Here is a 72,089-nt window from a genome sequence, read left to right as displayed (position 1 = left end):
GCTTGCGGCGCATCCACCGCTCAAGGACTGGGCGCAAGGCAGCCGTTACGCGTGTGCCATACGGCTACATGGAGAAAGAGACCTACACTCATTACCCGTTATTCTACTAATTTGGTAAGTTACAATTTAACTTCTGCTTAAATACGACGTCAGGGTTATTTGCCTATAGTGTATTTTAAACATCATTTTTAACGAAACTAGTAAAATCTGTCAATATTGACAACATAAATGCAATGACGGATTTTCAAACTTGGGACAATATCATTAATGTCAGTATTATTTAATTAGCAGAATACCGGACCAACATTAAAAGATAATTAAATCCACGATTACCTTTGTCACGTAAACAAAGTCGGTCTCCAGACGAACATTATTTGATATTCTAAAAGCCTTTCGTAACCAAATATAGGCAACCCTAAAAATAAAATAAAACACCACTCAGAGATCCATCCGGTTTTTATTATAATATGAATACTTCACGAGGAAGCCGTTACTCGAATTATATATTTTATAGCGGTTTTATTTCGCACTCTACTGTATTGTACTTTTGATCTTTTTACCATTTGTTGGATGTAAATTTACTATACGCTATAAAAATACATAATATTATCACTGAAATAAAATAAATAAAAAAACTCTGACTGTCTCACTGTCTTCAAGCAGTATTGTGTTCCTGTTGGTGAGTAAGGTGACCAGAGCTCCTGGGGGGATTGGGGATTGGGTCGGCAACGCGCTTGCGATGCTTCTGGTGTTGCAGGCGTCTATAAGCTACGGTAATCGCTTACCATCAGGTGAGCCGTACGCTTGTTTGCCGACCTAGTGACATAAAAAAAAAGAAAAAAAAAACTGTCCTGATTCAGTTCTTTTTCTGTTCCTGGCCTAAATTTGTGTGTATTAGTAATATTTTTGAAGTTATACTTCTTTTGGAGCCTTTGGAAAAAATGATGAGAATAAATTTTCACACACCTTCAAAAACAGCGACACCCTGAAGTTAGCTAGTCAACGAAGAAGTTAGCAACGTGAAGTTGGCTAGCCAATGAAGTAGAACTTCTTACGCACACTATTTTTTCAGTCTAAGATTTCACTTCTGAGTATAGGCTTTTTTTAACATACAGGAGATGAGTCGTATCTTATTCCATCACACTACTGCACTGTAGATTGACGAATATATTGCCTACTGTCAGAAAAAAATCGCTCTATCAGACCCACAAAGTCAGAAAGTTAGTTCCCAGATATCCAGAATAAAAAAAAAATACACAAATTCCAATGCCCATCCTGAGTGGAAATCCTTTTATCCTGCTTCCTTATAATTCTAAGCACACGCGTATACATATTTTTATTTCAAAGTTGCATACCAGTGAGAGAACGCGAACTTTCAAAGAAGTTATCCCCGATAACTTCTCGGAAACTAACGATAACATTTCCGCGAGTTATCTTGAAGTTTCGGGGCTTTAACTTGTCTATTCCGTGCTGATACTACACATTGAACATATTTCATACCATATATGCATTGTAAAGTTACATATATACTGAGCTATTTATTGAAGTAGGACAAAAGAGGAGATCTCTTGCTAAATATCTAAAACAGTTCTGCTAGAAAAGTATCTTAGACTTACAGAAGATCACAGCCAAATAAAATTGCTCTCAGATAGAGTTGGGCAGGAACATCCTGTGGCGTGTGGTGAGTGGTATGCTGTGTGGTTACGGCATCAAAGAATATAGCCACCCCCTCTCTTCCCGTGGGTGTCGTAAGAGGCAACTAAGGGATAACACAGTTCCACTACTACCTTGGAACTTAAAAAGCCGACCGATGGCGGGATAACAATCAAACTGCTGGATTTGAAATACACAGGCCGAAGACGGGCAGCAGCGGTTTCGGTGCGACAAAGCCAGCCAGCCCTGCGGTCACCAACCCGCCTGCCCAGCGTGGTGACTATGGGCACAACACATGAGTTCACGCAATTTTGACGTGAACTTGTGGAGGCCTATGTCCAGTACTGAACTGCGAAAGGCTGCTGTGATGATCCTGTGGCGAGTAAGGTAGGTGGCCACAGCTCTTAGGGTCGGGAGTAGGGTCGAAAATACGCTTAAAAATGCTTCTGGTGTTACATCTATAGGTTAACCATAACAATCAGATAGGCTGATAGTCCGATGCTAACTAGTTGTATAAAAAAACACACACACACAAACGCCCATATAATTTGTTAAAACCTACTTGGTATTATACATTCACTCGTTGGTTCATCTATGCTGGTCTAACATCTATAAACTATATGTAGAACTATAATGTATAAAACCATTATCGTTAAACCTTTGAAATAATCACAACTAAAGTCAAAATAAGATTAAGAGTCAAAAGCGATTTTTATATCCAAACCAAATTATCATACTCTTGACATTGCCTTAAAAATACATATTGTGGAATTAAGTGCTTTACCTTTTATACTTAAGGGCTATTTATTATTATTATTTAAAAAAAAATTAAAAAAATATAAAAAAAATGAATGTTGCTAAGTGGATAACGCGAGAATGACTCGACCAATTCAGCTAATTTATTTTTTTGTATGTTCCTTAAAGAAGACGGAGGTTTTAATTAAAAAAAATACTAACTATTGACAGAACGAAGTCTGTCCGGGCAGCTAGTTAATTATAAAGCTAACAATATTAAGAGCCATCAAGCTGAAATAAAATTATATGAAATAGTTCGCAGTTGTTCTCAATGGCACTCCTCAATTTACATTTCATGAAAACACTTGAAACGTTTCGAGAAAATGAAATGTATAATTTAAAAAATTTCCAACAAAATATTCATTATTTGTTCACTTTATGATGGAAACAGCATGGAGCCCTTGAACTAGTAATTTATTGTTCTCCTATTTTGGATTTCAAGTATTACGTTTAAGAACGAAGAAAAAATAAGGAATGAGTAGGAGAAAGTTAGGAATTAGGAAATTGGATACGATAGTATCCGACCCTCTTTTATTTCTTTACTGTATATGTATCTGCAATAATAATGCATATATGTAAACAAAAAATAATTAACACACTTAAATACACTAAAATACCATTCGGACAAGTATTGCTGTCAGCAGCGCAGCATTAATCTACAGTAACATTAAAAAATGTATACATTTCATTATCATCATCATCATCATCATCATTTTAGCCTATTGCAGACCACCGCTAGACATAGACCTCCACAATGTCGCGCCAAAAATGGCATGAACTCGTGTGTGTTGCCCAGAGTCACTACGCTGGACAGGGTTGGTGACCGCAGGGCTGGCTTTGTCGCACCGAAGAACCTGCTAACCATCTTAGGCCTCTGTATTTCAAAGCCAGCAGTTGGATGTTATCCCGCCATCGGTCGGCTTTAAGTTCCAAGGTGGTAGTGGAACTTTGTTATCCCTGAGTTGCCTCTTACGACACTTACGGGAATAGAAAGGGTATATATATTTTAAATTCTTAATTTGTTTACCCTCTTGAGATGACTCTTAGACTTTAAAATATTATGCAGCTTCGCTTCACGTAATCGCAAAGGCGAATGCAACATTTTTGAATCATGCAAGAGGAAAATAGTTTTACAGAAACATTCTTAACCACATATTCTTATCAATTCTGGAACATATCGTAAAACAAATAACATAGCTTTATTCACACGAGTTATCAAAATAATCACCTGATTAAACAAACACCTTTAATCTAGAACACAGAACACCTATGGCTACATTTTCCGTTTGAAACTGTAGCTGCAATTTCAAGTGCACGTTCATCCATTAGACTAAAGTAGGACGCAGTAGTGTTCAGTCTTTCAGATCGCTTCCAAAAGCCCATTAAGCTGCCAGCATCATCTCTTCAGTGACAACACGGGATACTCATAGTTGAATATACAATGGAAATATGAATTTTCTTCTAGTTGTACTCGTGACTTCGTTCTTAAATGCCTATAAGATAAAATAGGTAAACCAGCTTAAGATGAACCGTACTTTCAACAGTCGCTAAACTGACTTTGGAATACTGACGAAAATATCTTTTAAATATATCTTATTTTTATTTTGTATTAAACAAATGTTTACTTAAGGACATACAATATTTTCAAGTATAATCACGTAGCATAAAATATTGTTATCAGCTACGACGTACGCTACGACTGCTACATTACTGCTACGCAGTTACGAGTGCTTGCTACGAGTACTTCATAATTCTATAATCACTGTGGTATAAGAAATACAAAATATTATAGGAAAGGTTGTTTATTTAACAGTTCTTGTTCAATGTGATTGAAAGGTACGGGTTCAAATTCAGCTTCGTATTAGAGATTTTTTTTCTATATTATGATAGTATTTACCAATTTTTGTCCCATTGAATACTCTCCTTACCTAATAGTGAAATTGCCATACACATGCCATTACGTAGTAGGTGGTATTTTTTTTAAATAAAATTGCTTGAAGAATTTTTCATAATGTTTTTATACCAAACACCAATAAATATACTAAGGAGACAAATACGAAAATATAACCATTAAAAGTAAATGTTAGTTAAATGGTAAGTTAACTCGATATCATTTGTAATACATTTCTGTTCTGAGGTCGCTATATTTTTACGAAGCGATGGAATTCTTAACATTTTTATTTATTTTTAATTAAGTTGAAGAAAATTAATTATCTGAAATATCTTCGTGGAATTATTTAAAAATGTTTTGTTTTTGAAGCATTTTTCTCTAATTACTGAATATAAGTTACTACAATTTTTAATATTAACAATTATATAATTACAAAATTTGTATTTTTGCGCAATATTTTTTATAACATAGACATCAACAATTGCATTACAATATGTAGTCAAACTTTCTCTTTGGATAAAAACTATTTCATATGTAAAACTAGCTAGGCTTCGCACGGTTAGATAAACTATCAGTGTTGCTCTATTATATTATCCATGTATTATACATATAAACCTTCCTCTGGAGTCACTCTATTTACTAAAGAAAACTGTATCAAAATCCGTTGCGTAGTTTTAAAGATCTAAGCATACGGACAGCGGGAAGCGACTTTGTTTTATTTTTTTTTTTTATTTTTTTTTTTATGTCACTAGGTCGGCAAACAAGCGTACGGCTCACCTGATGGTAAGCGATTACCGTAGCTTATAGACGCCTGCAACACCAGAAGCATCGCAAGCACGTTACCGACCCAATCCCCAATCCCCCCAGGATTTATACTATGTAATGATTAAGAAATGAAACGAGAAAAATGTTGCCGATTATATTTAAGAGTTTCAAGTCTCTTCAAAACAAATCCCAGAATTGATTAATATCTCTGTTTTGTCTCCGTACTTAACTCTATAAACTGCGCGATGGCAATGTTAAGTCAGTTACGTACTAATTGAGGACGGAAAGCTGGAGTGCATGCATAACTGTATTTATAAATTACTAACATCTTGCGGGGATGCTCACCTACCGATCACCAATCCGCCTGCCCAGCATGGTGACTATGTGCAAAACACATGAGTTCGCGTCGTTTTTGGTGCGAACTTGTGGAGACCTATGTCCATTTGTGGACTGCGATAGGCTGAAATGATGATGATGATGACATGATAATATCCCACCCCGGGTTCGCACGAGTATTTAACAAAAATTTCAAAATATCGGTTATTTTTATAATTTGTAAATTGTCTATGTTTATAACCGATCTACAAGTTTTTTTTCTTTCTTCTTACAATACTGCGGATATTTTGATTTAATTATTTTGGTCCGCTGCGGAATATTGGAACAATGTTTGAACAGGTTCTGTAGATATTCATCGTACTTTTATAAACACAAATATCCACTCGATGTTAATCATGGTTATATGAAAGAATTATGTGTACATCTTGTTTTGTACCTTTTTTTATATATATGTATATGTTACAGTGTACAATGAAGAAGAAATAAGTAATGTTTGGTGCAAACTTAGTAAGACCTATGTCCAACAGTGGACTACGATAGGCTGAAGTATGTGTAGGTAATTAATTATGACTTAACTAACTTGGCTGCTCATATCTGAAAGTCTTTTATATTATAATAAAACCTTATTTCATTTTTTTAATATATATTAATTACCTTGTTTCAAAAGTAGGTTGTATAAGACACGTGTTTGTGTGAAAAGTTGAACAATGGCTGTTTGGAATCGAAAAGAAAACAAAAGCCTCCATTTGTGTATAACAGAAATATGAGACAAAAGAATATACCGTATGAGTCTTGTCCCATTTTTTTCTGAAAATTTCTAATATGTTACTTTTAAAATAAATGAAAAAAAAAATATTGTATATATTACCGTGGCTTTACCTCTCTGAAATTTGATATAAGTACAGTAGTCAGTTGTCATTTCTCATCACTGTTAGTTGTAATAAGCGGTGATGTTTCATGAGCTATACATTTTCTACTTATTTATTACTAGCTATGCCCCTTGATTTCACAAGTGGTAATTTGAAGAATTAATAGCCTTCTTCAGTAAATTGGCTTCCTAGATTATTGAAAAAATGATTTTTGAATATCATATCAAAAATTGACCGCTCCAGCGGGGTTCGAACCCGCGTCTCCGACTGACCGTGTCGGCGCTCTAGCCAATTAAGCTATGGAACGATGTACCCGCTAGAGCGAAATTTTTGATATGATGATTTTTATTTTCGGTTTAAGCGAACCGTGGCGCCGTCTATAGTGAGCTCTTTACAGAAACCCGTAACTATTCAAAGTTTCATATTACAATGAAAATCTTTGACAGGAGACGACAACATGCTATGACATTGATATGATATTCAAAAATATTTAGAATTCCTAATGTGTGGGTAACACAAAAATAAAATTGTACATATTGAAAAAATGATTTTTAGTAGTTCCCGATATTAGCGCATTTAAACAAACAAACCTTTCAGTTTTATAATATTAGTAAGTATAGATAATAATTTACAAAACATAATTGGCGAAGAAGCTTAAATAAAGCGAAAGAAGGATGATGAGAATTTAAGCCCAAATGTAAAATATATTTTTGTAATATTTTTTCATGAATACTTTTTCGTGTAATTACGTATTATATGGCCATTTTTCATTGCTAACTCATGCTATAATTTATACAACAATAACTTGGATTTAGACCGAATTAGTTACGATAAAATAAAATATTACATAAAGTTATATTTAATGATTTTCTTGCTAATTTATTGCAGCTTAGAATTTTAGGAGTGACACGTGATTTAATATACACACACATTTTTAGAAATGTTAGTGAACTTATATTTAGGGATATCCTTGAATCAAACAGTATATTTATTTAAAAAAATTAGCTGACTCGGCAATCGTTGTCTTGCCGCTAAACGCTATTTAACCCTATTCTTGACACTGTGTACAATTTGATACGTTCAACTTTTAGAAAATCCCGAGAATTTCTCTAACGAGTTTTTAAAACTGTTGTTATTTAATATGATAGAAAATACATATATATTTCTATCAAAAATACTATTTAAGTGCTTGCAACGAAAAATCAGCCGTAAGAGCGTAAAATGGTGGACCGATCGAATGCGTCTACGCATTGCAAGTTAAAAATAATCATTATTTATTATATTTTGTTCAAATTGTTTTCAAAAGTAGTCCAATTGCCAAAGCTTATTATATACTCTAATCATTAACGTTATTTTCTTGTACCTAAATGAATTGTAAGTGCATGTAATCTTTTGTGTTTTTCAAGTGTAGCAAATATGATACATTGCCAGATGGCGAACAATCTAGACATTTTTTGCTATGTATCAAATATGTCACATTGCCTGATTTGTAAAGATACTACTTGAGTTTGCTTTCCTAACCACGCTTATAACTAGGCTACGATTGGATTGACTATTGTGACCAGAATGTGGTCAAGATGACAATTTTATTACAATTATTTCTTATTTTCCTTCCTTCCTGCCTTACGCACTCTGACAGCAGTTCACCACCTCTATCATTGCCATCTTCAATAGAAAACCTAAACCTTCTCTCTGATGACGATATTGAGTTTAATCAAGTGCTTACTTCAGTCTTTGGTACAGCCATACAGTCAAAAGTCATCACCATCGATCAACCCTTATTCACCGTCAATTTTATCGCCTAATCCATCAGCAAATGTCAAAATCTGTACTGGCTACTCCCTCACAGGTACCTACACCACGAGTTAGTAACTTGAAGCGGAATCAGTCACCATCGTCGTCGCCATTATTTGCATATTTTCCTTCAACGGCTACTCGTTCAAAGAGACCTACGCTTTTCACAGTCAAAATGTATTCGACAACCTGCTTGCAAAGTCCTTGTTTCGATATCTTTTTTGCAATCTTTTGCTTATTTACGCAATGAATGCAGCATTTTTGCAATTGGTACAATCCGAGCAAATAGGCTACGAGGAGCGGAGAAAAAACTACCCTCGGATAAAAATCTAAAAAAAAAGGGTAGAGCACAAGTCGTCTGCAATAAAAATAAGATTGCTGTCGTTAAATGGTTAGATAACAAATGTGTCACTGCTGCAAGTAACTTTGTAGATGCGTATCCTACTCAGACTGTGGTTCGTTACAAGATAGAACAAAGTAGAAAAATGCCAGTGACTTGCCCCAATTTAATAAAAAAATTAACACTTCTTACATGGGCGATGTTGATCTCGCCGATATGTTGATCGCTCTATATCGTACACCATCCCGAGACCATCGTTGGTATTTACCAATATTTTCTCAAATGCTCGACATTTGTATAAACAACTCCTGGCTTCTATATCGGCGTGATAGAAAAGCCAGGATGGATAGACAAAAAACAAAAAACCCTAAAAATCTTTGAAATTGAAATTTTTGAAAGCCTACGGAGGTTTGAAAAAACTGATATGAGCGATATCAGCAGGCCTGGTATGAAATCAACCAATACTATTTAGAACCCAGTAGCTAAAAGACCATCAGATACTGTTCGGTATGATCAAGTTACTACTCATTATCCAACTGTAATAACCAGCAGAGGAAGGTTGCACAAAAGGGTTGACTAAATTTTTTTGTCAAAATTGCAAATTGAGGTTGTGCTTATTGCCAGAACGTAATTGTTTCATAAAATATCATACCAAGAATTAATACTTTATAAATATTATTATAAGGAACCTATTTTAAACACTAATTTTTGACTTGATTTTAATGATTGATCTCAATTTACCAAAAATTTAGATTTATAATATACAAAGGCTGTTTTTTATGTTAATTTTTATATTTATGTAGAAGTATAAAATAATCATGTTTTATATTTTGTTATTTCACAGAGAATATCGACATTTTAGGTTTTATTTTGTTACAATTATTATGTTTAAAACTCATTTATTAGCTTCACTCAAAGACTGGCAGTGTAGCAAATTAGATACGTAGACTTTATAGTGTCGATTGTTAAGGGCCTGGCAATGTATCTAATGTGATACACTCAATAAATGTTGAATTACTTATATTATATTTTTTTTATTATTTTTTATGCCTTCAATAACCACATATAAACGTGTTTTATTATGTTTTTTTCAATGTTTCTAAAATATTTTTTCTTGCCAAGTATAGGGTTAAAAATAGGGGTTTGTGGTAGAAGGATGAAAATTTAGGGTCGTATGTATTTTTCAATGCCAAATCATAATAAAATAAAAAATAAATAATTTATCTAAAAATTAAAAAAAAATAGGGGTGGACTACCCTTAACATTTGGGGGAATGAAAAATAGATGTTGTTCGATTCTCAGACCTACCCAATATGCACAGAAAATTTCATGAGAATCGGTCAAGCCGTTTCAGAGGAGTTTAACTACAAACACCGCGACACGAGAATTTTATATATTAGATTGGTTGTCTGTAAAGTTGGTTTACGGATGACACTTTAACGTCATAACACAACATCTCCTCGGACGTATAGGCCAATCGAGTGATAGTATATGGCTTGTGCCGCATCTATCTATATTTCATATGCTATCACTGATTGGAACGGGACAATGCGGAGCGTAACGCAATTTTTTTTATGTCACTAGGTCGGCAAACAAGCGCACGGCTCACCTGATGGTAAGCGATTACCGTCTTATAGACACCTGCAACACCAGAAGCATCGCAAGCGCGTTGCCGACCCAATCCCCAATCCCCCAGGAGTTCTTATTATTATCTTTATTTAGCTGTGATCTTCTGTAAGGTCGAGGTACTACCCCAGTCGGGCTGCTCCATATTTTGAGCAGGAAATTCCTGCTGTGCCCTACCTCAGTTAAAATGATAAGTATAATGATATAATGAGTCATCCTTTTTCGATTCGATATCGATCGATTTATTAGACGATGTCACGTCAAAAAATCTCTTATAAGCAGTCATGTACAATTTTACTGCACGTATATTTTATAGAGAAGTCAAGAACTTGAAAGCCACTCTATAAATTTGGTTCCAAGTAAGACGCGACACAAAATTTAGAGGCGCACTTTTAAGTTGAACAAACATACAGACTGAAAATGTTTGTACAAGTGAACACACAGACCACGCGCTTTCTGTATCATGTATCATATTTCTTTACATTTAAAAATACTTTTAAAATTTCTCAAAATCTTGAGCAGCCTGACTGGGGAAGAAACTAAGCCTTACTGGAGATCTCAACTAAATAATACGGGTGATTTTTGATATAATATTTAAAAAATGTTTAGAATTTCCCAATGTGTGTGGGTAACACACAAATAAAATCGTACAAATTAAAAAAAACATGGCGTCGTTTCCTGTCAAAGATTTTCATTGTAATATGAAAACTTTGAATAGTTACGGGTTTCTGTAAAGAACTCACTATAGACGGCGCCACGGTCGCTTAGTCCGAATATAAAATCATCATATCAAAAATTTCGATCTAGCGAGTGCATCGTTCCATAGCCTAATTAGCTAGAGGACCGACACGGTCAGTCGGAGATGCAGGTTCGATTCCCGCTGGGACGCTCGATTTTTAATATGATGTTAAAACATGTTTAAAAAATACTGGTCTCACGTCGTGTTGTGTTCCTGTTGGTAGCAGTAGGTGTTAGCTGTATGGCTACGGTAGTAAAGAATATAGCCACTCCCTCTCTTCCCGTGGCTGTCGTAGGAGGCGACTAAAGGATAACACAGTTCCACTACCATTTAAAAAGCCAACCGATGGCGCGATAGCCATCCAACTGCTGGCTTTGAAATACACAGGTCGAAGACGAGCAGCAGCGTCTTCGGTGGGACAAAGCCAGCGCTGCGGTCGCCAACCCGCCTGCCCAGCGTGGTGAGTATGGGCAACACATGAGTTCACACCATTTTTGGCGCGAACTTACGGAGGCCTATGTCTAACAGTGGACTGCGACAGACTGAAGTGAGTTGTAACCAGAACTCCTTAGGAAGCGTATTTATTTCAATGTTAGTAAAATTTCATATTTGAATCAAACTTTGCCGGGTTTTATGGAAATATAGCAAACGAGCGTATTACTTGTTTGATATCGGTTTCCCATGAGCACTTACGGGGAACGTAAATTGCTTTTCTGTCGAAAAAGATAAACAGCAGTAAGAATTAGGTGAATGAAAATATCTACGTGAATTGAATCCACACGACCAACGATTCTCGTTTTCATGCACGGTCTTAGATAAATGTTTCGAAGTCTATAATCGACTTTTGTTAATGAAATAAGTGGTTTTTTTCTTGTGAGATAGTAATTAGGATCTAAGGCAGAATCGAAAGTATACATTTTGTAATCAATTAACTTTTCGTAATTACCTGCAGAGGCTAACTACAATCTTCAATATTTGCAGTTTTTAACCGAAGTATCTTTCGAGGCTTAATACGCTTCATATTGTTTTGTTTGTATTAATCGTGTCTGCTTTGTCCTTAGTGTAGTAATGTCGATAAATCTTCTTCTATAAACATTTTTAAACTAACTTTTATTGAATGACACCAACCAAACATTTTCAAAAGTGTAAATATTCAATCAGAGCGGAAATGAAACCGGCGTTCGTTTTTAATGGAACGTTCGCCCCATTGCCCAACAGAATGGCCGACAACGGCCGCTTTCCAATGCCATACCAATAAAACTATAGTTTTATTACCAAAACGGTTGCAAAATAAATGTTACTGTTAAAACATTGAAATAGAATCAAAAGAGCACATTCAAAAAAAATTCTCTTTTCATTTCTCGACTTCAAAAAAGGAGGAGGTTACTCAATTCGACCGTATATATATATATATATATATAATAAATAAATGTATATATATATATATATATATATATATATATATATACATTTATTTATTTATGTTCGGGGATAACTCCGTCGTTTATGAACCGATTTTGATAATTATTTTTTTTGTTGGAAAGGAGATATCCCTAGTTTTGTACCATGATAAGGAAACCAGGATCTGGTGATGGGATCCTAGAGAATTCGAAGGAAAACCTCAAAAATCCGCATAACTTTTTACTGAGTGTACCGATTTTGATGATTTTCAATTTAATTGAAAGCCGATGTTTATCACGTGGTCACATTCAAATTTCATTGAGACCTGATCACAACTTTTGTAATAATCTTTAATAATGCGTATTTACTTGACGATTTTTTCGTCTGCCTACGTTGTATTACTTGTCGATGTAATTGAAGTCGGTTTTTTTGCCAGCAAACACAATTATTAATACATTGAGAGGCAAACGACCAGACAATCCGTTTGATAAACTATCTTTCAAATGGCGAATGATTTTTAATTACTCACTGAATTAAAAAATTGTAATTGTTATATGAATCTAGTCCATTATTCATTTACCAGAACTAAAATCTAAAAGTCCACTGTTCCAAATCATTCCCAGCAATTATACAGTCAAACAGTTGGAACCTTTATTTGCATAACAAGCAATCCACGCCCTCTACCGGAAATACGTCATTACGCGGTAATGGCCGACGCTCTTCCGGCGCAAGTTTGAATATCACACCCTGCGAGCTTAATAAACAATGATTTGTTAATGTCGGTTAAGGCCACCATTTCAAATGGACTTTTTTTATACAACTAGGTCGGCAAATAAGCGGCTCACCTGATGGTAAGCGGTTACCATAGATTATAGACGTCTGCAACACCAGAAGCATAGCGTACTACCCTACCCCCTAAATCCCCCCAGGAGCTCTGATCACATTTTTTACCACAGAAACACAATACAAGCAGTATTGTTTAGCTTTGATCTTCTGTACTGTGAGGTACTTCTTCCGTCGAGCTGCTCCAGATTTTTATCAGTGGATTTCCCGCTGTGCCTTACTTCAGTTAACTCTTCATCATTACAGCCTTTACAGTCCACTGTTGGACATAGGCCTCCACAAGTTTACGTCAAAAATAACGTGAACTCATGTGTTTTGCCCATAGTCACCACGCTGGGCAGGCGGGTTGGTGACCGCAGTACTGGCTTTGTCGCACCAAAGACGCTGCTGCCTATCTTCGGCCTGTGTATTTCAAAGCCAGCAGTTGGATGGTTATCCCGCCATCGGTCGGCTTCTTAAGTTCCAAGATGGTTGTGGAACCTTGTTATCCCTTAGTCGCCTCTTACGACACCCACGGGAAGTGAGGGGGTGGCTTAATTCTTTAGTGCCGTAGCCACACAGCACGTAACTCTTAATAACTATTTATTCTCAAAATCTCATGATATGAGTTTTTCAACGCTTTTGATATCAGAAGCATCCATAGACGATTGTAACCTATTACCATTAGGACGACCGTTACTAAATAAATTAATTAATTAATTAATATTTATTTCCATACAAACACCCTAGTACAAATAATTTCTTTTTCCTGCTTTTAATGGTAAAACTACCCCTAACGTTTTTAAAAGAATTCACAAAAGTAATTATTATAATTATGTCATTCAAATAGAAGAGAGAAATATATATTGACGACACGTTAGTGCAGCGGTCACAGCACTAGCTGTTGCGCTGGATCCCCGCTCACGACAGACATTTGTATTGGCCATATAGATGTTTTTAGTGGTCTGGGCGTTGTGAATATGTATTGTGTGTGTTTCCAGACCCCCAACACAGAAGAAAATCCTACTGGAGACCGTTGAGTGTGAAGCGTGTATTTATTTATGTATTTATAATATCTATTAGATCTTATTTAAGTTTTAAACAAACTACAAAATTAATTTTACTATCCGCCAAGTTAAGCCATTCCAGAGTAGAATAATTGTAACTACAGTAATTAAATTAGGCAAGTGCGAATCGTTGAGTCCATTCGGATTTAGGTGATTATTCTGAAAGCTTTCGTTAATATGTCTTATAAAAATATTTATTTGAATATTTAGGATTTTATTTGAATATTCATATTGAAATTTTTTCATTATTGTAGACTAGTATGATAATAATTTGTGAAATAATTATTTAAAAAACTGCGTGCGTACAAAGTACACGTATCAGAAGTGAAACTCCTTTGGCAAACTGATTTTTAAGTCTCGTATATATTTATACAAATCTAAAGTTTTAGATTTTCGTTCCAGCGCCATCTAGTTAGTTTACAATGTAATACTATCAATATTAACGTAACAACCTTTGTAGTTTCTATAGTTCACGCTAGGTGGCTCTGTTGTTGGACAAAAACGTTGCACATCTTCGTGAAGCTAATTTTTTTGTATTATTGGTAAGTGGCTGTGGCTGGTTTTGATACCATGAAAAGATGACATTTTAAAAATTAAATTAAAAAGTAAAAAATAGTTTCCAGCCAGTTGTTATTTGTTTTTCTATGCGCCAAAATGAGTGAATCCAACGAAGTTATTTAGTGAATTATTAAATTTTAGTTTGAAAAGGGAAAAAATGCGACTCAATCCGTGAAAAAAAATTGTGAAGTTTGTGAATTGGTTAAGCGTTTTCAGTCAGGAAATTTGGTGTCGAAGATGCATTTCGCTCTGGTCACCCAGTTAAGATATTCTCTAACTACTATTAATATTTTGCAAATTTGTAATTAAAATCTGGTATAACGATTTCGGTACTATAAATAAAGTACTCTTTGAGTCAAGGTAAGATAACTCGCAAGGAAGTACACTCAGGTCAAAATCTTATATTTATACGCTTTCTACTGTGAATAACGATGGGCATTATGTGTTTGTAAATATGTTAGCAAACACAGTATTTGACGTCCTCCGGCCCGCTGGACTAACGATCTACGTAAGATTGCCACTGGATGAGGATAGCGGAAAATCGGGATGTCTGGCGCGTACTTTTGAGGCCTAAGTTCAGCATAGGACAGCCATTGGCTGAAGTGATTGTTTCCATGTTAAGAGTCGATATCGATAACTTAACATGCTATCCGAGACACGGTGGGGTGAAGTGTGATACACATAAAAACTGTTGGTAATGCTTATTATATCAAAATATCACCTACTTTACTCTAACTTATTCAAATACTAATAAAAATTACCACACCTCGAAAAAGAAGCACGTTTTAAAACAAATGCAATTCTCATTCGTTATATAAGCGAATGAGATTATCTACGTGTTTTGTGATATACGCCCCCTTAGGTTAAGTTTCATACGTATTTCAACTTTATGGCAATATTAGTAAAGTACATTTTCGACTGTATATCATTTATTTCAGTTATCGTCAGCGCGTGAATGCACTCCATTAACTTAGTCTTTAGTGTTCCGCAACACACACAAAGCATATAATTATGTACTTCATATGCATGCTTGTGTGCGTACTTTTTGGAAGTATTTTGGTTACTATAGGTCAATATAAGACCTCTTTATAGGTATCTGATGACACTGTTAAAAATGAAATAATGTATTCAAAAAACTTTAGAAACATTAATGTCTTGATGTAGTTATAAAGTAAAGAATATACTTCTAACTTTGAATTCCAAGTAAAATAGGATGGAAATATCTCTAGCTGGTGCCTCAGACAGCACATTCATCTTTACTTATACCAGGTAGCGATTATTATTCAAAATAAGTAATTCACCAACCTGCAGTGTCCCAGTGGATTCGGGTTCGATCCTGCTCCTACAAGGAGTAAGAAACCGCCGCCCAGAAGTGGGATCTAGCTGCTTGAATCATAATCTCTGTGTACGAAAGGTAAATTTATAAAACAGATTTTATGGAATATACAATGTTTAATATAACATAACATAATAATACACTTTATTGTATGCTACGCTTCAGCCTGTAATATCCCACTACTGGTCATAGGCCTCTTTCCCCATGTAGGACAAGGATCAGAGATTAATCCACCACGCTGCTCCAATGCGGGTTGGCGGATATATTCCCTACTATGAGTAACGATCGCTATCAGGTGTACATGATAACAACCGGGACTGACGACTTAACGTACTCTCCGAGGCACGGTGGGGAGACCCACAAGGACTGCATAAACACCCAGACCACGGAAAACACCTGTATGGCCAATACAAATGTTTGTCATGTGCGGGGATCGAACCCGCAACCGCCAGCGCAACAGGTACAATCCATGGCTGTAACCGTTGCGCCAACGCGGCGTCTGTGTATTATTTCTGTTTTTGCGTACGCTTTATTGTATACTAAAACAGAAATAATACATATCAGTTGGCCTGATTCAGTATTTTGACGAAAGTTTAAGAGTATTTTCTGAGAAATGCGAATGAATATTACCTGCGGTGTTTGGACTCGTAATGAGTTTCAGGAGAATTCTACTTGAAACAATTTCTGAACAAAGAGTAAACATTTTTATTTCGTCTCTTCGAGTGTTATATTATATAATTATGTGTCCCGTTTTTATGTAACTTTATATAAAACTAAATTTAAAAAAAAATTGAAAGGTATAAAAATAACTTTAATCATTACAGCCTATACAGTCCACTGCTGGACATAGGCCTCCACAAGTTTACGCCAAAAATAACGTGAACTCATGTCTTTTGCCCATAGTTATCACGCTGGGCAGGCGGGTTGGTGACCGCGGTACTGGCTTTGTCGCACCGAAGACGCTGCTGCCCGTCTTCGGCCTGTGTATTTCAAAGCCAGCAGTTGGATGGCTATCCCGCCACCGGTCGGCTTTTTAAATTCCAAGGTGGTAGTGGAACTGTGTTATCCCTTAGTCGCCTCTTACGACAGCCACGGGAAGAGAGGGGGTGGCTATATTCTTGAGTACCGTAGCCACACAGTACAAATAATTTTAGCAATTAATAGTTATAAACTTTACGGACCATATTGCCGCTGACAACAAAACGCAATCTCAAGAGATCGGACTATTATTGTCTCTGACTTAGGCGTGCTAATAAAGAATATACAGAAAGTTAAAAAAATACTTCTGTATGATTAGTGGCAAAGGTGGACTTATACTAGAAGTGATCTCTTCCAGTCCACCAATAATCGTGAGAGAGTGAGAAAGTCGTATTGTGAGGTAGACGTCGCACAAAAGAAGACAAATAGATTGGATTATATTAATATGTATGAATAGTTTATGTCTATGTGTATATATATGTGTGTAGTTAGCGATTAAGCCGCCTTCGTACATCTTCCTCAATTGTACTACTTTTGTTTGTATCTTTTAATGGTGTGCAATAGTGAATATTATTATTATTAATAGCTAGATTATATGTATCTACATACAAAAAAAAACACATACATATCCAAACTTTATCACAGTTACCAAAAAGAAAAAACAGTTCGCTAGAGCTTAAATTGAAACCGTATTTAATTCTCTGTAAACAAGGTCTTCGTTAAGTTTAATTGTATTATAAATACATTCGGATATTCGAAAATAGTAAATAGCTTAACTTTGTTAATTTAAATTTAACAATTCCAGTAATGTTTATTCAAACGATATCGTTGTTGCTATTATTTAACTTTAAATTTTATTTCTTGACAAATTGGTTTAATGAATTAAATTTTTTTATACCACTAGGTAGGCAACAAGCGTAATGCTCACCTGATGGTAAGCGATTACCTTAGCTTATAGACGCCTGCAACACCAGAGGCATCGCAAGCGCGTTGTCGAACTTATCCCCGGAGACCTGGTCCCCTTACTGGTACCACAAGAACACAAAACTGAAAGCAGTATTATTTAGCTGTGATCTTCTGTAAAGTTGAGGTAATTCCCCATTTGAGCTGCTCCAGATTTTGAACAGGATATTTTCCGCTGTCCCCTACCTCAGTTAATTTATTTTTAAAAATAAAATAAAATAAAAATAAAATAAATTTTATTGGTAAAAAACAATAAACACTTTTTATTGCTTATGATTTATATATATAAAGGTTTTAAAGGTCGGTATTGTGTTAGTTATGATAACCGTTATGGCGTAGTAGTGCGTGTACTCGCTTAACCACCAGCGGTCATGAATTCGAATTCCAGTCAATGTGGATTTGTATTTATAAAAATATTTGTTTTCGATATGAGTGTCTGTAATTATGGGTCTTTCCAACGTGTCTCGCAGAGCACGTTAAACTGTCGGATCCGGTTGATAACATAGACACTTGAAAGCGATAATTATTTACAATAGGGAATATACCCACATTCGTATTTGAGCGTGGTAGTTTACGCTCCAACGCGTCTTCTATGCAGAAAAAGAGGCTTATTTCTGGTAGTGGAATGTTAGAGGCCGTATAGTTCAAAATGGCTGAACAAAACATTCAAACAAAAAAAAATTCAAAGCACTGTAGATCCAGAAATGTCTGTCTTTCAAAGAAATAAATTTAATATAATATTGTCATGCCAACGCAAAAAGGTTTAGCTCTATGTTTACTACTAGCTTTGGCCCGCGATCTTCCAGTTAGTATAAAGAAAAAATAGCCTATAGACTTCTTCGGTAAATGAGCTATCCAATTAGATATTCAGCTTTATAATATTCGTATAGCTAAACTGGCGTGTAAACAATTATTAACTCCTTACATAATTATGAAATTGGCGTTTTGTTGTACTGGCCACTTTGATCTCTAATATTTCCCTGTGGTTAAGAATTCTAAATTCAAATGTATACAGCTATTTACTCATGCATTTGCGTTTCGAAAATCGTAATTCCTTTGTTTTTTTCCTCCTTTGTTTTTCAGATTGTTCGTGATTAAGTCAATAAGATGCAAGACAAATAGTTAAACGTCGTCAAGAGATGGCGCGATTCGTAACACAGATGAAAAAAAAGTATATTATTATATTTTTCACGTAATAAGGTATCAATGAACTACCGATAAAATGGTAAAAGTACATAGATAGCAATGGTTACATACTTTGATTAATTCAATATATTGTACATATATAAAAAAAAAAACGAATTTATGTTCCGACCATAAAAATGGCAAATTTCATATGTAAGGACCTCAATTTCAATTATATCAACCTCAATTTGTGGGCGTATCGCCTCAGGTCTTTTATTTTTTGTTATGTTTTCCAATCTCTACAGACAATATTAAATTAGTTAAGTACATAGAAGGTCGTAGAAATAATTAAATTATAAATAAAAAGCTGGTATTATCTTAGGCTTAAATATAATTTTATAATTGGAAATCATTATATTATTTAGTTACAAGCTGTCCGGACAGACTTCGTTCTGTCAAAAGTTAATAGTATTTTTTAATTTTTCTCTTTTTGTTTTTAAACCTTCCGTGGGCCTTAAGGAACACGCAAAATAAATTAGCCGAATTGGTCGAGTAATTCTCGAGTTATGCGCTTAGCAACATTCATTTTTATTTATATAGAAGAAATAATTGTTAGAATAGTTCTATAAAGTAAAACTAGATAGCGCTGCCCTATGTTTAAGCATGCTAACGTTTGGTTTGGTAAATTATTTATAATAAAGTCCTAAGCACCCCTTTCACTGGTAGCAGTGACGCTGTAAAGGCCGATAGGGCCAACAGCATTCTACAATTCGAAAAAGAAAAAAGAAAAATAGCAGATCGCCCCGAGCCCTCCCAGAGGGCTCCCTTTCTTCCTTCGCGGCCGGTTCTAATACCCGACCCCTCTCACTGTTGACGCTGTAAAGCCGACAGGGCCAACAAAATTCAACAATTCGAAAAAAAAGTGTTATCAACCCTAATGTTTTAACAGTAAAATTGCTATTATTACATTGATGTTTTCTGTTTCATTCCTATTTTTTACTGTTTTTCAAGTAGCGTTTAGCGTTATCATTGTGCAATATGATTTGATGACCACTAAACAATACACAATGATACTAGATGGCGATATCTATTCTTGTCGGGATTCGAGGGAATTCCCCGACCAGTCTTATGCGATTGACATTCATATATTAAAATTTGTACACAATTCTCCAAAACGTATTTTTCAGATATTTTAAAACATTTCAAGCATTCACAACCTTCGTGTTAATTGTGTGAATTGCTGAAGAAACTTTTGTGCTTACTTGCAGCGCCATAGTTTTTTTGTGTACATACAAATTTATCAATATACTATACTTCTTCAAATAATTTTACTAAGCCTGAAAAAGCCTACAGCTTAAATACAATATAAAATGCGAAGCCAAATTTAATTATAAATTAATTATTTAACTTTGATTGAAGCTCATTGTCCGAAGGCTTTAATTGTGTTAATTTTAGCATCTGAAATAGGTTTTGAAATGAAAATTCTTCCAGATTACACTTTTCATTGCTTTCGCCAAAATTAAACCTAACTGTGAAATAGTGAATGAGTTGTTTGGCCACGAGCTATGCCATTAAAAAGCTTGAGGTAAAGTTTTAAGCTTTTTGTGTACAGTGGGGCTGCGGTTTCCAGGTGTTGAATTAATAAAGGATGTCATGCGGTTCAAGATTATGTCGATGATAAAGATCGTTGTTGCAATAACATTGCAAAGGAGAAATAGCATCGTGTTACATTGAGATAATCTATCTCTATTAGGCGTAGTTAAATTAATAACTGAATAATTTAGCTAATTATTAAATACTAATTATTAAATAATTTAGCTATCATGTTCATAATTAGGGTTACAATATCTGCGGAACAAGGGTGATCGAATTAGTATAATTAACTAATTATTTTGATTATTTTATTGTTTGAGTATAAGGGGGTGCTGTATCCTAACCGAGACATGATAATATTATTATTTTGATTAAAAAGTGTTTTAAATAAAAAATAATAAGTCCTTATAAATCTCCACAATATAACAGATATAATGTTTTAATAAGGAGTACCTATTTACGCAAGTTTACCCTACATTGAACATTTAGGTACATTAGGTCTGCTGTGTGGTTACGGCAGTACAGAATATAGCCACCCACTCTCTTCCCGTGGGTGTCGTAAGAGGCAGCAGCGTCTTCGGTGCGACAAAGCCAGCCCCGCGGTCACCAACCCACCTGCCCAGCGTGGTGACTATGGGCAAAACACAAGAGTTCACGCCATTTTTGGCGCAAACTTGTGGGAGCCTATGTCCAACAGTGGACTGCGATAGGCTGAAGTGATGATGACTATTTATTGTTCTGTATAGGTATTTATAATAACAGTACTTATTTTTGTAGCGTATATTTATTGAAGGTAGTGATAACAAAACAACCGAATTGCTTCAACCTTACCTGCTCGTACTAAAATGTCTATAAACCTATAAATCTTTATATAAGTATACGGAAACAACCTATAAATAAGTATACGGAAACCTCACCAAATACATAATTATCAAGGAATGGTAAAAAAATATTTAAAAAGTCGTTATTAAGGGACGACCCATAATTTTTGAATTCTATTTTTTTATTGTTCGAGAAAAAACACAATTATTATAATAGCAACACATTCCATGGCCTCGGCTAGCAATTATTTCGGTAAATTAAACGGTATCCCGCTCAAACAAAGCCTCTAGCACCCACTCCGTTAATCCTTTAAGAAACATTCCATAGATTTTAATTGGCTTCATAAATTTACCGAGACTGTTTTATGATGAAATATTATCTGTAATTAAGTCGATGTAAAACGTGGAAACTTGAAATAAATATGAACAATAGTCTGAAAATAGATACAGTGAAACTTGAGTGTGTGTGTATCGGTTACGACACGTGACCGAAGTTTATATACCTTTATATATTATTTTTATGTATTACTTGTTGATGTAATTGAAGTCGGTTATTTTTTTGTTTATTTTCATGGTATTATTACATGGTATTATTGTCGCGACAACCGTCACAGCACTGGTTTGTGGCTGTTGCGTTGGCAGTTGCGGGTTCGATCCCCGCACATGACAAACATTTGTATTGGCCATGCAGATGTTTGCCGTGGTCTGGGTGTTTGTGCAGTCCTAGTGGGGCTCCTCACCGTGCCTCGGAGAGCACGTTAAGCCGTCGGTTCCGGTTGTTATCATGTACACCTGATAGCGATCGTTACTCATAGTAGGGAATATATCCGCTAACCCGCATTGGAACAGCGTGCTGGATTAAGCTCTGATGCTTCTCCTACGTGCGGAAAAAGGCCTTTGCTCAGCAGTCGGATATTAAAGGCTGAAGCATATTATTGTCATTAGTGTAAACTTAAGAAATTGTTTTATAGTAAAAAATTTTCTTCTTTCTGTAGATTTGAATTTGAATTTGATCGATATCTGATGAGCATGTTTTGAATTATTTATTTATTTATTTATTTTATACTTTATTGTACACCACAAATATATTACAAACAAAGCATAAAGATAGTTACAGACAGTGAAGTACAATGGGCGGACTTATGGCTAATTAGCCATTTCTTCCAGACAACCCATTAAATTATTACATTATTACATAGAATTATCTCCAATTATTACATAGAATTATCTCCAAAAATGCGTTTACTTGACGATTATTTCGTCTGTCTATGTTATATTACTTGTCGATGAAATTTATTAAAAAACCGACTGCCAAAAAAGGAGTTAATAACTTCGATTGTACTTATTTTTTATGTATGCTACCTCATAACTTACAACTAAATTGTAATCAATTAGTTGCTTTTAAGAATTAAGAAAATCTAAGAACTTTTACAACCAGATTCTGTCGCAAGGTTATTTTTCCAAACAAAGGTATATGATGAATACATAATTACTTACATTAATTTATATTTCATAAAATTTATTAATGTATATTTCATAAATTCTTCAACCAATAATATAATAGTTCTCCCGTGACCATCGTGGCATTTAAAAAACTTAATATACCGCCATAAAATCCGAAAAATTTGTTTCATTATAATAGTTATCAAAAGTTCATAAAAAAATTTTGTCAATCAAGTGACGGTTTTACGGAACATTTTTTTTCAGTTATAATAAAAATGTAATAAAAATGATACTGTTTTATTACTGCAATTTATTTTTTCTATTATAGAAATGTCTGCAAACTCTGCCACCTAGCATGAAATTTACTAACTACGTAATAGTTCATTTCTGTATAAAGTATATTTACTACTCGCCAAAAGATGGCGGTGTACACGAAATGATATACTTCCACTATTGATGAAGAGAGGGCGCTTAAAAGCAATTTAATTTCTTAGACGAGAAGAAAATTTGTAATAAGAAACTTAGTTTAAATAAATACGTAGCTTGACTTATTTAATTACATCAATTTATTCAAATTGTAATAATACTAAAATACAAAACATTTTCTTAATTTTGTTAATTATGCTTTATACATCATGTTCCGAATTTACACAATTAAAATAAATTTGTGCTATTTTGGCACTGGTGAAAGTAATTAAAATTAATGAATGAAGAATATTTTACTTAATTGCATTTGTTTCTAGTTTAAACAATCTTCAAAAGTCTGTATATTATCTGCCTGTTTGACCTTCACGCTGACTATATCCAGTCCTATAGTAAAAATGTGCTAAAATATATTAGGTACCTATATAGGTACAGTCTTTGACAACGTTTTAGTACTTTTATTATTGTCTGGTACCGTCAAAGGACAATTTTTTTTTGTTTCTAGTTTTGATTACTTTTAGTTATTTAAGTTTTGCTTATTGTGTAATTTTTATATTTATGTCTTTATTGTTATACATGTGTGTTTACATTTAAGTACTAATTACATTTAATTTTGCAATATTTGTAATTATTTTAAAGTTATATTAATGTAAATAAATGTAGGTGACCCTGTTAAATAAAAAAAAAAAAAATAATATATGCTGAAAGGTCTTTACTACATTTAAAGACAAAAAACAAATCTTCCAAGTGACTTCATACACAATGTGAGTAATGATGGATGTATGGGTGTCAGTCACGCTTTCACACAATAGATTCCTACCGAGCTGATTGTAATTACAATACATTTGGATACTTGATTTATTATGTGAGGATGTTATATATATTTGATTTTTATCTAATTAAGCATTTTATTGTTATTGTTATTTTTGTTTTCCCGTTGGCGTAGTTTGTAGTGACCCTGCTTTCTGCTCCGCGGGTTATGGGTTCGTTTCCCGTTTGTCTGGGTGTAATATTTACATTTATATATGTATTAGTTCTATGTATATTCAATCAGACAAAAATAGCTGGAGGAGTCGGCTGTGCCCTATACCACAAGCATTAAGTTGCTTACCTTAGGAACAGACGACCGTGTGTGAATCTTATAAGATATCTATATGTATAATAAAAGCTAGTACGTAGATAGCTTGAGAGTCAGATTATCACATAGGCTAATTTTTATACTAACGTTCTCACGGAGGCTGGTCTCTTTTTTTTTATGTCACTAGGTCGGCAAACAAGCGTACGGCTCACCTGATGGTAAGCGATTACCGTAGCTTATAGACACCTGCAACACTAGAAGCATCGCAAGCGCGTTGCCGACCAATCCCCAATCCCCCCAGGAGCTCTGGTCACCTTACTCACCAACAGAAACACAATACTGCTTGAAAACAGTATTATTTAGCTGTGATCTTCTGTAAAGTCGAGGTACTACCCCAGTCGGGCTGCTCCATATTTTGAGCAGGAATTCCTGCTGTGCCCTACCTCAGTTAAAGGAAGTTACGCGGATGAGACTTCTAGACCCAGCTTGTGTAACATACTCTAGTACCAGTATATATTTTTAATAATAATAACAAATAGACGTAAAAAAATATATCATTATTATAAGAAATACTCAAGGAAAATTATCTTAGATACAGCGTAATAAAATCATAAAGAGAACCCAAAAAACACGTGATTTGATTACCGTTTGTGTCAGTTCAAGAAAACATTATTTTTGTAGTGAAAGGAAAGATATTATTTCTGATAACTTTGTTATTGTTGCTTACACAATTAGGAGGAGGAAGGGCGTGGAAGGAGGTGGGGCGCAGCAGGAAATTTCGGTTCGCTTAAACCGAAAATAAAAATCATCATATCGAAAATTTTGCTCTGACGGGTACATCGTTCCATAGCTTAATTGGCTAGACCGCCGACACGGTCAGTCGGAGACGCGGGTTCGAATCCCGCTGGAGCGGTCAATTTTTGATATGATATTCAAAAATGTTTAGGAAATTTCCTACTCAAAATATTGAACGGCCCGATTGGGGAAGTACCTCGACCTTATAGAAGATCACAGCTAAATAATACTGCTTTCAAGCAGTATTGTGTTCCTGTTGGTAAGTAAAAGATCCTGGGAGGAATTAGGGATAGAGTCATCAACACGCTTGCAATGCTTCTGATGGTGCAGGCGTCTATAAGCTACGGTAATCGCTTACCATCAGGTGAGCCGTAAGCCTGTTTTCCCAACCTAGTTGTATTAAAAAAACACAATAAAATCCTCAGAAATTAGTATTACGTAAAGAATTTTTCCACATAAATTATACACTGAGATGTCAATGAAATTATGTCTACAGAGTTTAATCAGCCATGCCGTTGCTGTTTCACACTGAATTAGCGGACAAACACTTCTCGGAAAATCTCCTAACTACAAAATTTCCAATGTTTTTTCTCCCCCAGACATGACGACAACCTCAAAGTAAACAAGTTAAATGAAAGTATATTTTTTTACAAAGTGTTTCGTTTTCAACGTTAAATCTTCAACAATTTTTAACTTCCTGCGCGCTTATTAATTCAACCAATGCAATGTCAAAATGTCGTCTCAAATAGTGCACTCTTGTGTATTTGACCAATGGGAACGCTCTAATCACCGGCGCGCATGCGCAATCGAGCCTCACGAAGAAAGTAGCGCCCGCGGCGGCCAACAACTACAACATCTATCATCTAACGGCACGTTACGGCCGTTGAAACCAAAAATCAAACTGATTTAAATACACTCCCTCTTGAAAAAAGTTTGTGTGTGGCTTGATTAGTGAACTATTCATACATTAAACGTAGTCGGCCGGCATATATCCTAAAAGTCGCAACAATATTATCAAGAACCACTCCGTCTTCCCTTCCTGCTGCATGCCCTAGCATGGTGGGTTGTGCATGATATTTCTTGTTCATCTATTCAAGTCGTGTACCGTTTATTTACCGGCTAGTGTATTTATGCTCGATCCAAACTGTACGTAGATTGACATTGCGTTATCATAAAAGAACCGCATTCGTTTCCGTACACAAAGAAAACCAAATACTCGTACTATAAAAACACCCGATATATAATTAAACGAAACTCATCAACTTAAATTTAAGCCACGTAATAATTCTATTTATATAAATAAAGTTAAAAAAATATTGTATAAAAAAAGACAAAAAAAAATGGTGGACAGCCGAGTCTTTGTTTTACGAACATTATAATATTGCTAAGTCCTCAGAGATTTGTATGCAGCTGAAAAATATAATCTCCGCTTTACTGAAAATATTTTTTCGAGCTTAAATAAGTTGCTATTTTTCTAGCGCTCTCGGCTATAATTTCTTTAAGCGGCCGTTAATCTTCTTTGAAGGCATCTGCGCCGGACATCCACGTTTCACTGTCAACTTAATCAAACGTCCAAAATAACTAAAATATATTCTGGGTTATAACGCATGCTCAAATTCAACACCAATATGTGAAGTTATTTTAGCAACAATGTCATATGTATATAGTATAAGCAATATTTTTGTTATCTAATATTCATAGGCTAATCTAAAAAACACCAAAAAATTAAAAAAACACGGAACAATACATTTTGATACTTGATTTATATATTGATCAAGTCTTATCATATTTAGTATTTTATATTTTAAGTTAAAGATTTAATGAAGGTGTGAAGAATATATACATCATTCATCATCGTAGTATAAATAATCATAGTATAAAACAAAGTCGCTTCCCGCTGTCTGTATGCTTAGGTCTTTAAAACTACACAACGGATTTTGATGCGGTTTTTTAGTAAATAGCGTGATTCCAAAGGAAGTTAATATGCATAATACATGCATAATATAGTAGAGGGACTCTGATAGTTTTTGAAACCGTGCGAAGCCGGGGCGGATCGCGTTTAATTAAATAAAAAAAAATAGCTATACCAGTCGACTGTTACCTATAATACAAGTATTATGTTGCTTATCATAGGAACAGACGACCATGTGTGCGTGTTAAAGATATTTATATTATATTTATTTATTATACTTATTCTGCATTCTACGCTGTTCTATTTCAGTAACGACCTTACGATCCCTGCAAAATATGGATGGTTCTATTATGTCTCAGCTTTGAACCTACCATCTTTGGTTAACACCACGTTTCACATTAGCCAAGCCATTTTCAGTATAAGAATAAATAAAAATTCATTTACTTTGAACTCGTTACTATTGCTCAAGATTCACGTTTTCCGTCAACTAAGCCGTCACTTCTAATTTAAATATAAGTTCAAGTAATGCATTTACCCCTTATCACAAACATAACACCACTCACGGTAAAAACGCTCGCAGAGATGTGATTTGTCAACGTGATTTGTAACCGCGTTCTTTGAGAAAGGAAGGGTGTTTGTGGCGGAACGAATGAATATAATTTACATCTTTTGTTTGAAGATGGATATCTTTGACAGTAAGAGAGACTTTATTAACAACTAGCTTCTGCCCGCGTCTTCGTCCACGTGGAATTGTTATTTTGAAACTTTCTTCATTGGTGCTCTGCTCCTATTAGTCTGAACGTGATAATATATAGCCTAATTTATATAGTCAAATAGTTGTTATACACGATTTGACTTTCCACATTTTTCATGCTACTTTGTTGACGATTGACTTTCGTTAAGTCTATAAATTAAATAGCCTAATATTAACGGTACAATGATAATGGTATAATGGTACGAAGGTTCTTCTTTATCGAGTTTCATGTTGTTTGAACTTAATACCCAGGGTTGATATACTTGTAATTAATGAACTAACAAATCAAAAACCTTGAAATATTTAAAGAAAAAATTCTAAGCTTACTTTATAAATAACGACTAAACTAAATTATTTATTTTCTGAACAACTGTGCTGAGTTACAGATTAAAAAAAAAACGCAACTACCCACTTCATTGTGTAATCTTAAAAAATACTTATACAGTATCAATTCCATTAATTCAGTCGTGATATGCGGCCATGGTAGAGGTAGAGGCTTCAGAGTCTAGAAATCTGGCACAGAATAACCTTCAAAAATTTTGATATATTTCCCGTGCACAGAATTTGACTTGTTATGGCTATTTTTACACAATTAGGTCAGCAAACAAGCGTACAGTTCACGTGATGATACGCGATTCGCCCCAGGAACTCTGGTAGCCTTACTCACCAACAGGAACATACCACTGCTTGAAAATATTATTTAGCTGTGATCTTCTGTAAGGTACTAACCCAGTCAGGCTGGTACAAGTTTTGCGCAGGAAATTTCGTGCTATATTCGCTACCTTAGTTTTAAATTGCTTTATAATAGGTGCCTACAATTATTTGAGCTTAAAATTTTTTCACTCGTTCATCGTTTAAATCAAACCCCACTGGACATTATTGTTTCTATCTCGTTCTCTCTCATAGTTCCATCTCTTTCACTCACTCATTTCAGTCCAAAACTGCATCATTTTCAATTGGACAGGATAATCCGTTAATTAATTTCACTTGTAGAAGAAAAGCAAACGTATTTTAATCCAATCCAATTAAAATAAGTTTGAATGTATAATTGGTTATAGAGTTCATTCATTTTATATTTAAAACAAGAGTTCGAAAATCATAATATATTTTTAACTGAATTCAAAAAAGTTATCATCATTGACTTTGATCCATCTATTGCAGACGATTTCGACAGTGTCAGAAAGACACTGTGTTGCCTAGGACACTGTTCAGGAAAATGCAGAGTTGCCTAGGCTCTGCGCCACCCTCTCGACCTCACTGGCTAGGCCCACAGGAACGACGAGTCGATACGTGTGGATCCAATTCGCCTGCAGGAGTCTTTCGCATTTTAGAGCTATGCCACGAATGCTTGACGGAGACCCCATTCCGAGTTTCAAATGAAGTTTTCCTTCTCCAAGACCCTGATGATTTTGAGCCAGGTTTATCCCTCGGTAGCCTTTTACGACCCCCACGGAAAGAAAGGGGGTGGTGCTATTCTACTCGGCCGACACCATACGACAAAAAAGTAGGGGGTACTTAATTCGATTGTTTATGTATGTCTCATATCTTTTGATTGGAAGTATTGATTATGATGATTTTTGTTCAACAAAAGCTGGTACTTGTCATGCGGTCTCATTTAAATTGGATCGCGATTTGGTGAGTACTTTTTGAGTTATCCCTAATCATTTGTATTTTATTGAATATTTATTCATCTACCTTCGTTGTTACTTTCGTTATTACCTTCGTTATTACTTGTCGATAAAAATTAATTTTGGTTTTTTTGTTTGCAAGCCTACTTAATTATATAACACCCAAAGTGAATTAAATCAATGAAGATATTCAACATAACTAGTTCAAAGAATTAAATATTAATCCAAAGTATAATATTGACATGAAGACGCGTTGCCGTAGTGATTACAGCAACTGATTGATGTACAGGGTCGGTTTTGACTCCCGTAACGATAAAATATTTGTATCGGCCATACATTTTATTGACCATGTTTGTCTTGGAATTTATGATTGTTTGTCTTGGTGTTTGGTGACATCGATGTGAGTACATTACAAGATTAAGAAACATAAATCAAAATTAAAAGAACACGTATAAACAATGTAATTGTAAATATTTCGATTAGGCGCTCCAGAGGTAAAATTTGTTACATCCTATAGTATATTGATTGTATCTCATTATAAATGAGCGTTATATTTTTATGAGAAATAGATTCTTTAAACCTAAATATTACGTTGAAACCGATCAATAAAAATTATTTGTCTTTTTTTGGCTAAAGTGATGTTAATGAAAATTTTACTGTTTTACTTATTTACACTAATATTACAAAGTTGAAAAGTCTGTTTGTTTAAACGCGGTCATCTCAGGAACTACTGGTTCGAATTGAAAAATGTTTGTGTTGGATAGTCTATTTACCAAGGAAGGCTATAGAGTTTTTTCCTCGAATTAACGAGTGTGGAACTGAACTATATCATTATAATATGTTTTATTTATATTCGAAAATTAGCTGCGCCCGCGACTTTGTCCGCGTAGAATTTAACAAAAGAAGTTCAGTACGCAGAGCTGTAAAATAAATAAATTTCTGAAATAAAAGTAGCCTAAATTGCTTCTTACTACATTAGCTATCTGCCAGTGAAAGTCCCATCAAAATTGGTCAAGCCGTTTCAGAGATTAGTCGGAAAAAACAAACAGACAGACAGACAAAAATTGTAAAAAATGTCATTTGGTATATGTACCGTGTATACATCCATATGCATTTAGTAAAAAGCGGTTATTTTAATATTACAAACAGACACTCCAATTTCATTTATTTGTATAGATGTATAAGATGTACAGATAATGGATCGAACGCCTTTTAAAATTCCGAAATGACGTTAACATGAAAACGATTCAATACTATGTGAGCTATAAAAGATCTCTCAAAACTAAATAAAATGAACGCGATAAATTTTTATTCCCATAAATAATTTATGAGAAACCCACCGCAGGAGCAATAAAATTGAATGGCTGTAAATAATAAAATATATTGAAAGTATTTTATCAAAAATAGTAACATGCGTAATATATTTTTTGTAATGTTAAATGTGCTTTTTGTGTCCAGTGATAATGCATGTAAGAATAAAGAACATGTACATGTTAATGCTATCGCAGATTCATTAGTTAATTTACTTGGAGCTAACGAAGATAGCCCGAGATTTAATGATTTGAAAGCGAAATTAGCAAAAATTGATAGTTATGTAGTTGATAATAATGATTTCGCTGAGGTTATAATGAATGAAACGATGGCAACGGATCTAAACGCGACTAACTTTTTCAATGCTTTGAATGAATCAGATAAGTTTAGATTTTTATCAGATAAAGAACCAAAAAATTTGTATCTGCAGTTAAAAGAAAAAATGAATAGAGATGATATTATGAGTATATTGAAAAAACATAACGATATCGTTAAGTCTGCGAGGAAAATGATGAAAGGTGATCCTTATGGAACAATGGATATCGAAGATGGAGTGGTCGATACCGTTGATAAAATAATTGCAGAGATACCTTCAGACCGGCATAAGTACACATTTGAAAAAGAAGATAATAAGTACTGGGGTAAAAAAAAATTATAATACATAATTTTTGTATATATTTGTTTTATATAAGACATTAAGTAAAAGAATTTTTATTAATTGAAACTAAATGATATACAAGAACGACAATTATAAATATTATCAGCTGACCCGTGCCTACTTCAATTTTTTTTCGCAAAGCGGTGTCTGGCTCCACTTAAATTGTAGTCTTCCAGGAGATTCGAACCACTTCAGCCTAATAGTCCGTTGCTGGACATTGGCCTCCATAATCGCACCAAAAATGTCGTGAACTCGCGTGTTTTGCACATAGTCACCACGCTGGGCAGACGGGTTGGTAACCGCAGGGCTGACTTTGTCACCGAAGACGCTGCTGCCCGTCTTCGGCCTGTGTATTTCAAAGCCAGCAGTTGCATGGTTATTCCGCCATCGGTCGGCTTTTTAAATTCCAAGGTGGTAGTGGAACTGTGTTATCCCTTAGTCGCCTCTTACGATACCGGAAAGAGAGGGGGTGGCTATATTCTTACAAACGAAACCACACAGCATACGAACATGACATATAATTTAATACGAAGTTTATTTCCTTACAATAGTCTTGATGATGAAGTAACTTTTATTCATAAATGCCAATATTTTGATCCAACCGTTAACAAAGTTTGATGTGACCCTGCTTTCTGTTCCGTGGGTTGTGGATTCGATTCCTGCCACGAGTCGAGTATGATATACATATTTATTTATATGTGTATAATTTTTATAGATTTTTATGCAAAAAAAGTGTAGCTATATCAGTCGGTTGTTATCTATAACACAAGTATTATAAGTTGTTTACCATAGGAACAGACGACCGTGTGTATCGTATTGCTCATAAATCACATTCCAAATTTAATTAATAATATTTTGATATAGTAAATATCATTGTTTATTTTTAGATCCTCAAGGTGAGCTAGAGGATCTGGAAGTATTTCACAGACATGATGGCAGAAGAATATTTAAAGGGGAGAGAACTACAATCAGACACTACCCCTTCATGGTGTCTGTTCACGTGATGGGCAGGTTCTGGTGCGGAGGTGTGATTTACTGGCATGATCTCGTACTAACTTCGGCCGCTTGTCTACAATTGTAAATATTTTAGTGTTTTATATATAATTAACATTGATCTACCCGCTTTTTAATTTCTATTTCCGCTGATAATTTCCGCGTGATAGCTAGTTTCTTTTTTAACATAATTAATTGGTTTGGTTATCAAGTGATTATAATGATATCAGTAGAATTTCTTTCTATACTATTATACAGCTGAAAAGTTTGTTTGTTTATACGCGCTAATCTCATGACGTACAGATTTGAATTAAAACAAATATTTTTGTGTTGGATAGCCTTTGGCCGAAGAAGGGTATAGGCTTTTTCCTCAAATTACCGCGTGAAAAACGCAGAGCATAGCTAGTATACTAATTTTTTTTTCAATTGGCTGACTCTAACAAAAATAGTAACTTTTCATCGTATTATTATCAGTACAAGTTATACTGACTGTGCACTAGCTTGACTATTACTTGGATATGATTGGTACTTTCTTATCTATTTTTTTATTTATTTTTTTCTAGAATGCACAATAATAGGTTCTTCCGTGAAAATCCAAGCGTTCTGCGAGTCAGAGTTGGCAGCAACCACAGCAGGATAGGAGGTGAAATGGTGGAAGCTCTTGAGGTACAAATATTTATTTAAGGCTGATTTCGGGGTTGGTGACCATTGCGTAACTGCCTGAGGCTTTACCCTATGGATGTACTGCCACACATTTCACAGTTAGCCGTCAGCCTTTTACAACACCCAGGGGCAGATATAAGGTGGTGCCATTCTACTATGCCGGCATCATACGGAAAATCGGGTCTAGTGGCGTACCCTAGGTGGAAATTACGTCCAGCTGTGGAATAAAGGCTAATGATGAAGAAAATAGTTGTGTTACAGATTTCTTGCAGTTAGATTAAATATGATTAATTACGTCAGAAACTTTAATAAAATACGTTAATTTGTAACATACAATACCAGTTCTCTTCTTCTTAATCCGTCTATTGCAGACGATTTAGACAGTGTCAGACAGACATTGTGTCACCTTGGACACTCTTCAGAAAACGCAGAGTTGCCTAAGCTCTGCGCCATCCCCTCGACCTCACTGGCTAGGCCCACAGGAACGACGAGTCGATACGTGTGTAGCCAGTTCGGCTGCAGGAGTCTTTCGCATTTTAGAACTATGCCGCGAATGCTTGACGGAGACCCCATTCCGGGTTTCAAATGAAGGTTTCCTTCTCCAGCACCCTGATGATTTTGAGCCAGGCTTATCCCTCGGTCGGTGGTGCTATTCTACTCAGCCCACCACACGGCATACAATACTAATAATAATATAATTAATTGTATTTGCTCGCAAACGAAAAAAAACTGACATCAATTACATCGATCAGTAACACTTATGTAGACGATAGAATGGTCAGTCAATACGCATTTTTAGAGATAGCTCAAAAGTACTCGGCTGATCTCTTTCAAATTTAAATGAGACCACATGTCATCAACTTTCGATTTAAAATAAAATCTAGAAGTTCCTTTAAAAGGGCTGTCATAGAGAAACTTACTAGCACGTATGAATAATCTACACAGTCACATATCCATACCCACACCCGCTTACATACAAATACACAGACACAGGCATACACACTCACAAAATTACACATACACATCCACACATTATTGACCATGGATATTTTATATTTTTTATATTTCTCATTTTTATTGTAACTGTGTTTTACTACCTCAACTCAACTTTGTCTACCTTAACTGTGTAATTTAAATAATGTAAAATCCGAAATTGGCTTTTGTTTGGATGTTCTATATTGGTTTAAGAAACGTAAAATGTAGCTGTGGATTTTTGAACAAATAAATAAATAAATAAAAAATAATCGAAGTCGGTTCACGCGGTAAAAAGTATACAACGTAGAAAAATAGTCAAGTAAATACGCCTTATTAGTAATAACTCAAAAAGTACTAATCAGATCTCGATGAAATTTAAATGGAACAATACGACACGCAACACCTATCAATTAAAAAAAAAACATCGAAATCAGTCCACCCAGTCAAAAGTTCTAAGGTAACATACAAAAAAATATAATAAAATTGAGAACCTCCTCCTATTTTGAAGTCGGTTAAAAAGCGTGGATAAGTTCAGCTTAATTGGCTTCCACGGTATCGACCGCACTAACTTAGCTTTGGGTTAAGTATCTACTAGCTACCTGGATTAAATCATATCAAACTTATTTTGTTGTAATAAAACTTACAAGCAATTAATTTAATTAGTGACAATGTTAGCTTGACGTTTTTAAATTGTTCTAAGAATTTCTAATCAAACGAATTCTCAAAAGATTAGTATCAAATATTGTCTCTAGTTTGATCCAAGATTCCATGATATTCCTTATGTAGATTACTTGGACAGACAACAACGAAGTGGGTGTGGTTGGTTAATTTATTGATGTATTTTATTTATTCAGGTTTACTTCCACCCCAGCTACAACCCACGTACTCTGAAGAACAACATCGCCATCATCCGCCTGCGTCGCCTCCTATATTTCAACCACCACCGCATCCCGAAGCTCATCGACATCTCCTACAATGAACACGGACTTGCTCCCACTTCTGAGGTCCTAGTACTTGGTTGGGGTGTTACTAAGGTTGAAAAAAAAGTTTTGAAAAATATTTTTTCCATACTTTAGAATTGATACTATAAATACAAGAATATAATAATTAAAAATACGAATGTGCTTTAGACCTCACGACTGAAGTAAAACTTCTTAAGCAATAGGCACTGTGTCTTAGATATGCGAAACGTAACTGGTTATGAGAGTAAGAGAGAAAGAAAATGTGTGCTCGCACCTCTCGCTCTTGCTCCATTCGCCTCACCCGATCACACTTTTCGTAAAGCTCTTGTCACTCATTCATCAGCTTACTCCCCGAGACAAGCGTGCGTAAGGAAGTATTACTTCAATAATCTTTATTGTAATAGTAAATTAGTAAATATAACTATGCCTAGCAGTGGGATGTTACAGGCTGAATTATGTTGTGATCAGTACCATGATAAGGAAACCGGGATGTGATGATGGTCCCAGAGAAATCGAGGGAAACTCTCGAAAATCCGCATAACTTTTTACTGCGTGTACCGATTTTGATGATTTTTAATTTAATCGAAAGCCGATGTTTATCATGTGGTCACATTTAAATTTCATCGAGATCTGATTACAACTTTTGTAGTAATCTTTGATAATGCGTATTTACTTGACTATTTTTTCGTCTACCTACGTTGTATTACTTGTTGATATAATTGAAGTCGGTTTTTTTTTCGTTTGCCTGCAAACAATTATTATGTATAAATTTTTATTAGATGTCGCAAACAATGTCATATGAACCGGTGTTCCTGAATAGAAAATTTTTGCCGATCTATCCGAATGTGTTCTGCAAGGAAGTCTACGGAGAGTGAGTGTCTGACGTATCTTGTGTGTAGTTTAGATAAAGTATTGTGGGAGTAATGGAAACAGTTACCATTAATTCGGAATGTAGATTATTACATAAATAATTGACAATAATCCAAATAACTATTTACCAATTTAAAAATGGAGCAGGTTTTTAATTCCACTGCCTTCTTTGTATGTGATACCTCATAACTTTTTATTGAATGAATTGATTTTTACGAGTTTGTTCGTATTCGAAAGATGATGCTTGTCATGTGGTCTTATTTACAGTAGAAGAAAGAAGAAGAAAAAGAACAGTGAAATCTGACGAGTTATTTTTAATTATCCCGTATAATGTGTGACTCTAATAAGTGACTTCGAATATGTTGACGTTGTTCTCGTTTTATTGCTTGTTGATGTAAATTCTTTAAGTTTTGAAGATTACTCCTTAAGAATCGATTTTATATAAAACCCCCGGTATGAAAAAAATATGAGGAATAAAATCTAATGAACGAATGACTTCGTTACGTTTCTCGTAACGCCACCTAGGCGTCTTCTAATAACGCCATCTTAGATAGATAGATGGCGTTATTTGATTCGTTTATTTACCATTTGATATGATACTTATGTTTTTCTTAGACTAGTAAGCCTTTTTTGTGCCTATTTAGACAGTTGGTCTGAAGGAGTAAACTCCAAAGCTTAAAAAATTTACATCAACAAGCAATCAATGAGAACATCGTCAACGTCGTCGTTAACTGAGGTAGGGCACAGCAGGCATTTCCTGCTCAAAATCTGGAGCAGCCTGACTGGGGTAGTACCTCGACCTTACAGAAGATCACAGCTAAATAATACTGTTTTCAAGCAGTATTGTGTTCCTGTTGGTGAGTATAAGGTGACCAGAGCTCCTGGGGGGATTGGGGATTGGGTCGGCAACTCGCTTGCGATGCTTCTGGTGTTGCAGGCGTCTATAAGCTACGGTAATCGCTTACTATCAGGTGAGCCGTACGCTTGTTTGCCGACCTAGTGTCATAAAAAAATAAAAAATAAACGTCGAGCTGATACACACACTTTTTTTTGTTTGAGATCTCACTTTTTTTTTTAAATCTAAATAATTATTTATTTAAACTAACTAACGAGTAAGGCAACGCCAAACGGGAGGTTTTAATTTTAGCAGTCTATGTATGTCATATCTAGACAAATTAGGTGTCATTAGAAGCGTCTTAGTCGTCCGTTGGTTATAGGTTATATTATGTCACATAGTATAAATAATTATTACTTTAGCCGGGTTTTTTGTTTTTAACTCTTTCTTTTTTTTTATTTCAGCAAATTCATTTCAGCGACCATGTTCTGTGCTGGTACGTTTACAACTGGGGAAGGTGCTTGTGACGTAAGGATATTTCTACGAAACATGAATTACTTGCCATTATTATTTTGTATACTATATACACTAAATATTATGTAAAAATAATTATAAGGCTCTTTTCAGAACCACTCCTCATTTTAGAACCATTTAGCTTGACAATCGATTTGAGCTTAAATCACAGAACTTAACGTTAAAAAATTGAAGCAACTAACTTCTTTAGCTTTTGCTTATGCTAGAGTTTTTTTTTTTATAATTATGCGATATATCCACAGGCTTATTATGCCCGTGCTTTTGTTATTCAATATATTATTATTATTTAACATGCATCGGTACTTCACCGCAACTTTAGAATCCAGAAGCCTTAATAACTAGTCTTAAAATTTCAAATTTCTAAAAGTCGACGCGAGTCCACTAACCAAGACTATTCTACATATTGCTTTTTTATATTTTTATATACTAATTATTTTTATTATATTTACACTTATTTTCTAACTACAATGTATGTACACTTATTTGCTAACTACAATATATGTACACTTATTTTCCAACTACAATATATGTACACTCATTTGCTACTTACAATGTACACTTAACCTATGTTATTGTTAGTAGTTAGGTACTTTTTTTTCTGCTTAGGAATCGTTTTATCCATTTAAATTTCATCTGCATATTATATGACTAATTATTAGTCATATAATATGCTAGAGTTTTGAAAACATTAGATTATATTTAGGCACATTTAACTAAAATTTTATTAAAGTTCCCGGGGCGAATCGGGGGTAGGCTAACACACGCTTGCGATGCTTCTGGTGTTGCAGACGTTCAATAAGCTACGGTAGTCACTTACGGTCAGGTGAACCGTAGTTGTATAAAAATAAAAATAAAAAAATACGTTAAAATATCGAGTACTTATTCCACAAAACGAATTACAAGATCAAAATAAATTGATCTTATCTAACTCACGCTTCTGTCCTAACTTTAATCTTGAACTGTAATAAAATATACTGGTGTTAACAATCCAGCACGACGCGGGAGGCCCAGCAATCATGGCCGGCAAGGTAGTTGGCATCATATCCTTTGGACCATCAGTTTGTGGGTACCCCAACGCACCAACTGTCTTCACACTCGTTGGTGCATACGCAGATTGGATTGAAACTGTTAATGAAACTGTAAATATCTTTATAATTTAATATGTTAAGAAAAATTATGTGATAATTGTGTTTGTTCGCAAACGAAAAAAAAACCGTCTTCAATTGACATCCACAAGTAATGCGACGTGAGTCGAAAAAATAGCTAATCAATAGAGTACGTATAGGGATAACTCAAAAAATACATTCTCGTCGATCAAATTTGGATAATACACGACAAGAGCCGCCACCAGCTTGAGCAGCTTTGTTAAAAAAATCTCCTCAGAATCAATGTTCTAAAGAAGTTATGAGGTAAAACGCATAAAAAAAGCACAGTTCGATTGATGATTTCCCCTTTTTGAGAAGTTGAAGCCTGTAATATTCCACTAGGCATAGGCCTCTTTCCCCATATAGGAGAAGGATTAGAGTTTAATCCACTACGTTGATCCAACGCGGATTTCCTACTATGAGTAACGATCGTTATCAAGTATACATGTTAAAAACCGGGCACCGAGGCATGGTGGGAACACCCACAAGGACTGCACACCCAGACCACGGCAAACATCTGTATGGCCAAGACAAAAGTTTGTCATGTGCGGGGATCGAACCCGCAACCGCCAGCGCAACAGCCACCTATCAGTGCTGCGACCGTTGCGCCAACTCGTTGTCGTATACACTAAAGCTTTAATCACACCTAGTGATTACGAAAGGTTCTTTTTGACGTAAACATTAATTATTACTACGGTTTGACCCAAGTTTTACTTTCGAATGTCATCTTGAAGGTAAGTTTGGAACAACAATATTACAATATAAAGAGAAAACGGTCAAACCACAACTTTGACTCAAACTTTCTGAATGATGGAAGTTTAATCTGTTTACAAAAGGTTGTTGTTAAAAAATTCGTGTACATATTTATGGAACCCTAAAAACTTTCAAAACATATGTTTTAGGTATAGTATATAAAGTACAATTTTGATAGAATAATTTAAGACTAAAAAAGTGATTGTGCACTTATGTACGGATGTAAGAAGTTATACTTCATTGGCTAGCTAACTTAACGTTGCTAACTTCTTCATTGACTAGCTAACTTCAGGTTGTCGGTTTTTTATGACGGTGTGCGCGCGCATCTTAAAAATTTACTTTGATCATTTTTCACTAACACCAAAAGGAGTATAACTTCAAAAATGCACTGCTAAAGTTATGCTAGAAGTAGAGACGATTGGAGTGTGATTTCAATTAAGCATTATTTTTTATTATTCTTTGACGGTTCGCAGGAAAGTGGACATAAGGTGCCAATCAAACCACTAATTGCAAATTCATGCGACGTTTCGATCCTTTATTGGACCATCATCAGGCATCTACAATACATACAAACATTGAAGAAAGCTGTACAACTAATTAATCCACAGCTTTCAAGATTCAGCTTTAAAGATTGGCACCTTATGTCCACTTTCCTGCGAACCGTCAAAGAATACTTATAACAAATGGACACAACGATAAATAATGAATTATTTTTTATTTTTTTATTTTATTTATTTATTTTGGGAGGAACAACAGCTGAGAAAAACAATGTACAAAATTATATTTAAAAAAAACTACCAATAGTTCCCCACTGGTGATATTGACATTACACAGTAACTTGCATCCCTGTCGATTTTTATTTTTTATTTTCAAGTGGCTCGTAATGTTTTTTAAAAGTAGTTAAGAGTTATAGGCTATAAAACATCACGTACAGTAGTAATTCGAGAACCTAAACAGTAAAATCATTATGTAAACCCAAGGCAACCACGAAAATAAATTGTGTACGTATGAACTTAATTAACAGAACAACTTACTAAACATTTTAAGATGCTTACAGTTTTTTCAAAAAAAGGAGAAGGTTCTGAAGTCAATTGTACATTTTTATGTATGTTACCTGAGAATTTTTGACTGGGTGATCGATTTAGATATTTTTTTTTAATCAAAAGGTAGTGCGTGTCATGTGGTCCCATTTGAATTTAGTAGTTTTCGAGTTATATCTAATAATACGTATTCACTTGACTATTTTACCGATGATCTACGTTGTATTAAACCGCATGAATTCTCACTTGGTATACGGGATCTTATGATTTTTGTTTTAATCGAAAGCTGATGTCACCTGGTTTTAATAAAATTAAAATTTTAAATTTCGAGATCGATGATAATTTTTTAAGTAAGCTTTGATAACGCGTATTTACTTGATTATGTTTTCGTCAACCTACAATGCAATACAATAATACAAATACTCTATATTGTACACTATCAGAGAAATTTTTTACATCGAAAGAAATAAAATATAGACATGTACAGCAGTTAGAAACGCAAAGTTAGCTAGCCAATGAAGTATAACTTCTTACGTGCGTACATAAGTACACACACACTTTTTATCTTCTACAGTACACTTTCAATTCACCGAACCTCTAAACAACGTATATTTATTACATTACATAATACAAGATGTAAAAATCGACAGGAAAATTCAATTGTTTAATAACCAACAATCCCTTATCAGATGCCAGGCTACTACCGTGGTAAGAAGAGGACTACAACTGAGGTTCCGTACAAGTTCTTCCCCGATATCAAGACGAAACGCTTGCCAGATATAAATGACTTCAACTTGGATAAAACAACAACAGAAAGAACTACAACTAGAACAACAACAGCTGAAACAACAACTCCATCAGCTTTGAGGAAGAAGAAGAAGTTGGTGATGATTGATGATTCAGATGCTGACGGTTTTAGTATTGATTTGGAGTAACTGTAGCATAAAAAAAGTTTTTTCAATAAAATCCAATTCTAAAGATTCTTTACTTTTAAATACTTGTCTGCGTTGCGTATTTTTGTGCTATAAATAATAATTTAATGAGCAATTACTTTAATTAGCTTGATAACAATAAATAACTTATAAATATTTTAACTGAAGTAAGGCACAGCAAAAAATTTCCTGCTCAAAATATGGAGCAGCCCGACTGAGGTAGTACCTCGAACTTCCAGAAAATTAAAGCTAAATAATACTATTTTCTGTGCAGTGGACTGTATGGGCTGTAATGATGTAATGATGAATACTATTTTCAAGCAGTGTTGTGTTCCTGTTAGTGAGTAAGGTGACCAGATATCCTGGAGGAATTGGGAATAGGATCTTGCAGGCGTCTATAAGCTACGGTAATCGTTTACTCACTAAAATTTTCTCCTGTGTTGTGGATCTGGAACACCCAAACAATACACAAGCAGAAACGCCCATATCACGACAAACATCTACAAGACCTGCACAAATGTATGCCATGTGCGGCGGTCGAACCCTATGCCAGCACAACAGCTGTAAGTGAGGGCTGAGACAGTTGCTCTAACACGTCGTCAATACATCAAACTTTAGACGTATGATGGCCGCCTGTCAACGGCAATACGCTTTAGCGATGTTTCACTCGATATTCGCTTTTGTGGTATTTCCATTCTGCTTGGTTATCGTAACAATTACAAATTTTAGCAACAAGATTTTCAACTTTTACTGCTCACTTAGAACAGGTATAACTAGAAATTATTACCGGTATTATACCTACTCGTAAAGTCATACGATTTTAAGGCCAATATGCAAGGCCAATGTAGTGTAAAGAAGGAGTAGTTTACTTATGAAGAATTTATACTAAGCAAACGACGACCTCTCTAATTTCGTAGTGTGAGTGCCGTGTAGGCGCTTAAACATGGGTGGTCGTGGATGATGGATATTGTATTTGTACAAATATTTAACAAATATTAAGGCCGAAGACGGGTAGCAGCATCTTCGGTGCGACAAAGCCAGCCCTGCGGTCACTAACCCGCCTGCCCAGCGTGGTGACTATGGGCAACACACACGAGCTCAAGCCATTTTTGGCGTTAGGTTGTGGAGGCCTATATCCAATAGTGGACTGCGTAAGGCTGCTGTGATGATGATGATGATGATGATGATGATGTGATAATGACAAATATTTGTTTCCGATTTGGGTGTTTGTACTTGTGGGTCTGCTTCTCTTACTTCGGAAAACATGGTAAGCTGTAGCTTCAGCCTGTAATATCCCCCTGCTGGGCAAAAGGCTCTTTCCCCATGTAGGAGAAGGATCAAAGGTTAATCCACCACGATGCTCCGATGCGGGTTGGCAGATATATTCCTACTATGAGTAATGATCGCTATAAGGTGTTCATGATAACTACTGGACCGACAACTAACTCCGACTCCGATCAGGAATCGAACCCACGATTGTCAGTGTTTAGGCGCCGCTGGCACGGCACCTGCACCATTAAACCAGATCGTAGGTTTTATTATAATAGAAATTCGAAAGCTATTTTGCTCAGAGTAAGGAATATATCTGACAACCCGCAGTAAAGCAGCGTGACATAAGCCTGAACCTTCTTCCACATGGAGAAAAAGGCATGTTAGTGGAAAACAAAGCTGAATCGAATCACCAATCAAATAACATGGATGTAATTAATATATGTGATGACAAAATCAATACAGACAAAGTTGCGGGAGAATATCAGTAAAGTCTAAGTCTGTACTTGATAGTGACAAATTTTGTCAATTGATTTCAACCTCCTTTACTTAAGACTGATCGCAATCGCTTAGCGGTGGAGCTTAACGAGAACACTTATTGTTTCGTGAAGTACGTTCTCATGTTTCATTTACCCAAGTACGACATAAAATGGAAGGGTTCATGATTTTGACCTTTTTGTATAGTTGTAAGGTTTCATTTGGTTTGACCTTATTTTCCGTTTGGCATGTATTAGTGGCTTTATTTTGGGTCTGCCTTAAAGTACTGTGATAATAGTATTTAACTGGTATGATAAATTAAAATTAAAGTCTGTCAATAGCTAATAGAAGAAAATTTGTTATTTTGGTTCAAAAGAGGATCGTGTTATTTACATATAAAATGGAATACTAAACTTTCTTATGTATATTCTTTATTGTACACCAGGGAAACAATGAAAATAAATAACATAATTGTGTTTCATAGCAAATGAAAAAACCGACTTCAATTACATATTACACCGTATTATTATTATTATTAAACGACTTCAAAAAAAGGAGGAGGTTACTCAATTCCATCGTATATAATATGTATGTTCGGGGATAACTCCGTCGTTTATGAACTGATTTTGATAATTCTTTTTAGGAAAGGAGATATCCCTAGTTTGGTACCATGATAAGGAAACCAGGATCTGATGATGGGATCCCAGAGGAATCGAGGGAAACTCTCGAAATTCCGCATAACTTTTTACTGGGTGTACCGATTTTTGTAATTTTTAATTTAATCGAAAGCCGATGCGTATTTACTTGACTATTTTTTCGTCTACCTACGTTGTATTACTTGTCGATATAACAATTATATATATAACAAACTACTAGTCGCCACTACCATTTTGAAGGTTCCCCTCGATTTCTCTGGAATGCCATCATCAGATCTTGGTTTCATCATCATGGTACCACTCTTAGAATATCTCCTTTCCAACAAAAACAACTGCAAAATCGGTTCATAAACGACAAAGTTATCCGCGAACATAAAAAAAATATATACGGTCGAATTGTAAAACCTCCCTTTTTGAAGTCGATTAGAAAAGTAGACAGAAGTACAAAAGGCGGCATTACCAGATTCGATGTTAGGTCATTTTGATATGCAGTATGTCGTTACCATTACTAGTGCCATGGCTACGGGTACTCCGAAAATCGGAAACTAAAAGCGATCAACATCAAACATGACTGTCAAGTTAAATTAGAAATTTAAAATGTCAATCATAATACCAAAAATACTTTTGATCGACATATGAGTCAAAGACCTTCTCAATCAGATTCATAACTTTCCACATAAACTCTAATGACCTCTGTTAGTAGACAACAATGCTCGGTACGACTTTCCGAGAAGGAAGCGGAAATTACTACTTGCTTTTATGTCAAATATTAAATATATATATGTCGGTTGATTCTGTTCTTATTGTGTCAATTCCTGTTACTTACAAATTATAATAAAATATAAGTAAATTATTTCTACATTATTATTTACATACTAGATACATAACAAATTGGCGACGAGGATAACAGATTGACGACGAAGATTAATAATTACAAAAAAAAAGTGAATATAAGTGACCTCGCGAGCAGCGGACATTACCACGTGTTCCTATACACCCATTTTCCTTGTTCCAAGGGTTCCAAATCCTGTGATGATAACCCGCTTCACACATTCCTTTTCCTCTTACATACGTACGTACATAATACGCCGCAATGGAACAACAACTAGGGCAAGTTTTGTCCCAAATGATGGAAACGATGCGAGGAATGCAATTACAGCAAGTACAATTACAACAAGCCTTACAAACCAGTGATAAAACGGTTAGTGGTATCACATTACAACCTTATGATGAAAACAATGAATCATTTTCGACTTATTTACAAAGACTTCAAAATTATATTTCCTTGAAAGGTGTCACAAGTGCTACAATTAAAGTGCAAATTTTTCTTAATTGTATTGGCCCTAAATACTACCAAGTACTGAAAAACATCACAGCGCCTGAGTGTCTAGAATCAAAAAGCTACGATGACCTTGTAGAACTACTAAGGAATCATATTGCCCCAGAACCCGGTGAAGTTGCTCAACAACACAAATTCTGTCTGCGGCAACAGCATGAGTGTGAAAGCATTGCTAACTATGTAGCTGGATTAAAAGAAATAGGCGGAAAATGTAACTTTATATGTAATAATTGTAAAAATAGTACTTTTGAAACTCATCTGCGAGTACAGTTCATACGAGGGCTGCGTAACTCTGAAATTAAAGAAAGATTATTACAAGAATCTTCTTCTACAAAATTTGATGATTTAATTAGGATTGCAATGGCGATTGAGACTTCCAAAGTAGAAACAAAAGAAATGTGTACAGATATTCAACCAAATATAAACAAAATATCAAAGAAAACTAAGAATTTTAATACATCCAAACAAAATACAAATATAAATACATATAAAAGTCATACATACAATACAAATATTAAAAAAGGAAAGAAAATAAAGTGTTATCGTTGTGGAAAAGAAAACCATTCAGCGACTCAGTGTAGATTAAAAGATAAATTATTTTGTAAGAAATGCAAAACAAAAGGACACATACAATCAGTTTGCTTAAGGGAACAAAAACAACTAGAGCTAGTAAATGAACAGTACATAGAAGATACTAATGAAATTTATGAAATACATAAAATATTTTACAAAAATAACATACAAAATGATAAATTTAATATTACATTACAACTGAATGGGAAATTACATACACTAGAACTAGATACAGGTGCAGCAGTCACTACATGCTCTGTACAATATTATAAAGAAAATTTCAGTAATCTTAAATTAGAAAATACACCAATTAAATTAAAAACTTACACAGGAGAAATACTTTACCCACGGGGAACCTGTAATGTAAACATCAAATATAAAAATACAGAAGTCATAGGAAGAATTTTTGTTATTGATAGAAAAGTGGATCCTGTATTGGGAAGAGAATGGATTAGGAAATTAAACTTACAATTTGACATAAATTCACTACAAAAAGAAGAAAATGATATTACAGAAAAAGAGTTTACTGAGAAATTGAAAAAAATTATACAAGAATACAAAGAACTATTTTCTGAAGAAATAGGAGAAATTAAAGATTATCAAGCAGTATTTAAATTGAAAGAAGGTGCAGTTCCAGTCTTTTTAAAACCACGTCCAGTACCATTCGCTTTGAAGAATCAAGTGGAAGCGGAAATAGACAGATTAGAAAAGGAAGGAATATTAGAAAAAGTTACATACTCACAGTGGGGAACACCAATTGTTCCTGTCTTGAAGCAAAATGGAAAAATGCGCTTATGTGCTGACTATCGCGCTACATTAAATAAAAATCTGGAAAATGACAACTACCCTATACCTCGTGTTGAAGAAATATTTTCAAAGTTAAGTGGAGGAAAATATTTTTGCACACTGGATATTAATCAAGCTTATTTACATATGAAGACTAATGAAGATACAGCAGAAATGCAAGCTATTAGTACATGCAAGGGTACATACAAGGTGAAAAGACTAATGTTCGGAGTGAAAATTGCACCAAATGTTTGGCAGAGATATATGGATCAAACACTTCAAGGAATGGAAGGTACAGTTTGTTTTTTTGACGACATTGCTTTACAAGGACGTACATTTATACAATTACTACAAAGAATTAGGAAAGTATTTGATAAATTAAAAGAATGTGGACTACACTTAAACAGAAAGAAATGTCAGTTTTTTCAGAAATCAGTTACTTACCTAGGACATACAATAAATGAAAAAGGTCTACACCCTACAGAAGATAAAGTAAATGATATAAAGAATAGTTTACGTCCAACAGATGTTTCCTCACTACGTACATTTTTGGGAATGATAAATTACTACCAACAATTTATACCTAACTTAGCATCAAAACTAAATCCTTTATACAGATTATTACAAAAAGATACAAAATTTACTTGGTCAACATCATGTGAACAAGCATTTCAAGAACTGAAAAAGGAAATCTGCGGAGAACTATAACTTATACCATTTCATGAAAACTTACCTGTCACATTAGCCACGGATGCATCACCAACAGGATACGGAGCTGTGTTGTCACATATTATGCCGGATAAATCAGAACGTCCAATAGCTTTCGCTTCAAGATCTCTTACAAAGGCAGAGAAAGGTTACAGCCAGTTAGATAAAGAAGCTGCAGCATTAGTTTGGGGACTGAAGAAATTCTTTCAGTATTGTTACGGTAGAAAAATAATTCTCATAGTAGACAACCAACCATTAGCTAGAATTTTACACCCAGAGAAGGCTACACCTGCTACAACAGCCATACGACTTGTACATTATGCTAACTTTTTAGCTGGATTTGATTATCAGATAAAACTAAGGAAGACTGCAGAACATGCTAATGCCGACTATTTTTCAAGACTACAACATACAAATAAAAATGAAAAGAATGATACACTTACAGATGACGAAGCTTTCTACTTAAATCAGATTTCAGAAATACCAGTTTCATTACAAGAGATAAGGGTAGCTACAGCTACTGACCCGGAACTACAGAAGTTATATATTGATATACAATCAGGACGAGAAGATAAAACTAGACTACATGAATTTTCATTGCAGAATAATTGTATATTTTATGGCATACGAATCGTCATACCTAAGAAACTACAACCTAAAATATTAGAAGAATTACATACAGCGCACATGGGTATAGTTAAGATGAAGGCTTTAGCAAGAAGCTATGTGTGGTGGAAGAACATTGACATAAATATTGAAAATATGGTGAAACAATGCAAGAGATGCTGTTTGATGCGTAAAAACCCGACTAAGGTACCTGTACACAGCTGGGAATACCCTAAGGAACCGTGGAGTCGTATTCATATTGATTATGCCGGACCATTCATGAACCAATATTTTCTTATGGTGGTAGATGCCTATACTAAATGGTTAGAAGTTATACCTACTAATTCTATGTCAGCTGCAACAACTATAAATATTCTAAAGAAGTTATACACTACATTTGGTTTACCAATAACACAAGTCTCGGATAATGGAAGACAATTTAGATCAGAAGAAATGCAAAAATTCTTAAAAGAAAATGGAATTCAAGCTAAATTTACAGCACCATTTCATCCTTCTACCAATGTCAAGTAGAAAGATATGTTCAAACTGTTAAAAATAAACTTAAAGCAATGATCAATGAAGAGGGATCTATACAAGATAAATTACAAAGATTTTTAATGATGTATAGAAAAACACCTAACAGTACTACAGGATTAAGCCCAGGTGAAATGATGTTTAAAAGAATATACAGAACTAGAATTGACTTAGTAAAAAGACCACAGGAATTAAGAAACAACAGTAATGAAGAGATAATAGTAACCAAGGAATTTCAAAGAGGAGAGAAAGTTCAAATTCGAATGTATGACAGTAACAAATGGAAATTTGGTAACATAGTAAATAGAAAAGGAAAATTACATTATGAAGTGGAAGTAGATGGAAGAATACACCAAAGACATGTAGATCAAATCATAAAGATATCATGCTTAGATAATAACTTTAGAATACCAGATACTTACCTGATTAAACCAAGAGAATCAGTAGCAAATTATACACCAAAATTACCTGAAAAAGACCTATTACCTGGAAAGAACATACTACCTGGAAAAGACTTACTCCCTGGAAAAGACTTACTCCCTGGAAAAGACTTACTCCCTAAAAAAGACTTACTACCTGAAAAAGACCTTACAACTACACATGCTAACGCTACAAGAAGGGAATCCATACCTCACACTGAAACCTCGGAAGTGGACAAGCCAGAGACACCTCAAGCAACGCCAGATATACCTCCTACTACACAGGCTGAAATTGAACCCCGTCGTAGTACCCGGATTCGACGACCACCAAACCGGTTGAACTTTTAATTAAATAACAAGGGGGAGTGTTAGTAGACAACAATGCTCGGTACGACTTTCCGAGAAGGAAGCGGAAATTACTACTTGCTTTTATGTCAAATATTAAATATATATATGTCGGTTGATTCTGTTCTTATTGTGTCAATTCCTGTTACTTACAAATTATAATAAAATATAAGTAAATTATTTCTACATTATTATTTACATACTAGATACATAACAACCTCGTTAAAAACTAATTATTGTTATGTAAACATCATCAAGATTTAAATTGCATGCAGTTTCAAGTTAGATCACATGTCAAGACAAGTGTTGTAAGGCTTTAATTAGATATTATTTATGTATCCCCCTTTCTACTTTGGTTAACTTCCTTAATGGAATATTTTGTTATATTCTATTGAGGTAGAGCGCAGTAGGAGATTTCTTACTTAAAATTTGTAGGAGCCCAACTGGGAAGCACCTCAACCTTACAGAAGATCCAGTCAGTTCAGGAGACAGTTCAGCCTATTGCAGTTACTGCTGAACATAGGCCTCCAAGTTCGCGCCAGACATCCCGATTTTCCACAATCCATAAGATCACAGCTAAATAACACCTTCAAGTGTTGTGTACCTGCGATGAGTAAGGTAGCCAGAGATCTTGGGCAAGATCTTGTCTTTTTTCTTTTGATCTAGCCCTCCAACTTAGATGGAGAAATTAACTATTTTACTCTTCCATACAAGCTCTCGCTTTTCCTCGGGCTTAGGCTCAGCTAGCAATGATTCTGTGAAAGACCTGCATATATTTCACCTAATATATAAAATTCTCGTGTCGCGGTGTTTGTTGCCAAACTCCCCCGAAAGAGCTCGACCGATTTTGTGTACCTATATTGGCAAGAGAATCGGCCAACATCTATTTTTTATACCCTCAAACGATAAGTGTGACCTATCCCAAAAAAAAAATATGTTTTTATTTTTAAATAATTTGATCATTAACTAAATTTTCACCCTTCTACCACCAACCCCCTACTTTTTAATAGCGTTTAGCGGCAGGACAACGTTTGCCGGTTCAGCGAGTATGATATAAGGTGAAATGAAATTGCCATACTGGACAAAACTCTCAGTTGTATATGATAAGGCGAAATAACAGAAAACGTAAAAGTTTTAATAGCGTGTACGCTACAGTGCACCGATATCACGACTTGAAACTAATTTACTGCTTAAACTGCCAGTTTTTATGCTTTTACTTCAATTTTAAATTTCAATTTATTCCTGATTCTTGTAAGAAATAAAAAAGGTCATTAAATTAAGTTCACTTGTAACGGTCACTTATTCGCTCCAAAAATGCCGTGAACTCATATGTGTTGCCCATAGTCTCCACGCTGGGTAGGCGGGTTAGTCTTCGGCCTGTGTATTTCAAAGCCAGCAGATGGATATTTATCACGCCATCGGTTAGCTTTTTAAGTTTCAAGGTGGTAGTAATATGAGCGATAGCTATTTATTCATTTTCTATAATCATAGCAGATATTTGTATATAATATCTTGGCCAGTTGGCGCTGCTGTAGTGACCCTTCCACTTTTATGACATGGAATCGTTACCCATCCTGATTCTGAGTGTCATATTTTCGTATGGATGGATTTATAAAAAAATATATATTTATGTACATATATTACTCAAGTGTTGCTTAAAACATAAGCATTAAGTGGCCTAACCTTAGAATCAGACAAATTTTTAGTGAGTGAGCTATTTAGCGGTTGAAATAATGATAAGATCTTCGCTATCTCCACCGACTCTTTATTAAAAAATAATTATATAATATAATCCCAAAACAACGTGCACGTAGTAAAATATAAAATAGAATTAATAAATTGTAAAACATAAATAAATTATAAAGAAGAATTCAAAATACAAATTCTTGACATCTATGAAAAAATATTTTTATAAACAAAATAAAAACAAGAAATGAGGTTTCATTATTATTTCCGTATAAAAAGTCTTTATATGTGAATACGCCACATATTTATAGATAAGTAAATAAAATGTAAATAAAAAAAAATATATATTTTCATCTATAGTACAAAAAAGAGTTATTCTTTGTATTTTAACTAGAAGCTTCAAAATTAAATAAAATATACTGCTATAAGTATTTTAGCACAAAAAAATACTATAGTAAAGAACGAGCGACCGTAGTTTCATTTCAAACTGGATATAACCGCTTTTAGCCAGCACGAACTGGATTTTACCGGTAGCGGGCTGTTAGCGTGCGCCGTGTTACACGCGGAAGATAAAGTTAAAATACGACCTCTCCGGTTAAGAGATAAGATCCTTCACTAGATTCCTTGTTTGGTGAGATGGAAGATTTATGTATTGTTTTAGAATAGTGCTTTCCAACCTTTTTAACCGACTTCAAAAGGAGGTATTTCTGAAAATATACGGTATTATTTATGGTAACACTTCAGAAGTTTTTATTGAGTGCACCGATTTTGATGTTTCTTTTTTAATTAAAATCCGGTGCTTGTCACATGGTTCCATTAACATTTTAGTTTACGACTGAGCAAAGTAAAAGTCTCCTTTCTGGGTTGTATGGGTTATATGTATTCGCATGTATGATGAAATCCCACAACAAGAAATTCATAAATAAAGTTGTGACGCTATATTTCAGACAAGGTATTACTAACTTTGTACTAAAACACACTTTATATATTATTTTCAAAAGTAACTACGGAGTTTCTTGCCGATTCTTCTCTGCAGAATCTACATTCCGAATCGGTGGTAGCTTTACTTTTTAAAAAAATAATAACGTTTATATCTTAATTTGAAAATAATGGTTTGAAAGCGCTTTTGAAACCTAAAAGAGTCTTTAGAGGTATTTTGATTTGATTTAAATTTGATTGAAATCTGACAAGCACTTTTTGAATTATGTCTAACAATGCGTATTTACTTGACTATTTTTATCTACCTATATATATTACTTGTCGATGTAATCGATGTCGGTTTATTCTCTTCTTAGCCTTGATCTTGATACTTGATTTGATATAAAAAAATTCATTAGAGAGTCATAAGTCCATACTTATGATTTTCTAATGCTTTACATTAATACCTACAATACCTATTTCTAAATATGTGTCTCCTTTATCAAATAGCCATAGTATAATATTAAACTTTATATTGCAAAAATATTTATGTGCTAATTTAAAAAAAAAATACGGCGGTACGGAGTTCGCCAGGTCAGCTAAAAGGTATATAAGGTTTTAGTTAACTGTTTTAACTTTATAAAATTTCTTCCATTACCAATATAATTCCCAAGTACCCCTTTAAGAACCGTCATAATCCTATAGGTATGCGTACCACAGTTTGAGAATTCAATTTTGAAGCAAATATCTAACTGATTGAGCTGAAACTTTGTATACACGTTTACAATGCACGTCAAGCTATGTGACGTCCTTTTAAATCCAATATGGCGTCCACACCCAATGGTACACGTGAGCAGAGGCGGAGTAGTTATTTTAAATGCACTCATACAAATATGGGTGTAAAATGAAAGAGCTTGCTGGGAGTAACTCGAAAAATAATTATACTCTTAATTTAATATGGCGGACTTTTGAAGATGGCGGACTAAGTTATTTATGCTTTCCTAGATTATGGGTATTAAATAAAAAGATTTGCTGAGAATAATGGACTAAGACCTATCCCGCGATTACTAAAAATAAAAAATAAATTAAAAGTAAATATTAAAAGTTTTTCTTACATTTAATTTTTTTTTTTTTTTGTTTATTTTAGGTTATTGGAACGAAGTTCCTTACGGCAGGCTTGACATTTGGCTGGGCGACCGAACTGAAAAAAATGTGACATTGAAACCTGAAGAAAAATATATAACGGAAGTGACGTAATATCAGTCACACGACTGTATAATATGACGTTTGTAAAACTAAAATATTACTCGTAAACTTTTTTTAAATTATTTATGTAATTTTATACTGTCGTGTGTTTTTTATTTCACTTAATAATTTGAATTATTATTATTATTATTATTATGTTTGATTTATTTTATTTTACGGTATTTGTTATTTTCTAAAATACTAAATTTCCTAAATACTTTTATGTACTTAATAAAAACCAATCAACAAAATTTAAAAAAAAAAATCAAGAACTAGAAAATATATATATAATTCAACATTTTTTTTTTCAAATTGTGTTGCTTCTATACTATCCGAAGGAACTTCGTTCCTACCTGGTGTTGGTGTTTAAATTACTGATCTTTTATAGTCTACAATTTTACATTATATAATCATTTAACATTTTTTTATCGTTTCTTTAATTTAGCATCAAAAATTTCTACTATCATAAGACAATAAATATAATAAATTACTCGTAAGAAATTTCATGAATAAAATAAATAAGGATCGGGAATTACGATTATTTTCGAAGTCACGGTACACCGAACCAAAAATATTATACTCTAAATTTATAAAATAATAGAATAAAAAAAATGTCTTTATACATATATAAGTGTCGTAATCGTTTCGTATAATGTAAATGTCGTTCAGTAAACAAGCGTTTACGATTTGAGTCGTTAAACTGTAACAGCACCTAGCGATATGAGCGAGTAAAATTTAATATTCCTTTCTTTGTTTCATAGTATATTCATTTAAAGATAAACATAATAAAACACACAACACGAATTTAGCATGATTAAAATCTTGAGCAGTCAAACCGGGGAAGTACCTCAATATTACAGAAGATCATAGCTTAATTAAAAATGGTGGAGAAGGTATCCAGAGCTCCTGGAGAGGATAGTAATAACGTTAACTGGAATTTACCCATTGTATGATCAATTTATGGGGAGTGAAGTAATGTGAAACGGTAACGCTGGGCAGTGACGCTTAGACTCGGTCGTTAAAGCGTTGAAACGTCATCTGTTGCAAGAAAAAGGTAACGATTCAGCGTTTAATATCCCACTGCTGGGCATAGGCCTCTTTCTCTATATAGGAGAAGGATCAGAGCTTAACCCACTACGCTGCGCAAATGCGGGTTGGCGGATATATTCGGATCAGCATAACGTGCTCTTCGAGGCACGGTGGGGAAACCCATATGGACTGCATAAACACCCAGACCAAGGCAAACATCTGTATGGCCAGTACAAGTGTTTGTCATGTGCGGGGATCGAACCCACAACCGCCAGCGCAATAGCCACAAACCAGTGCTGTGATCGTTACATAATTATGATACGAATAGCTTAAAAGGAAATTACACAATAGAGTAAGTGGCATAATTATTAGAAAATTAAAAAACAAAGGAAAGCAGTGAAGAAGTTTTTCAACTGGGTCTATTAAAATTTCAATAAAGACATTTACTTACATAAAAATAGGTTTATTAAATTTTGAATATAAAATTTTTAATTTCAGTAATACAATGAGTGAACAGACAGACGATTTGCAGCAAAATAAAAATGATCTTTTATTCTAAGATTTTATTAATTTAAAACTGCATCGCAATTAGTTGTGGTTCTGGTTTTTGCTTCAGTTGTGTTTTAGAATTTCGCCATAAGTCTAGACGTAATATGTATATACATATATATTTACATCTACCATAAAAATATAATGATTTTGCGTATTAGTCGTCTGTGTTCTAAGACTAAGACACAGACATAGAGTTCTGTAGTTGAGAAGACGATCGTGATAAACATATTTTTGTTTATTGATATCTAAACATGGAATAGACATTTCTATTACAATATCAAGAATAATTGTTGTCCATAGTTGTGACCGGAGTACTTTCTCTTCAAATCAATCGAAACCTCACACTATGTCAAGTAATTAAAAAATCTTCAAGAAATTTCTATCTGTGTATAAATTTATCAAAATATCCAAGTTCGAACCTTAAATTACAACTGCATCTCAGAACTTAGCTTCCTCCGATGTCTCTCCGGAAGTTGCTCGAAACCAATAATGGAATTACTTGGAAACTTCGTCACTTTTTCAACATGACTAGACAGGACCGAACTTTGACGATTCGAAGGGTAATTAATTTAATTTCAACTAACTTTGACTTGCAGTTCGATTCTAAATGCCTGGATACCGGGATAACTTATTAATGGATGTGCAAGAGCTGTAAGTCCGGTGAAGCAGGCACGGATGCTTCTGTGGATGCCGATAGCTTGGGAAGCGTCGAGGCCATGATGAAGGCTATTGAGTTGCTCCGCACTGAGCTGTCGGCTTGTACAAGAGAAATGTCATCATTTAGGCAGGAACTCGGCATAATAAGAACAACGTTAGTAGATTTTAATACTCGTATGGATTCCTTCGATGAGCGGCTGACTAAGCTGGAAAAAAGTGAGAAGCCGATCGAGTCTATCGATGAAACGTTATCGCAGCTAAGGTCAGACCTCAATGACAGGGATCAAGAGCTCCTACTGAACGACGTCGAGATTACTGGTATATCGGAATGCGATGGAGAAAATTTGACGCATATAGTTGCGCTTATATCCAACAAGCTAGGCGTAAATATTGACGAACGAGAAGTCGTGAGTGTGCAGCGTGCGAGGCCCGTGCGTGCGCGTGCGCAGTCTTCGTCGGAGCGACCGCCAGCTCGCGCCATATGTGTTCGGCTGGCGAGGCGCGGCCTCCGTGACGAGTTGCTCCGTGCGGCGCGGATGCGGCGCGGTGCGGACACTGCTGGATTCGACATTGACGCTCAACCACGTCGATTTTATGTGAACGAGCGACTTACACGCGTGAACCGACAGCTCTTCTACGCCGTTCGTGCGAAGGCCAAGGAGGTGGGATGGCGGTATGTATGGACGCGTGATGGTCGCATATTCGCACGTCGTGACGCCAGCTCACATAACCATAAATATAGAATTAGGTCAATGAGCGATATAGATAAGGTTTTTTGTATATAAACTGTTTGTCTTGTGTCTTATCAATTCGAATGTTAATTATTTGTTTTTGTTATTGTAGTCTTAGTATTTTTTTTGAATCTATAAAATTAATAGCTGTTAAGTATTTATGTACATTATATATGTTTTTGCACCACTGGTGGTAGTGGATGTGGTGACAGTGTGACTCTCAAAACGGGCCTACGATCTGACACAGATATTTTAGTTCAGTATAATTTTATTATCATTTCAATTTATCAAACATACACTAAATCACATCTTATTATTATATATCTTCTATGTCATTATATAATTTCATCTATCTTATTCATTTATATCATTTTATATCTATCTCATATATATATCTTTTGTGTAGTTAATTATCATTTAAAATTTATAAGTTGTATATTATGATGGCACCAAGAAAGATTAGGATTGGTTTAATTAATCCTCGATCATTGAGAACTGGGCATGAGGAGTTTGTTGTTACGCTGATGAAGCATGACATAGATATTCTCGCAGTGAACGAGACGTGGCTCAAGCAGGGAGAGGAGGAAACCGCTCCAATTTTATCGGGTTATCACCTTCGTCACGTACCTCGTCCTCCAGGGCTGCGTGCCCGTGGTGGACGAGTGGGATTTTATATAAAGCGTGAAATATCTGTACGTGTACTGAAGCACCCTATTGCAGACTCTGTGGAGCAAATGTGGTTGGGTATAACTGTCCACTCTAAAAAGATGGCGATCGGTACTGCATACCGGCCGCCCTGGCTCAGCGTTCAGGTATTCATAAATGCGTTGAGTGATACAATCAGCTCGCTCTCACGGTACGACCATGTCATCCTATTGGGTGATTTCAATATAAATTGTCTCAACTCTCTAGATAACAGTTTTTTAGTGCTTGGAGATTTTTTATCTAACTTTGGCCTTCGTCAGCATGTTGCTGAGCCAACACATTTTACTTCAACCAGTGACACCTTGCTCGATCTCATTTGCACCGACGCAAATGTGGTCCGAGTCTGGGTTGATCACACACCTTCACTAAGCGATCATGCTGATCATGATGGTTGCATGCGAGCTAAATATTCCGAAAGTTAAAAGTCGACCTAAGTCTGTATATTTTAGACCTATCAAAGATATAGATCCAGTTCAGTTCAATGCTGTAATGTCATCTATTGATTGGAATGCTTTGAGTATGGGGAATGTCAATGAAATAGCAAATAACCTTACATATAATTTATTAGAAGTTTTTGATTACCTCGCACCGAAAAAACTAGTCTTTATAAAACATAAAAGTTACCCATGGATTACACATAATATTCGTCTAATGATAAAACGTCGCGATGAAGCCTATCGCAAAGCCCGCTCAACTAAGCATCCCGCCAAGGTGGCGTACTACCATGAACTTAAGTCGATTGTTGGTCGTGCCATCCAAATTGAAAAAGACACATATTTTAAAACATATGTCAGCTCAAATGTACGAAACCCTAGAACTATGTGGAAACACATTAAAGAAAACGTTAATTTCAAACGAACCAATGATACACTGCCCACTATTTTGTGTGATCCGGATAAGATGAATAGGCATTTTCTCAATGTACCGGGGGATAATTCCGTAGCAGACTCACTTTTAGACTATTTCAATAAAAACAAATTTAGTTCATCTACATTTAAATTTCAATTTGTGACCGTCAGAGATGTAACTCAAGCTATACGAGAACTAAGATCTAATGCAATTGGTATTGATGACATCTCGCTAGATATGTTGACTCTATCGTTCGATTATATATCGGGTACACTAGCTACACTTATAAACAAGAGTATATCGTCCTCCATCTTTCCGAGTATGTGGCGTGATGCTGTGGTGCGTCCTATACCAAAAATTTCTAGCCCTTTAGAGTTCAAAGATTTAAGGCCCATAAGTATCTTACCATGTACTTCTAAGATACTAGAAAAGGTTATCTGTAGGCAATTAGTGGACTATCTAGAGCGTAACGATATATTGCCCAAGCTGCAATCGGGATTCAGGAGGCACCACAGTACCGCTACGGCTCTTGTGAGTGTGCTAGATGATGTGATTCACGCCCAAGATTATGGAAAGGTAACCATAATGGTATTACTCGATTTTTCCCGCGCCTTTGATGCTATTAATATAGGCTTGCTTCTAGCAAAACTACGATTTTATGGACTGGATGAGGCCGTTGTCTCATGGTTCGCAAGCTATTTACAAGATAGACATCAAATCGTAGAAATTAGAAATGAGAGGGAGAATGTGATTTGGTCGCAGCGCAGCCCCCTTGTTAGAGGAGTTCCTCAGGGATCCATACTTGGACCCATATTGTTCAGCATATATTCGGGAGACGTAATTAAATCTATACGAAACTGTAGGTATCACATATATGCTGACGATATACAAATCTACCTATCGTTCAAGCCACATGAGTTGGAAAAATCATTGGAATTAATTAACGGTGACCTAGAACGCATTTTTGACTGGTCGAAATCCAATGCGCTGGTTTTGAACCCAAATAAAACAAAATACATAGTCCTTGGCACCCGTCACCAAGTGCAGTTAGTGAAGAGCAAAGCCCCTTCTCTCGAAATAAACGGTAGCAGGATTGAGGGTGTATGTGAAGTACGGAACCTCGGACTATTGTTGGACGAGAATATGCGATTCGAATCGCACGTGTCTAATATAGTACGAACTTGTTTTTATAGGCTTAAAGTTTTATATCACATCAGGGATTCTCTTAATGAAAAGCTGCGCATAGCACTATGTGAGACACTAGTACTCTCTAAGTTTAACTACATAGATATCGTTATAGGGCCACGACTACTAGAGAGAACAAAAAAGTCCATACAAAGGGTTCAAAACGCCTGTGCACGCTACTGCTTCCACATACCGCGGCGAGATCATGTCACTTCTTACCTGAATCAGGCGTCCATTTTGAAAATGGAGCAGCGTAGGCGATTACACTTAGCCACAATGTTATTTGGAGTCATTAAGCATGGCGTACCTACGTATCTGGTTGACAAACTTGAGTGGACACGAAACGTTAACACCACGCACTGCACAAGGTCATCTCAGTATGCCCTGAGCTTGCCCATGCACCGTACAGCCGCTTTTCGCGGTAGCTTTAAATATGCTGCTACTAAGTGTTGGAATAACTTGCCACCACCGCTACGTAATTTAACAACCAAATCAAGTTTTAAAAAACTCTATAAAAAAAATTTACTTTTAGGGCAACAACATATTTAAATCATAGTCTGATCATGGCAAACGTGATAAATTATATGGTCTATATTCATTACCAAATTAGCAGCATTCGTTGATTTGGTCGCAAGTGCTCAATACTATTGTGTGTCATCGCACTATATAATTGTATGTGTGTGTATGTGTTCATGAATATGTGTATTGTCATGTAGGTCATATTTTGTCTTTAATATGTCACATATTATAATTTATTGTTTTCCTTAGTGTATTTATTATATATTAGTATAATTATTAATAATTAATATTTGTTTAACGTTAATTTCGCATTATTATTTAATTATCTTTCTTACTATTGCCGCCAAAATGGGAAAACAAATGGTGGTCCTGAAAACCAGTGTCAGGGCTTTTAGTCCTGAGAATAGCTGAGGTCCCACCTTTTTAACCGACTTCCAAAAAAGGAGGAGGTTCTCAATTCGACTGTATTTTTTTTTTTTTTTTTTTTTATGTATGTTACATCAGAACTTTTGACTGGGTGGAGCGATTTCGACAAATTTTCTTTTAATCGAAAGGTGGTGTGTGCCAATTGGTCCCATTTAAATTTATTTGAGATCTAACAACTACTTTTCGAGCTATATCTAATAATGCGTTTTTACTTGACGCTTTTTTCGTCGACCTACGTTGTATTATACCACATAACTTTCTACTGGGTGTACCGATTTTGATAATCCTTTTTTTTGTTGGAAAGGAGATATCCCAAGTTTATTACCATGATAAGGAAACCAGGATCTGATGATGGGATCCCAGAGAAATTGATGGAAATTCTTGAAAATCCGCAATAACTTTTTATTGGGTATACCGATTTTGATAATTCTTTTTTTGTTGTAAAGGGGATATCCCTAGTTTGGTACCATGATAAGGAAACCAGGATCTGATGATGGGATCCCAGAGAAATCGAGGGAACTTCTTGAAAATCCGCAATAACTTTTTACTGGGTATACCGATTTTAATAATTTTTAATTTAGTCGAAAGCTGATGTTTGTCATGTGGTCACATATAAATTTTATTGAGATCTGATAGCTACTTTTTGAGTAATCTTTGATAACGCGTAGTTACTTGACTATTTTTTCGTCGATTTACGTTGTACTACTCGTCGATGTAATTGAAGTCGGTTTTTTTTTTCGTTTGCGAGCAAACACAATTATTGTGAGACACACTGTCGCCGCGCTACTATCTTCTTTTATCGTCTATTTTTTATTTTATTTTTTTATTTTGTTTTTTATTACTCATATATTGTATTAGACCTAAGACTGATTGTAATGCCTGCCTCTGATGTTATATATATATATGATATATTGTGTATGTTAGGAACAGTGTGTTTTGCAAATAAAGTTATTATTATTATTATTATTATTATTATTTATTTATTTATATAATCGTTGCTAACACAGCATACAATAAAAATTGTTCAATATTATACGTACTTACGTACTTGTGTGTTACTTGTGTGTATTTGTGTGTTACTTGTGTGTACTTATGTGTTACTTGTGTGTACTTGTGTATTACTTGTGTGTACTTGTGTGTTACGTTCTTGGGTACAATTCATAGGTAAATTGTGATCATATGTGGTTATCGTGACTAGGTGTAACAACTACTCGATAGATAGAAAATTCCTCAATAACTTTCTAATGTAAAATAATTTAAAACAAAATCAGACACAACACAATTTTAAATCTAATTCGAAAACGGTTAAGATCGTTTAAACTAACAATAACTTGCTCACTATAATATAAGTACAGATATTTACGGGAGTTTCTCTCTTAGTCCGAAATAATCGATTTTTATATAAGGCCCCCGGTATGAAAAAAAAATATGAGAAGAATAATTTTACTGAACGAATGACCTCGCTACGTTTCTCGTAACGCCATCTATTGGAAAGATAAACTACTAAGAAAACATCGTCGCCCTATTGGGTTACGATAGACGTCGACGTTTTCTAATAGCGCCATCGATCGATCAATAGATGGCATTATTTGATTCGTTTACTTACCATTTGATATGGTATTAATCTTTTTCTTAGACTAGTAAGCCTTTTTAGGTGAATTTAGATAGTCGATCTGAAGGAATAAACACCAGTCGTGCATCGGAGCTGACACACACACATTTTTCATGTTTAGGACCTGTTTAACCGATTGTGAATAAAATTTATCTTACACATAAGATACAAAGAGCAGGAGTTAGAATAGGCTATAAAAGGACTTATTCTACCACAATAAAAACAACAAATTTCAAATACACAATTGCGAATAGAAATGTGCCATAAATATAGTGGAATTCGATGGTAAAACATAATGTATAACTAATATTATATAGAGGAAAGATTAGGTTGTTTGTTTGTTTGCATTGAATAGGCTCCAAAACTACTGAACCAATTTGAAAACTTCTTTGACTATTGGGAAGCTACACTATCCGCGGGTGACATAGGCTATATTGTATTTTCAAAAAAATTGGCGGGAATATATTTTTAAATTGTTAAATACACGTGCGAAGCCGGGGCAGAATGCTAGTATATCATAAAATTTTATCCGTTGGAAACCGATATCTGTCAAATAGTGTCACCAGTAACCGGTTAAACAGTTACGTGTAAAATAATTTTAAATTTCGTTAAAAAAAAAAGTATCGCGTGGGTTGTTAGTGGCACAAATCTTTTTAATTTATTGTTATATCTATTTATTTAATAGTGAATTATTTATTAAACACCACCCACTTGATATACAATCTTAACCCTGAAAGAAGATTAATGATTAACTTTCTCGATAATTTCTAATTAAATAGTGTTTGAGACTTCCAGCGTCAGTTTATTGATAGAATCGATGTTTTATGATACGCCATTATTTCAAGTAACGTAAGAAACGATACTCTAAGTTACTATATTCTTTACTACAAATAAAACAATGCATGTGTCAGTTATATAACACATATAATTAAAACTTGAAACGACAAATTTATTTTAAAAAAAAACATTTTATAAAGTAAAATTAATTTAATTTTAATTTTAGTTTGATTCATTTTATTTTTATTATCAAAAGTTGATTACGATGAATTATAATAATACACTTATAATCATCACATATTATACGAATGCCCGAAAATATTAATTTACATTTTTTTTTTAAAATTTAAATACGTTATTTGAAAATAAAATTATTACAAATGAAGGAATTCTCTCACTTCATAAACGTCTCATTAATTATATGAATTTAAAAATACACATAATTTCATTATCAGGAGGAACGTGTTGTGTGTTGCACTACTTACGAAAACGATGGCAGCTCTGGATACTTACCTGTAAGAAAAAAATTATTTAGTAATTTTTTTTTCATAGTCAGAAAAATTTCAGAGTCAAATTTTTCTATTTCCTTCGTATTAATAAATCTTATAGTATCTAGTCATCAATCGATATGGAATTTAACAAAAAAGTTATTGTTCAGTTCGCAGAGGTATAAAATAAATAAATGTCTTTAATAAAAGCAGCCTAAGTTACTCCTTACTATATTAGCTATCTGCCAGTGAAAGTCCCATCAAAATTGGCCAAGCCATTTTAGAGATTAGCCAGAACAAACAGACAGACAGACGGACAAAAGTTGTAATAATGCTATTTGGTATATGTACCGTGTATACATCCATATGCATTTAGCAAAAAGCGGTTATTCTATTATTACAAACAGACACTTCAATTTTATTTAAAGCTGATGTAATAAGGAGTAAGTTAGGCTACTTTTATTTTAGAAATATTTTTATTTTGTAACTCTGCCAGCTGAACAATTTGTTTTTTATTTCCACGCGGACGAAGTCGCGGGCACAGCTAGTGAAAAAATAAATTACACTACTTATTTCGTATCTCGAATTTTTTTAATACGCTTTACTCTAAGTACCATTTATTGTAATAAAAATTTAGTTCCATAATGTAATGTATAATTTTTTATCTTAAGCTAAATTACAAAAACTAATTGAAAGAAAAAAAAAACAAAAAGCCAACGTCACGCGGTCACCCATCCAAGTACTGACCGCGCCCGACGTTCTTTTACTTCGGTGATCGGACGAGAACCGTTGTATTAAACGTGGTATGGTCGCTTAAATATCACGACGCGTGACTCGTTTTTTGATCCATAATAATTTTAGCCCTCATGCGCCTAAAAAATTTTCATTCCGAAAATGTACCTAAAGGTACAATTAGTTTGAGATAACTTTTTGAGCAATATTCCATATTTCAGACCCAAAAGTTTCCTACAGGTATAGGTAAACAATATCATAAATACAAAAAATCATAAAATACTAACCCTCGCTACAACTTGTGTTAGGGCTATAGGGGAATATTTTATCCCTTTGTCCTTTTGATAACGGAACATGTTTTGTGATTGTATCAAGATTGGACGATCGTTTGTAAACAGTTTAGTTCGTGATTGTACTGAGAATGTTTCTGAGGCAAGGCGTGAAGCCGTTTGAAAGTTTTTGGAATAATATTTCTTTGATGATGATAGCTGGAAAAGCGTTTCTTACCATCTTTACTTACCACTAAATATTACATAATACTGAATACTATATATTACTGTACATTTTTAACCGACTTAAATGAGGTCGAGGTTTTCAATTCGACTGAATTTTTTATGTGTTGTGGACTTCTTTAATTTTTTTGATTCATCCAGTAAAAACGACACATAACAATCATTTGTATTAACCACATAGATGTTTGTAGTTTGTGCTTGTGTGTCGTGTGTGTTTCCAGACCCAAGAGCAAGATAACGCTACTGGGGGTAGTTTGAAGCGTTTATTTATTTATTTAAAAACATTAGAATTAAAAACCTCCTCCTTCTTCGGAAGTCGGTTAATAAGTTGTTAGGTGTACAGTTAGTAGTTGCACTAATACATATATATTTGTGGCAACTACGACAAAATAGTCGCCAGCTATGGTAATGTGTCGTGAATGGCTCATATAAATCACGTGTTGTATGTCACGATGACATACCAAATTGCTCTTTAGCAATCATTTCACGGTGGTTTCACATTAATCTCATTACATCGACGTCCATTACTCTCGAACGATCGACACACACGAGCATAAATGACAATATCTTCACTGATATTGTAAAGCCGAAAAACCTTGGGGTCGTTTATTGACACTTGATATTTTAGGATGTTTTTAACCACTTTCTCCCCGCCCTTGATGATTTTCGTGAGGTTTTGGATCTATCCCCCCTATACCCAAAATTTTCTTCTATTTTTGCAAATTAAATTGAAGTTTTTCTAATATTATCTTTAAGTACCTGTATAATTCTATTAACTTTTGAAAAATTAAGTATTGTGACAAGTCTCTAGGTCGACATAAAGGTTGCAGGGTGTTTGTAATTTTTTTTGGTTTAGAAATCACGCGTTTAACGCAAAAATTGTATTTTTTAAATCTCAATAAGACCCCCTCCTATTTCGTGAGGTTATTTATCAATATTATTATTTTTTCCGAACACGGATTTTTACGTAATTAGTGCTGATCGCAGAAACTACTAGTTTTCAATTAAAAAATTCGGATAGCGTTACTATCAATCTAATTCGGTAAATATATAAATAATAATATTAAAAAAAAACATAGGTTTATCTTCCAAAGGCATGTTTGAACGACAACAGAGAACAATGACCGGAATATAGACAAGAACGCACGTCTTCCGTAGAAGTCTTCACAGACAATGTGGAGTATTTGTGTCGCCTACATAGACACAAGTATTAAGGCACTTGAATTATCTGCTCTTCTGACTTATATTTTGATATTTGCATTTTCTTTTTAATATTAACTGAGTGTTATATTATAAAGCTGAAAAGTTTGTTTGTTTTTTTTGAAGTGAAACTTCTTTAGGCGCAGTAGGGTAATTTTTTTACGGATGAAACGCAATAATTTTAATATTAGCGTGACGAAGATGTGCAACGTTTTTGTCGAACAACAGAGCCACCTAGTGTGTACTATAAAAACTACAAAGGTTGTTACATTAATATCAATACACTGCAAACTACTGATGGTGCTAAATAGATGGCGCTGAAACGGAAATGTAAAGCTTTAGATTTGTAAAAATACAAACGAGACTTAAAAATTAGTTTGTCAAAGAAGTTGCACTTCTAATAGGTTTAATTTTTACGCGCGCAATTTTTTTTAACGCTGTAATCAAAAATATCGGGAACTACTTGTTCGAATTTAAAAAAAAAAACTTTTGGTGTGGGATAGCCCGTTTAAAGAAGAATGCTATAGACTATATTTTCCTCGAATTAACGCGTGCAAAACCGCAGGCAAAGCTGGTATTATTATAAAGAGGATAGATTAGTATTTTTTTATGTTCTTAGTGGACAAAGAACAAAAACTATTGAATCGATTTTAAAAATGTTTTTAACCGGGAGAATGGTACGTTATTACTGAGTGATGTAGGCTTAATTTACCGAGAGAAAACGGTATACCAAAATCTTGTGACACACAGGCGAAGTCGCAAAGTCGGTTAAAAAAAAATGAATCGTGGTTTGAGGACCGATACATTCTACTAGAGGCCGTTTATCGTGAATTTAATTCATCATCATCATCATTACAGCCTATACAGTCCACTGCTGGACATAGGCCTCCACAAGTTTACGCCAAAAATAACGTGAACTCATGTGTGTTGCCCGTAGTCACCACGCTGGGCAGGCGGGTTGGTGACCGCAGTACTGGCTTTGTCGCACCGAAGACGCTGCTGCCCGTCTTCGGCCTGTGTATTTCAAAGCCAGCAGTTGGATGGTTATCCCGCCATCGGGCTTCTTAAGTTCCAAGAATTATTATTATAATTTAATTCATAGTAAGTTGTAATCCCTACTAATATTATAAATGTGAATGTAAGTTAGTTAAACTTTCACGCGAAAACTACTTAACCGATCATCACGAAACTTTATACACATATTCTTGGAGTTATTTTATTAAAAAAAAAAATAATGCAAGCAAAGCCGCGGGTAAAATTTAGTAGCCTAATATATCTTTGAATAGATTTTCATTATCATATTGGGCCAGTATTAATACAAAACTTTATTTGAAACTAGGATCCCACCCCGACTTCACACGGGTATTTAACAAAAATGTTCCCCTAATTTTATTTTAAATAATAATGTAACCTAGACCACCCGCGGATAGCGTAGCTTCCCTACAGTGAAAGAATTTTTCAAATCGGTTCAGTAGTTTCGGAGCCTATTAGAGTAGAAAGTTTTAAGTATCTGGGTCACTGGGTTTCGAACAACCAGAGCGATGACGAGGATTTGGAGCGAGTGCGCAGGGCGCTGGCCGTGCGCTGCAACATGCTGGCCCGAAGGTTTGCAAGGTGTACTGATAGTGTGAAGGTCTGTTTAAGGCATATTGCCAATCCTTCTACACCTGCAGCCTTTGGGTCAGGTATACGCAGCGTGCATACAACGCCCTGAGAGTCCAGTACAACAATGCATTCAGAGTGCTGCTCGAGTTGCCACGTTACTGTAGTGCTTCCGAAATGTTTACTACGAGGCGCGTTGATAGCTTTAATACCATTATTCGTAAGAGGTGTGCATCCATGCTCCGAAGGCTACGAACCAGCTCGAACGGCATTCTGAGTACACTGGCAGATCGCTGGGACTCGGCAATACTGCGCCACTGGATACGGCTGCATTCAGACTGACGAGAGTCGTGTCCAGATAGCTATTATTTTTGCTTTTTATTGATTTTATTTCTTATTTGATATTTTGATTTGCTTCTATATTTATTTATATTGATTTACTAACATTAGATATAAGTTGTTTTTTTTATAATACTAACATCAAAGACTATATCTGAAACTAAATAAATAAATAAAAATATTCAATGCAAACGAACAAACAATCAAATCTTTCCTCTTTATAATATTAGTATATATTGAGCCAGTATTAATACCAAATTTCATTTGAAACAAACTTCTTAAATAATATACTAAAATACACATCCATAAAACATACTTTCCTATATAATATATAAAAAAATAATAATTCCTATTACTCTGAAAGTAATCCCGGTAACCCCGTACGTTACATAAAAGCGAGCGTCAGAGCTGGAGTTCCGCGCTCGGGTGGATTAGTTCTGGCGTGTTGCAGTAATAGTTAATCAACTTTAATACTTTGAAAAATTAACCTTTATAAAGTTGTGTCCTTATAAAAGTATAAAATGTATATTTTATTTTTGAACTGAAAACTTGTATTAGCGCACCACACACACATTTTTTCGTTGGTAGTAAGTTCGAGTGATCCGTCACGCTTTGAGGTGAAAGGCTCGATCGGGAGAACTCGGGACCGCCGAGTGCGCCCGAGCGAGAAAGATACAGACAGTTGCTCTTCGCTGTTGAAAGGCGAGAGGCTCGATTGGGTGAACTCGGGACTTATTGCGTTATTGCTTGATTACGATCACCAATGAAGTTTTCACTTCTGCCGTGCGGTCTTAAGCACACACTCTATTTTTTTATATATATAAAAATGTGATGTCTTCCTGATAAGTGTTTTAACTAAATTCAAAAAAGGAGGATGTTCTCAATTCGACTGTATTATTTTTTCATGTATGGTTACCTCAGAACTTTTTACTAGGTGGACCGATTTCGACGATTTTTGAAATCGGAAAGTGACGCTCGTGTGGTGTTTAAATTTTATTGGATTTGATGAGTACTTTTTGAGAAAATTGTAATAATGCGTATTTACTTGACTGTTTTATTTTTTTACGTAATTAGTCTTCTTACATCTATAAAAAAATGCCAATGTCTTTGTTTAATTTAACTTTATGAAATAACTATTTTTATAAGCACTACGTGCTCAGTGATGTGTAATAATAACATAGTTTGTAAAGAAAGTTTGTAAGCAAAATGTATTTCCGCTTCCTATATCTTTGATGTATTTATCTCTGATCATAAAATACAATGTTTGACTAAAAAGAAAAGCAGACAATCGCGATTTCCCACTACTATTTAAATAAGCTTCATATTTCGTTCTCTGTGTGATTTATTGGAATTGTTTAAATATTCAGCCTGTAACGTCCCACTGCTGAGCAAAGATCTCTCTCGATATGCAGGAAAAGATAGGAGCTTATTCCACCACGCTGCTCCAGTGCAGGTTGCTGGCTATATTCCCTACTATGAGTAACGATCGCTATCAGGTGTAAATGATAACAATCCGACTGACAGCTTAGCGTGCTCTCCGAGGTACGGATCAAGTTTACTATAATTTGTTGAATAATTTTGACTCTTCTCATTACGACCTGTAGTCGATATTGGTTGGGCTTGAATATATTTTTATACTCGCATTTGAATGATGTTACATCTAAACTAATATTATAAAGCTGAAAAGATTGTTTGGTTGTTTGTTTAAACACGCTAATCTAAGAAAGTGTTCCCTGTGTGGCTACGGTAGTAAAGAATATATCCACTCCCTCTCTTCCCGTGGGCGTTGTAAGAGGCGAGTAAGGGATAACACAGTTCCGCTACCACCTTGGAACTTATAAAGCCAACCGACAGCGGGATAAATTTTTCGCGTGAACTTGTGGATGCCTGTGTCCAGCAGTGGACTGTGATAGGCTGATATGATGATGATGATGATGGATCTGAGAAACTATTGGTTCGATTTGTATTTTTTTTTAATTTTGTTGGATAGCTCATTTATCGAGGAAGACTATAGGCTATTTTCCCTCAAATTGACGTGGGTGGAACCGTGGGGTTCAGCTAGTAGGCTATAAAATATCGTGTTAATACTTCTTAAAGAGGAACAACCGTACGTGCCAATACAAGTCAAAGTGTAAGGTACTGATACTTATAAAACTTACACGAACTCTAGAGATTATTTATCAGGTTAATGATAAACCTATCTAACGTATAACAGTATCCAACAAATAAAAGCTTTTGATATATTGTTCTTTTAAACTTCAAATTATAATTTGTTTCTATGATATTTCTATAAGAGACACATGAATAAAATATAAAATTTTGTCAATTTAGGAAAAACAGCCCCCAATTAAAGAAGGCGTCTTATCATCAGCCTATAAAGCCTATCAGTAACTTATATATGAGATAACTTTTGTCGCGACCGGCTAAAAGGATCTTTAGGCTTTTATCGCTAATGATTCGATCCCATGAGTCTTACTTTACCGCCTATAAAGAACCTTAATACATACCCTATACAACAACACTTATAGCGTACCATACTAAAATACCCCATAAAGCACAGGTTTTAAAAAATACTTCCCGAGATTACTTGCTATACCACATTTATGATCCCCTTTGAGAGTTTTGTTGTTTGTTTTTATAGACTCAAAAGGTCAAAACGGATCTTATCACTAAGCTCTGCGGTTAGCGTCCACCCTTTCGTACTATCTTCTGTTATATGGCTGTTTGTTGAAACTATGATAAGGAGTAATTTTTAACTAATTGTGTTAGCTCGAAAACTAAACAAAAATCGACTCCATTTTACTACTATAAATTAACGATTTTCTTTTTATATATCACTAGTTCGGCAAACAAGCGTACGGCTCACCTGATGGTAAGAGATTACCGTAGCTTATAGACGCCTGCAACACCAGAAGCATCGGAAGCGCGTTGCCGACCCGTTCCCCAATCCCCCCAGGAGCTCTGGTCACCTTACTCATCAACAGGAACACATAACTGCTTGAAAGCAGTATTATTTAGCTGTGATCTTCTGTAAGGTCGAGGTACTTCCCCAGTCGGGCTGCTCCATATTTTGAGCAAGAAATTCCTGCTGTGCCCTACCTCAGTTAATCATCATCATCAGTCATCAGTTAATCAGATACAATGTAGGTAGACGAAAAAAGAAAACGAGTGTGCTTTAGACCACACAAGTGATGTTAAACTTATGAAATGTAAGTCTCTCTCACTCTCTCAACCTCCGTTCACTTCGCCCGATTACAATTTTCGTAACGCTATGGACGCATTTACCAGCGTACTCCAAAAGTCAAGCGTGCGTAAATAAGTTTACCTTCAAAAAATTAATTAAACATTTATTATTATGGATAAGTCAAAGATGTATTCTATGAATTCATAACATACACAATTCAACTAATTCACGAGGAAAGTCTAACAAGGTTCAAAGGGCATTATCTAAATTTACAGGTCAATAGAAAAAAGAGAATTGAAACATGAGACGAAAAAATTGTTATTCGCAAAATCAACGTAAATATAACCAAATTTATTCCTCGAACGCTGAACACACTGAGACATGAGAAGCGATGACATCTGAATAAATATTACTTATCTGTGTATTTGTGTCATATTGTGCTCCTTCTGTATTCTTCAAGGAATACATTTACAAAACGAAATCTTTATATTATAAAAAGTAGTCCCCCGGCCGCGTCTTTCTGTCCTTCTGTCTGTTTGAAGGCGATAAAGTCGAAAACTACCAAACAGATTTTAATACGGTTTTCAACAATAGAAAGAGTGATTACTGAGGAAGATTCAAGTATATAATTTTTTATTTTTGAATATCATAAAAAAAAATTGACCGCTCTAAAATTGACCGCGGCATTGAGCGGGTACATCGTTCCATACCTTAATTGGCTAGAGCGCCGACACGGTCAGTCGAAGACGCGGGTTCGAACCCCGCTAGAGCGGTCAATTTTTGATATGATATTCAAAAATGTTTAGAATTCCTAATGTGTAGGTAACACAAAAATAAAATCGTAGATATAATTTATTATGTTTTTATGTAAATTAGCAGAAATACTGCGATAAATATTGAAGAGGTCGCAAAAAATCTCGCCAACTGGGAGCTTTCCATGCGAACGCCGCGTAAACTAGCAAAGATATAGTTGAGTAATATACTAACGAATGTAAAATCTATAAATATGCTACAAAAAAAGCGATAGCATATCTCTAACGGTTGACTTACAATAACCACTTTTATGTCCAAATTTTTAATTAAAAACATTATTACGTTATTTTCAATGCTATTTTCTTTCATTGGCCTTAGTCCGTCTATTGCAGACGATTTAGACAGTGTCAGACAGACACTGTCGCCTAGGACACTCTTCAGGAAAACGCTGAGTTGCCTAAGCTCTGCGTCACCATCTCGACCTCACTGGCTAGGCCCACAAGAACGACGAGTCGATACGTGTGGAGCCAGTTCGGCTGCAGGAGTCTTTCGCATTTTAGAGCTATGTCACGAATGCTTGACAGAGAACCCATTCCGGGTTTCAAATGAAGTTTTCCTTCTCCAGTACCCTGATGATTTTGAGCCAGGTTTATCCCTCGGTTGCCTTTTACGACCCCCACGGGAAGGGCTAGTGCTACACCACACGGCTTCTTCTTTAGTTCAGTATTAAATCCTTATCCAAATGAATATGTTAGTTAAAATTATATCAATCAGATAAATAGTTTTTGAGATATCGTCGTTAGACGTAATTAGTAGCGCAACATTGAAATCTCTGAAACGGCTGGGACGATTTTGACGGGACTTTAAGGTCAGATAGCTGATGTAGTAAGGAGTAACTTTACTACTTTTATTTTATAAATTTATTTATCTTATAACTGTGAAGTGAACGGTAACTTTTTTGTTAAATTCCACGAGACGAAGTCACGGGTGCAGCTTGTGTGATATGCCTTGATAGCCCTTAGGCTGTAAACTGTATGCATAAATTATGAGTATCTATTTTCTAAGAAACAGTATACTGCAATATTAATAATGCAGTCAGATATTGTCAGACTGATATTAGGGTCTAAACAGAAGCTCGCAGGCATCTTTGAATAGGTATCAAATTTTTGGTTTTTTGTTACGGTTTTGAGATCGTCGTTTCATTTGGAGATCGTCTTTTGCTTGACTGGTCAGGGAAACGTGTTGATAAAACCTTGATTTCTTTGGTAAAAAATCAAAGACTATGTATATACACATTAATGAAATTCGAGCGGTTCAACTAATTAAAATGGACACAACGCTTATTAAGACAATTGCTAAAATGACAAGACTTAATTAGCCGAATCTTGTGATCTATTTTCAATTCATTTTTGATACATTTTTATTGTATATTAAATATTTAAAAAATTAGTACATTGTACACTAAGCTTAACATTACTTGGAGGATAATACAATAATAAG

At 34.8% G+C, this 72,089-nt stretch overlaps 4 protein-coding genes across 4 annotated transcripts; all 4 read left to right on the top strand.

Moving 5' to 3' along the window:
* Positions 1-29,447: 29,447 nt before the first annotated feature.
* On the top strand, positions 29,448-41,179 carry LOC123665735 (transmembrane protease serine 9-like). The gene is made up of 9 exons (XM_045599996.1): positions 29,448-29,512; positions 30,964-31,457; positions 32,362-32,551; positions 33,031-33,133; positions 34,960-35,139; positions 35,847-35,938; positions 37,237-37,300; positions 38,299-38,445; positions 40,934-41,179. Exons 1-9 carry the CDS (start codon positions 29,448-29,450, stop codon positions 41,177-41,179), a joined length of 1,581 nt encoding a protein of 526 aa, XP_045455952.1.
* Positions 41,180-44,671: 3,492 nt separating this feature from the next.
* On the top strand, positions 44,672-46,984 carry LOC123665734 (uncharacterized protein K02A2.6-like). Its single transcript, XM_045599995.1, has 2 exons — positions 44,672-45,203; positions 45,822-46,984. Exons 1-2 carry the CDS (start codon positions 44,672-44,674, stop codon positions 46,982-46,984), a joined length of 1,695 nt encoding a protein of 564 aa, XP_045455951.1.
* Positions 46,985-47,068: 84 nt separating this feature from the next.
* On the top strand, positions 47,069-48,121 carry LOC123665733 (uncharacterized protein K02A2.6-like). Its single transcript, XM_045599993.1, has one exon. The coding sequence runs from the start codon at positions 47,069-47,071 to the stop codon at positions 48,119-48,121; it is 1,053 nt and encodes a 350-aa protein (XP_045455949.1).
* A 38-nt stretch (positions 48,122-48,159) lies between these two features.
* Positions 48,160-48,891, top strand: LOC123665732. The gene has a single exon (XM_045599992.1). It carries the CDS (start codon positions 48,160-48,162, stop codon positions 48,889-48,891), a length of 732 nt encoding a protein of 243 aa, XP_045455948.1.
* The last annotated feature ends 23,198 nt before the right edge of the window (positions 48,892-72,089 follow it).

The sequence above is a fragment of the Melitaea cinxia genome, chromosome 24, assembly GCF_905220565.1.
Source record: "Melitaea cinxia chromosome 24, ilMelCinx1.1, whole genome shotgun sequence".
Classification (NCBI taxonomy): domain Eukaryota; kingdom Metazoa; phylum Arthropoda; class Insecta; order Lepidoptera; family Nymphalidae; genus Melitaea; species Melitaea cinxia.
The sequence above is the reverse complement of the archived record's forward strand: the minus strand, read 5'-3'. Positions and strand labels throughout refer to the sequence as shown.

Excerpts from the sequence above, each read along its gene's own strand:
- LOC123665735 (XM_045599996.1), top strand. The coding sequence starts at position 29,448 with ATGATTTTTGTTCAACAAAAGCTGGTACTTGTCATGCGGTCTCATTTA. Across the intron at positions 29,513-30,963 it reads TTAAATTGGATCGCGATTTG|TGATAATGCATGTAAGAATA; the intron begins GTGAGTACTTTT and ends TTTTGTGTCCAG. Across the intron at positions 33,134-34,959 it reads AAATGGTGGAAGCTCTTGAG|GTTTACTTCCACCCCAGCTA; the intron begins GTACAAATATTT and ends TTATTTATTCAG.
- LOC123665734 (XM_045599995.1), top strand. The coding sequence starts at position 44,672 with ATGGAACAACAACTAGGGCAAGTTTTGTCCCAAATGATGGAAACGATG. Across the intron at positions 45,204-45,821 it reads ACAGTTCATACGAGGGCTGC|GAGAAATACTTTACCCACGG; the intron begins GTAACTCTGAAA and ends AAACTTACACAG.
- LOC123665733 (XM_045599993.1), top strand. The coding sequence starts at position 47,069 with ATGCCGGATAAATCAGAACGTCCAATAGCTTTCGCTTCAAGATCTCTT.
- LOC123665732 (XM_045599992.1), top strand. The coding sequence starts at position 48,160 with ATGATCAATGAAGAGGGATCTATACAAGATAAATTACAAAGATTTTTA.